Genomic DNA, 72,089 nt, shown 5'->3' with positions numbered 1-72,089 from the left:
GAGTCGCTATAGGTTCCGAACCAAGTAAAACTCTTAGTGTTCGTGTATTATTTTATTTTTCCGCTGCGTGTTTTACTCTAAATGAACAAATTAGCCACGAGCACTATTCACCCCCCCCCTCTAGCGCTTTTTCAATCCTGCACTCCATGCTCACACTTTTGTAAGGATTCTAACTAAAGTCAAGCACAACCCCTCGAAGGTCATACCAGAGAATTAACACCAAGTTTCAACATCACTAATTAAAGAGGCAACTCTAGAAAGTTCAGTCAAAGGGATATCCTCTATCATAGAGCCCCTGGTCATACAATTGCTAAAGTTATCTGATTTACTTTCTAACGATAGATTAATATCATTAAGTAGAAAAGATAACATAGATAGTCTAGTTAAAGGGATATCCTCTATCACTAAACCCTTCAGTTATATAATCGCTAGATTATGCAAGTCACTTCCTAACATTAATTTAGAAAAAACTCCTCAAACTCTAATTAGCTTTCCTTGTAGAAAATTGATTTTCATTTTGAGAAAATATCGTAAAAAGTAAGGATATTCTCTGTCACAAGGCTCTTGGTCATACAATCCAAAGCACCTCTTCTATACGACGAACAAATCTCTACATCTAAATATATTGACCTCACACATATTTTATCAATTACATACAAGGCACAACACATAAAAACAAGGTATAAAACATATCATTGAATAAAGAAATAATCAAATATATAGTTTATACACTAACACCACATCATAACTACTCCCTACTCCAAGAATTAACAGAATATATTCCACTGCATAGGAAATATAACTAGGAGACAAGAAATAAAGTATTCTACAATCAAAATACAAGATAAAGAAGGGAGGAATACTTATCAATGTGTTATCAGTCTCCTCGGATGAAGTCTTAGCTCCGGAGGTGGATGGATCATGCAGATCAACAAAAATGGAAGGCCTAGGGTTCCCCTGGAGAACCCTTCCCCAAGGAGAGAGGTGAAACCCAAAACCAAAGATGAGTGAAAAGGGGAGAAAATCCTCTTTTATAGTAAGAGCATGACCCCTCATTTTCTCCCCCACATGGTCATGCCTTAAGGCATGGTCGTAGCGTGTGTGTTGCAACCCAGGGCAGCATGGCTATGGTGTGCGTGTTGTGGCCCAGGGCCAGCATGGTTGTGGTGTGTGTGCTACGACCCAAGGCAACCACAGTTGTGCCTCAAGGCACGGACTGCCCGTGGGTATTTCTGAAAAAATGGGGCACAACAGTGTCTTGTTCTAAGTTGAAAAGACACAATCATTCCTCCGGGCATGACAAGACTGTGTGTTCTGCATGGAGACTAGCACGACTGTGCCTTTAGGTACGACTAAGCCATGTGTAGTTTCGAGGAATGAGGCATGACTGTGCCTTGAGGCACGTCCAACCCATGTGGACTTCTGAGGGTGTGCTCTGGGGAGACAAAGGCCATGTCTCCAAGAGACACAGTCGTGTCAGCTAGTCCACAGCTTGCACAACCCTGTTTTATTGTCCTTTCTCCTTCGAAGTTGCTCCAACATGCGTTCTTCATATGTTCTCTTTCAATCGTATTCTATCAATAAAAACATGCAAAGAGCATATCTTCGAATAAAATGAGTAGAAATATGTCACAATAATGAAATAGAGTGCAATAAACATATATTATACTCATAAAATATAAGTAGATGTACGTCATATAATGCCTAGAAGTATATATAACCTACACACATCAATATCAACTTCCTCTATGCGATAAACATATATTATATCATTCGTGTCCTTTTTATGACCCAAAATTTCCAACTCGAATATAGTCTGGTTGAGATCCGTGTGGTTGCGATATCAGCTTCCTTTGCATGAGGAATGTATATTGTATCATTCATGTCCTTTTTAGAGTCCAAACTCCCTAACTCAAACATAGTCGAGTCGAGATTTGTGTGGTTGCGTTTCAACTTCCTTTGCATGATGATCATATATTTTATCATCCGTATCCTTTTCAAGGCACAAACTCTCCAACTAGGACATAGTTGGGTCGAGATCTATGTGGCTATGATATCAACCTTGTATGCGGAACATATGTGATATTGCCTTTATCCCAAATTCCCTCGACCAAGGTGTAGTCGAAGTCCAGGTCACAACACAACCAATAATTAAAATTTTATCAAAATGCAAGTCAAGAAAGCATATCTAGCATGGGAATCAGGAAATCAAAAGGATTCATTAAAAGAGGTTGGTTACAATTAAGTCAATCATGAAGAAGAGGGAGATTTTGGTGAAATTGGCTACATCTTCTTTGGGGATGTTATCAAAATCTTAGATAGCTTAATAGATTATAGAGCTTGTTGGCAGGCAAGTGGTTGGACTGTTGCAGTTGCTATAAGGTGTCATCCACACTATATCGCACTATTCGAGCAAAACACATGCCCACCATGCTATAAAATTCCTTAAAGTGAGAGAATTCTTTCTTCTCAGTGACCCAACAGGTGTCTTCCCCTGTGTGATATTTAAAAAGCTCGGCCATCATGCCTGCCAATTGTCTTGTTTGGGCTTCGAGAACTGTTTGCAGTTCGACCTTAGAGACCTTCAATATTGTGGCCTTTGAAAATGTAGTCTCGAGCTCACAGAGTCAGGACGCAACCAAGGCTTAGCCAGATTCTATTTCCTGATGGGCAATCTCTAATGTTGCTCGAAGCTCACTCTTGACTCCTGCAAGAGTGGTCTTTACCTGGCTATGAGAAGTTGATTCCAACTCACACAACCAATCCTCTGTCAAGGGTCTAATCGATTCAGCCTCTCCCTAAGTGGCTCTCAGTTCCACCTCTAAAAGATTAAGTTTTTTTTGGTAGACGTCCAACTTGCCTCTAGTGGTGTTCATCCCTGTTTCAAGTACCTCGAACTCCACCTCTTGTGTCATTGCCGCAGTTTTTAACTTCTTAATCTCCTTACGCCACTTCTTCTTCCCCGATTCTTGCTTTTTATTTAGGGCTTCCAGGGAATCAATCTCCCTTTTCAGACAATCCTCCTCATACTTTGCCTAAAGACTATTTGATTGCCTCTTAGCTATGATCTTTCTCGGGCAAAGGATTTTAGACTGCTCTACAATTGGGTTATCCCCCGAATTCTTCAAGCACGCCAACTCCATTTGCACTAGGGAAGCCTTGGTCTTCAAGGTGGCCAATTGAGCTTCTAGTTCAGCTATACGGGTATGCATTTCTCGATGAACCTAACACACTTCCAAGAATCGTTGGCCAAAGACCATCAACTTTAACATATGATCGACCCCAAATTTAATCAGTTTCTCCACTAAATGTATGAGAGAAAGACTTTCTATGGCTTCCTCACCTTCCTTCCACCTCGCCGCCACTGGGCCAAGGAGAGTGAGGTCAAAGTGGAACTCTTCTGGGGCTACTTGTTCTTGGGGGCATGGTAATCCTCCCGTTTGAAGGGCCAATAGGTTGAGATCCAATGAAGGGTGCAAGGAGCTGGCCCCTAGGTCTCTTGGCAGGAGGGAAGTCGAGGTTATGGCCTCGGGTGGAGTTAGATCAAGTGGATGCAAAAAATTGACATATGTGGGATCCTCAACCGTCTCTATGGGTGGAGTTGGAAGCTAAACAGGCAAGGGAAAAGGACCACTAGAGGGTGGAACCCCAGCCCAATAATTCTATGAGCCGGGAGGAAAAATCGAGTTCCAAGCCCAAGGTGGAGAGGGGTTGCACTCAAACAATTGGCGCCTCTTGTGAGTTATTCATAGGGGGTTCCCGAGTCCTCCAAGTTTGCGGGATTTGTGCCTGATGATACAGGAGGTGTGGCTTCTATCAAAACTAGTGCTAGGTCTGTTGGAGTCTCTTTATTAATTGTTGCCTCCTTAGTCGAGTCAGTGATCTTCTATCTATAGGCCTCTAGCTCAATGTCTGACAACCACATTGCTTGTCCTGAAAAGGCTTTCAACATGGTGGTGACTATAGGAATAATGATAGGCCTTTAGTTAGAAATCAAAGTTCAAAGTGAGGGAAAAAAGATTACCGAAAGAGAGTTGAAAGGTGGCTGGAATGGGGCTCAACCCAAACAGGTGAAGCAACCCTTCCTCCAGTAATAAAGTGCTATCAAACTTCAAATCTCATAGTTATTTTGAGGCATGGAAATACCCTCTCTCCATGTGATAATTTTTTAGGATGGGAAGGAGAGATAATTTGTGTTGCCAGTGAACCGACCAAGACACGGCATTGGGGGGACGAACAAAAAAGAGTTGTGGTTTCTATTCTTTATGGGATGACTAAAGACTCTTGAGTAGGCCATGACCAACTAGAGAGGAAAAGAAAAATATTTCATTCTCCATTTTCTTTGGATAATAGAAGCAGTAGATGAGTTGAGCCTATATGTGGATTCGATACTGACAAAACAAGATAACTATTTTGGTTAAGCTATGAAATAAATTGGACCCCAACTAGATAAAGGAATGTGAAAATATTAAGACACATCGGTGAAGAAAGAAAGAATTGGAAAGTGTAGCCCACTTATCAGATGATTTTGGAAGAAGGTTACACATCTCAGAGGAAGATAATCGGGACGGTCATTACCATTGGGAAGTATTAGGACATAGTCGACTAAAATCCTATAGGTGGCCCTTATTCTAACTAACGAAACATTACTAAAACTAGATTCTACCAAGGAGTAGACGAAAACCTTGTAGCCATCACAAGATCAATACTAGGATTTAGGCGCGGGCAAGGAAAGGGAAGGCTAAAGATAGGCTAGTGAACATTCAACAGTAGGGAGACAAGGGACTTACTCAAAGGACAGAAACACGGAGATCTTGAAGTGAAGACGAAGAAGATCGGCATACACACAAACAAGGGTTGTACAAAGTGACCACAACCCTCACAATCTTATTTATATAGTTGGGTGTCTAATCATGACCCTTGGATCGGTATCATCTTGAAAGAAAGAGAGATCACTGACCGCTCGATCAAATACAAATTACGACAATTCCTAATAATCATTACACTGAGATATGTGGTTAGTATTCCCTGCTAAGGGTTACCTCATATTAATGTGATATAATTTTGGAGACAATGGTACCTTTAGGGCTCAAAAGTCGAGGCTATAAGACATGCCCTGCATTTAAAAGGCATCGATGCAATTAAGGCGAAGATCTTGTTAGAGGTTTTGCCCAAGATTTTCTTTTTTCCATGTGTCCAAATAATTAAGGTAAAGAAAGATGTTATGCTACGTCATACCAATCCAGTTAGTCGGACTTTCACCTCCTTTGGCTAAATTTGAAGGGGAGATTAGTGATACAAGAGCAATCGTGGATAGCCACGTGGCTAAAAAGGTCAATAATCTGACCAAGATGGTAGTCAATAGTCAAAAAAGTTATACTCAGGTATTCCTAATTCTTGACTCTCGACGACCGACTCTTGGCGACCGACTCCCGAAACTGACTCCTAGTGATTGACTCTCGACTCTCGACGATTAATTCTTGACTCCTGATCCCCAACTAGAATGTTTAACACCCCCTGGCTAAACTGAAATAGTTCTTGCTATCAAGAATTAAAGTGATGAGCCATTATTCATGGGTGATGTGGATAACGCAACCATTATAGCGAGAACAACAAAAAAAATATAACTATTTACTCTGAAATAATGGATTGTAATGACCATTTATTTCTGAGAATATGGTAACGGTCATGAGAAATGAGGAGAATTTAGTGGATAGTCCTGTGGTCCTTATAAGAAGTATGCGCACATCATTCACATAAACCCTAATATTGTTCATCTTCTTCTTCACTCTACCGAAACCCTAACTTGAGCGTCAGAGTGAAATTGCTAGGGAACTCCATGGCAATCCCTCTAATCTTGCATCCTTCATCTTCTCTCCTACACAGGCCTCAGCGGATCTCCTTACATCGTCTTGTAGCCTGGTGATTGATAGTCAAGTCTGTTGGGACCATTGGGTCGACTAGAAGGGAGGTTGAATAGTCCTGCACAAAATAAAACATAAAATACCCTTCTTGGACTTAAATGAACACTTGCATAAATAAAATTTGAATAAACAAAAAATAGAGGCTCAAGGGATTTACTTGGCTATAATCATGTAGGTTGTTAATCCAAAGAAGTGAAGCACACTAAATACTCCTTCAGGCGGAGAAGCCTCTTACAGCAGTGAAAGCACGGAAAGATGAAGCTAAACTAACAAAGGGAAGCGCACAAGTGTTGTAAATTAAATTGCTTGTTGTTCTTATCTTCTTGGACCAAGGCTATATTTATAGCCTTAGTCGGGGCGCCTAGAGGGGGATAAAACTTTATCCCCTCCGCAATGGATCGTGGTCAAACGCGATCTAGATAGAATCGGGTTCCGAGCACCCGTATTGGGTTCGGGCGACCAGAGCCTTAAAGTCAACACGATTGACTTTTTTTGGTCCGGGCCCTCTACTCCGATTTTGCTCGCCTTGGTCCAAATCTTCCATTCCGGCTCTACTAGCTTGGGTAATCTCGGCCATCCGGAATAGGGATCACCCGAACCCAATTTCTGACATTCTCGAACAAGCTTCTGCTCTAGCATCTTGTCCCTCGGAAACACCGCGCACCTTTTTCTCGTCCGCCCACATACTCTTCCGCAGCACCTCATCCCTCAGATGCACCGAGCCCACCGGCTCTCTCCAGTGTCATCCTTCTTGTTAGCTGCGTCTTTTGCTCAACTTCTTGTGCTCCTAAGCTCCTGCACATTTAGACACAAGGTTAAAACACTACAGGACCTAACTTAACTTGTTTGATCACATCAAAACAACTTTGGGGGTTCCAACAATCTCCTCCTTTTTGATATCAGCAACCCAAGTTAAGGTAGGGTAAACAGACATAAAGTTAAAACAATAAAGTACAAAAATTAAAAAAATATATATTTAATTTGAAATCTACCTCCCCCTAGACTTAATCTTTTCCTTCTCCCCCTTTAATCACATAAAAATGGGATACAAAGAAAAATCTAAGGGTAATAATTTTGAAGAACTTTAGAAAATTTTTTGAAAATTATTTTGATATATATAAAAAGTTTTGGCACTAATTTTTGGACTTTTTAAAGTGTTGCAGAAAAAATTTCTAAGTAAGAAAATTTCAAGCAGAAAGAATTTTAAAAAAAATGTGTACCGTAAAAATAAAGTTTGGTAAAGCAAAGTTTATAGAATAAAAAAAAAATCCTAAGTTTTACCAGTTAAAAAAAAATCTAAGTTAAACAAATTTGCAAAAGAATTTTTTTTTAAGTTAAACAAATTTGTAAAAAAAAAATTGAGGATTTTCCAAGAAGGAAAATTTTTGAGTAACTATTTTTTTTAATAAATTTCCAAGAAAAAATATTTGAAAATCTTTTTAAATCATTATCTAATTTTAATTTAACGCTTTATCAATTAGTCAATTAAACATTTTATTTCAATATTTGGCTTCCAGACTATGGCGAGGTACTTGGCCTTCTTGGTTATTGGATCATCAACTATTTCTAGACAAAGCCTCATAAGAAAATTAAACATTTAATGTACTCTCTGAAAGTCCTAACTTTAATTTAGAGAAGACTTTGGAACCCAATATAGGTTCCATCCAACTGGATTAATTTGGAATTTCTTAAAGATATATTTCTTTGAAATATTTCTAATTTTCCTTTGTGATATCTAAAATACTAATTTAGGTTATTGAATTTTCTAAAACTTGTGTTATATGAGCATACATTATTTTTCAAGTTACTTATTTCTTTTTGTAAAATATCATTTTCCAATTTAATCTTGTCAAATTCTTTTAATGGGAAAGATTTTGCTAGAATTAATTTTAAAATTTTAATTTCTTTTTCAAGTTTGCAATAATTTTTTGTTAATAATTGCACAAACTTGAATAACCTGTCAGGTGGGAGAGATCATACCTGACTTACCTTGTCGACATCGTTATCCGTAGCTCCCCCTGAACTGCTGCTTTCATTCGATGTAGCTTCTCCTTCATCGATGCTCTCGATGCTCATTTCGGATGAGCTTGCTTCGTGTTCATCTTCTTGATGGCTTGCCATTAATGCAAGTCCGGAGAAAGCCTCGACTTCCGATTCGAACGACATATCGTACCACATCGCCTTTAGTGTCTTGTACTTGTTCGTTTGAACAGGCTTCTTTCCTTTGTTCTTGTCCTTGTTCCTTAGCTTGGGGCAGTTGTCTTTGATGTTCCCTTTTTCGTTGCAGTGGTAGCATCTAATCATCCTTTTCTTTCTACCCTGCGGATGGTTAGTTTTTCTTGATTTACATAACTTTTAAAAACATCTTACCATCATTACCATTTCCTTGTCGTCGAGAGAAGATTCTGACTTCAGTTCATCTCTTGTTATCTTGAGGGCGATGTTGTGCTTCGGCTCCTTCATACCTGCACATCTCGATTCATGACTTCAAAAGTTGAAAAGAATTCTTCTAAGGTAATAGATTCTAAGTCCTTAGAGATATAGAATGCATCTACTAATGATGCCCATTTGGTATTCCTAGGGAATGCATTAAGAGCGTACCTCAGCGAATCTCGGTACTTACCTTTTCTCCGAGATTCGAAAGTCTGGTGATGAGCTCCTTAGTCCTCGAGTGAAGATGTGCAATCGTTTCGTCTTCTTCAAGTCGTAGGTTCGTCAGCTGGTTGCGGAGTAAGTCTCATCTCGCGAGCTTGGCCTCGGACGTCCCTTCATGTAGCTCAAGGAACTTCTCTCAAAGCTCCTTTGCTGAGTTGTAGGTGCCGATCCGGTTGACTTCTTGTGGCAGAAGGACGCTCAGTAGATGGAATTCTGCTTTGCCATTTTCCACGTAGTCGGCCTACTCTTTCTTCGTCCACTAGTATTCTTCCTTACCTTCGGGTGCTACAAAACCGAACTTCATTATTAAAAGTAATTCAAAGTCGGTTTTAAAGAATACATGCATTTGCTTTTTCAAGCTAGTGAACTCTCCCTTGAACTTCAGTGGGTATATGGTCGGTCCGACCATCGTCTTTGCTTCGATCGACGGTTAGTCCTCCTGAGCGTCTTGGCTCTGATACCACTTGTTGGGACCGTTAGGTTGGCTAGAAGGAGCGTTGAATAGCCCTGCACAAAATAAAATAGAAAATACCCTTCTTAGACTTAAATGAACACTTGCATAAATAAAATTAGAATAAACAAAAAAAAAGAGGCTCAAGGGATTTACTTAGTTACAACTGGGGAGGTTGTTAATCCAAGGAAGTGAAGCGCACTAAATACTCCTTCAGGCAGAGAAGCCTCTTACAATAGTGAAAGCACAAAAAGATAAAGCTAAACTAACAAAGGGAAGAGCACAAGTATTGTAAATTAAATTGCTTGTTGTTCTTAGCTTTTTGGACCAAGGCTATATTTATAGTCTTGGTCGGGGCGCCTGGAAGGGTTCCTGGCGCCTAGAGGGGATAAAACTTTATCCCCTATGCAACGGATCATGATCAAATGCGATCTTGATAGAATCAGGTTCCGGGAGCTCGAAATCGCTCCGGGCGCCCGGATTAGGTTGGGCCCCCGGAGCCTTCAACATGGTTGACTTTTTCGGTCCGGAACCTCTGCTCCGGTTTTGTTGCCTCGGTCCAGATCTTCTGCTCCGGCTCTTTCATCCTCAAAATCTCAAAAATACCTCCTAGGTATACCTTACCTCAATATGTATCTTCAATACTTAGTTTATATGCATTTTTTTATCTATTTATGCCTATATGTGTGTATAAAATTAGGAAAAGACGACATGTTACCCCTAGGCTTAGCAATACTCCATCTACTGATATTAGATTCCCTACTGAGCAGCTTAGGTTGTCCTTCTTACAGCATACATATGTTGCCCTAAAATCTAGGTACTTAAGTAGAACCTTTTTTACTCAATACTGTGCCCCTATCACATAGATTATTGAGTACTACTAGTTAGATAAACTAATTTACTGCAGTCATGCAGTAAATCTCGATTTGTGTGCTCAGTTCTATAATAACTTAGAAAAGATAGATAATCTGACCTACTCCACCAGCGTTGGTAGAAAGGATTTTCACTTTTTTCCCACCTTATTATATAATAGTTTAGGACTTAGGAGATCTGCATGCACATGTTTGTGTTACCTTGGTAGGGATCTACCATTTGGCAAGCCCTACTCCTATATTATATTAGATACTATCTATATGTATTTTTTTTGGGGGGGAGAGACTACCTACAGTGACTAACTTTAGGTCACTCTCGCTTAGGGTCCAGGACTATATCATATATCGAGTCCTGGCCATATGAATTCTGTCGATCACATCTCGCGACGTTGCGATGATGCAACCCTCCCACTCTTTCTTTTTGTATGCTCTTTGTCAGCGACTAGACATTGACACTGCACTACATGTGTTTCATAATGTCATACATGCATCCAGTCTCATCACTAGGCGTCAGGTTCATATGCTCTATTGTCACATCTTGACATACATATTTTCAACCATAGGAGTAAATATGACCCAGGGTACGTCTAGCTCCCTTAGTGCATTTGACAAGTTTGGTCAGCATCAGCTAGCCCTAGTGCATATAGACATCACTGCTCAAGGGGTTCTAGTCTGGAGAGGTGGGTTGCAGCCAGCCATACTAGTCGAGGTCGAGGATGACTTTTCACCTATTCCAACCGAGGGAGAGGAGTGGCCAGAGTTTATGGTTGAGGAGATATTTCAGTATCCTCCTACTTCGGTGTAACGCCCGAAAATTCTCAAAACTATTTCTAGAAATATTCTATGATTTTTCTGGAATTTTAGAATATTTTTATGGAATTTTTATAGTAACGAAAGTAGCAAAAATAAATAGAAAACGAAAACAGCCTAAGCGGGAATTGAACCCGAGACCTATGGTTTACGGATATTTCTAGTAACCAATTGAACCTAGCAGGGCCGTGCTGAAAGGAAAGGGAGGCAATTAAATTTATATTAGAGTTGGGCCGAATTACCACTTAATATAAATAGGAAATTGTTAAGTGGGGTTTTATTTTGATCGGGATTCCTTCTCCTCAAACCCTCACCGACGCCAACTCTCCCTCTCCTCCCTCTCTCGGCGCCAACCACAAGCAAGGCTAGGGTTCCAACCCAAGGGTTCCAAGGGCACCTTCCAGCGACGACTTCGACTCAAGGACGCTCCCCTCCGCGAGAGGAACGTGTAGACGTGAGAAGATCGTCGAAAGGATCTTCTCCACCGGAAACCTAGCGTTTAGAATTGTAAGGAACTTCACGTAAGAGGTAAGAAACCCCTCACCTGCAGTATAAGTAGCTTTTCGTACGATTCTATGTTTTTAAATTAGTTATATGCAGACTTTTCGACGCATAGGGTGTATTTAACCCTTCTCGCAGGTTTAGGGATTTAGTTGAGCACCTCTAGATGGGCCAGACACGTTTCCTCCTTTCAGTTGGAGATTCTAGACGTTGTCGGGTGCCTAGAGGTGGTCTCCCTAATAGAGAGGAGAGTTGGAGCACGCTAAGTGTTCGATAAAATGCTTAGCTCAGTAAAATGCTACAGTAGATAATTTTTAATAGCTCAGTAAATGCAATAGAAGCATTTAAATAGTTTAGTTAGTCTTGCTACAGCTTATATGGGACTACGGTCCAATGGGTGGGCACCCACAGTCGCCTCTAGGTTCAGATAACCTAGTAAAAGCAAGATAAATTAGTTAGCTATGATTCAGTATTTTATTTTCAGTAGGGGCACTGTACAGGATTAGATATCCATTGGGCTGGGCTCCCATAGTCGGTCCCTAGGTTTAGATAACCTAGTAAACCTTACTAAATTCGGGATTTGCAACCCCGGGTCAAGCTAAGGATGCGCGCATAGCACGTACAGTTGCCGAGCCCATTATCAGCATGATTATGTATTTTAATCTATTATGATATTAGTTTTCCAAACTCACAATCAGTCATGTGATTATATGTCAAATCAGCTCTAGTTCAGCTTTAGTTTAACTCAGCTATGTTTCAGTTAGTCCTTTCTTATTGATACACATGCTAGCTTATGATTCGCTTTGTATGCCATGCTCTAGTGTTCATGTTCAGTGATTTCAGTAGGCCATGCTTCAACAAGTTTAACATATGTTTAATAGCATGTTTTTAAAATCATAGATGCATCGTATGCATGTTTTAGTGAGGTAGATGGTTTCTTACTAAGCGAAAGCTTATAGATACTTTCTTTTCCTTATACTGCAGATAAAGGTAAAGGAAAGATGGACTAGCAGAGGCTGGAGGGCAATGATACGAAGATGTGTGTGGGCAGGAACTTGGAGTAGAGATCCTAGGGAATTACAGCAAGTTTGTTTTTAAGCATTAGAACTAAAGCATTTTGTTATTTTGCACCTTTATATGTTAAGTGTTATGAATTAGTTAATCATGCATCCTATCATGCTCAGAACACTATTTTTGTGATGTTAGAATGTTTGGCAATTAGTTTAGAAATGTTATAAGTAGTCTTGGCACGAGCAAGTGCTGAAATTAGACCTTTGGCACGAAATCAGAAACTCGAATCGATCAGCTGATCGATTCGAGAGTTTCCAATCGATCAAAGGATCGACTGGGCATCTGGTTTCATGAACAGTAGGCCTCTGGATCGATCGGTCGATCGATCCAGCCAATTCCGTCGCGAACAGAAGGCTCTGGGATCGATCACTGGATCGATTGACCAGTCTGGATCGATCAGCCGATCGATCCAGAATATTGCCTGAGCACAGTAGCGTGCTGGGTCGATCACTGGATCGATCCAACCTATGTTCCGCATACAGTAGCCGGTTGGATCGATCACTGGATCGATCCGACCATTCCAATCGATCCGTGGATCGATTGGGAGGCCTGATATTAGCTAGAAACCCTTAGTTAGGTTCTTTGACCATTGGAGAATGTAATATATGTCATGAATAGCTTAGATTACACCCCTTAGCACATGTAGAATAAAGAAGTGACAATAGTTTAGCAAAAATTTGATTAGTACAGCTTCCGCACTTAGTATTTGATGATGGTCATGGATTAGTTAGCACAGATTAATGTAACGATCGACCTCACAGCCTAGTTAGTAGAAGGTGGGTCGTTACATTCGGCCCAGCCCTCAACTTCTTTATCTGTCGAGGATCGACTCGCTAGACTTGAGGAGTCCTTCGCACAACTTCGGCAGTCAGTCTTGGATGGATTTAGCACACTCCGAGGGGAGATGACCATTGGATTTACTTCTCTCTAAGATGACATGATCACCATATTTGAGCAGATTCTTTAGGCTTTGTGCGCTCCATGAGCAACCCCCACCACCACCTGCTGACGATGATTAGACCTAATCATGTTACTTATATTATCATGCATTGTATATGACTTGACTTATTATTTTTAGTTAGTTATTTTTCAATCAGTTTTTTTCAATCTAATTGTTAAAATTAGGAATTTATTTCATAGAGTAGGACCAATATTCAAATAATTTACAAATTCTAGGGAATTTTTTCCCATTTTTTAAATAATTCCTTTATTTTTATAATTTTCAATATCAATTTTAGCCTTAGTCTAAATCAAATCCATAGAAAGCATATTCCTATAGATCTAGAACTTGAGCATCTCACCAACACATTAGGGATACTTTGTTTGTAATTGTCAAACTTAGAAAAGGGGTGAGATACATAGGTAGATTATCTGGACTTAAGATGCTTATATTAGTGCATCAACATAAGTCTGAGCGTTAAATACCAAACTTAGAGTCATTGGGTTAAGTAATCCAGTTTAGTCAAATACTAATTGGACAAAGGACTTAACCTGACTAACCAAGTAAACATTGCTATCTTCTGATAGTGAATTAGTAACTAACGATTAGATAGTTAAGGACAATTTATAGTTGACTATATTATTTTGAAATAATCTCAAATTTAGGGGGAGGATTAATAAGTCAATAAATTTTGAAAACATTCTTTTTTTTCAAAAATCCATTTTTTAAAAAATATCATCACATGTTTTTGAAAAAATTATTTTGAAAACTTTTTCAATTTTTCCAAACTACTTTAAAATAATTTTAAATGTCGCAACACTTAGTATTTTAACTTTTATTTTGGAGAACTTTAACTTTAAATCTTTTAAAAAAATTTGGAGAACGTAACATTTTCAAATTTTTAAGAAAACTTTAAAGTTTCTAAAGTTAGTAAATTTTAAAGTATTTTCAACTTTATTAGCCTTGTGAAAATGCTAATATACGGTGTTTTAAAATTTATATTGAAAGATGTCTTTAAAAAAAATTAATTTTTGAAATCTGCTTTACAAGATGTCTTGAAAATACTTTGAAAAAGTTTTTGAAAAGGTTCTTTTCAAAACTAAATTTTTACCTTTGAGATTTTTAATAAGTTGTTTTCTTTATCATTTTGAAATGCTAAGTGGTTTCAAAATTATCTTTGAACCTATTTTAACATATGTTGTAAAATATTTTTTTACATTTTGAAAAGCTTTTATGGTTAAACATTTTATGGTTGGCATTCATGTTTTTGATGAATACCAAAGGGGAGAGTGAAGGGGTTAAGCTGATTAAGTTAACAAACTATGAAACAAATCGAAATCCGAACAACTTAAACCATATTATTTGTCCATTTTTTCTAATTTTTCCCTAACTTAACCCAGGTTGTCATTGTATTAAAGAGGGAGAGATTGTTGGTGCAGTTTTGCACTAATGGTCTAACTCAGGTTTTGATGAATGATAAGTAAGTTAAGTTAGGTTCTGTTGTGATCTAACTACATGATCAAGTGCGTAGTACGAAGTCTAGATAGGTCGACGGACCGACTGGATATCTGGCAAGAACTCCAGCTAGGTCAATAGGTCGATGGGTTGATCGAATATCTGGCAAAAAGTCCAGCTAGGTCAACGGGTCGACCGGATAATTGGCATGAAGTCCAAATAGGTCGACGGACTAACTGGATGTTTGGAAAACTACTAAATTAAGGTAAGTCACTGGAGAAGAGTGACCAAGTGAGGACGTATCCTAATTGAAGGGACAGTAGGTGTTGGTCCAGTTTAGGTCCATTTGGGATCTCTAAGCTGAGACCTTGACTAGTTCCTGGTACTAGGAGGGCAAAAACTAATTACTACACTTTTTATTCATTATTATTGTCCTAATACTTATTTTACATGGTATATTAGACTAACATTGTTTTGCAAGGCAAAATTACTTTCGGATTAACAATGTCCGAAGGAGCCTTCAAGGAGATGGAAGGTGTCTTCGTACTGTTCATAGAAGACACCTTCCACAGGATAAATTTTTGACGTCCCCGCGGATAAGTGTCGGGATGTTCAGGATCAAATATGCCTCAGTGGAGGCACCTTCCATGGCTATGGAAGGCGTCTTCCATGTTTTTTATAAGGCTGTCTCGAGAACGCATTGGGACACAATTGATATACAAGTTACTGCGCGTTCATTTAAGCTTCTGACTGCTCTAGGCTTCTGCTACAACTCTACTGCAAAGCTACTGCATCCAACGACTGTTCCAAGGACTTTCGATCATGACCGGTAGACTGACATTGACATACAAACGCTTCCACATTCAAACTCTAAGTGCCGGTAACAAACTTTACTGTTGTACTTACATTCTGCAAACGGAAAGTGTAGCCTGTTACACTTATCTGAATTATTCTCTGTATTCGATTCCCTCTTTTGGGGGTACCGGAAGAGGTCTTTAGTGAATTTACCCATCGTTAGGTCAACGGGACCTGAGTCTTAGAGTAGGAGTCGCTGAAGACTCCGAACCAAGTAAACCGCTTATGTTTTTTGGTGTTGGCTTTTCATTTTAATTTTTCGCTGCATACTCTACTCTGTTTTTAAAACCAAAAAGAAAAGTTTTGAAAACCACGTGATTCACCTCCCCCCTCTCACGTGCAATCGATCTAACACCTAGTCGTTTGAAAATTTCATCCCTTAAAAGTATTCCTTGAAAATTTTTGAAAAAGTTTCATTTTTGCAAACTCTAGTCTTTGAAAATTTCATTCTTTAACAGTATTCCTTGAAAATTTTTGAAAAAGTTTCATTCTTATAAAACTTATTTTTAAATTTCCTTAAAACTTTTCATGATTAAAGCATTTTCAAAATATTTTCTAAAACTATCTTGTCCAAAGTATTTTGAAAAGCTAGTACACGTTGAAAATTATTTTAAAAGTTTCCTAACAGCTATTTGTGTAAAAGTTTAAAATTCTTTAAACTCCCCTGATAACTCTGAAATTTTTATTATTGCTAAAATGTCATTATTTTTTCAATCAGGTTGAACAAGTTTTAACAAAAAAATTTTGCATTGTCTTATTTATTCTTGTTTTTTTTTTATGAATGTCAAAGGGAGAGAGAGGGCTAGCAATTAAGTTAGCAAACAAATGACATTAAGTGAGCAAACAAGAGAAATTAAGTGAAATTAAGTTAGCAAATAAAAGAAAAATCAGAATAACTTAAACCCTACAAATGATCAAGATAATAAAACTAATTTACACATATTTTATTTTATGCTTATTTTGCATATTTTTTCCTAACTTAACACAGGTTGTCATTATATCAAAAAGGGAAAGATTGTTGATGTAGTTTACACTAATGTCTAACTTAGATTTTGATGAATGACAAGTAAATTAAATTAGGTATTGTTGTGATCTAACTATCTTACCAAGTGTGTAGGAGATTAACTAGATAGGTCAAGGTGCCGATCGGATATCTGGTACGAAGTCCAGATAGGTCAATGACCCGACTGGATATCTGGCAAGAAGTTTAGTTAGGTCAATGGGATGACCGGATAGCTGGTGCAAAGTTCAGCTAGGTCGACGAGTCAACTGGATAGCTGGTGCAAAGTTCAGCTAGGTCAACGAGCCGACCGGATAGCTAGTGTGAATCCAGATAGGTCGATGAGCTGACCAGATATCTGGCAAGGAAGTCTAGTTGGGTCTGCAGACCGGACAACTAGCAAGTGTAAGTTAAGATAAGACACTGGAGGAGAGTGAACTTGTGAGGACGCATCCCGGTTGAGGGACAGTAGGCATCGATCCAGGTTAAGTCCATTTCAGATCCCTAATCTGAGACCTTGACTAGTTCCTGGTCCTGGGAGGACAGAAACTAATTCACACTGCTCATTATTATTGTGTTAACATTTATCTTACAGATTATTATTTTGTTTATTGGACTACCTTGACTAGTTCCTGGTCCTTGACTAGTTCCTAGTTTTGCAGGACAAAGAAGCAAAATTACCTTTGGATGAACAGTATCCGAAGGCGCCTTCAAGCTTGATGGGCACCTTCGTACTATTTATAGAAGGCGCCTTCCATAGCTATGGAAGGCGCCTTCCGCAAGATAAAAATTGACCTCTTCGGCAATAAGCTCCAGAAAAACTCGAGATCAAATTTGACCCATTGGAGGCGCCTTCAATAGCTATGGAAGGTGCCTTCCATGCTCTATTTAAGGCTGCTCGCCCAAAGCTTCTTCAAGAACTCACATACCAGCTTCTACGCATCCGATTGAGGTTCTGACTGCTCCGGTCTACTGCTGTGACTTTGCTACGACGCTATTGCGCCCGACTACTACCGAGGAACTGACCGACACTGAGCCTAAGCTGACAATCTTCAAAAGTGTTGGGTAACGAGCTGTAATTTGTGTATTTAAGTATTTACAATAGGACAAGTGCAGGGTGTTGCACTTATTTCATCTTTTTGTACTCGATTTCCTTTTCTGAAGGTACTAGAAAAGGTATTTTAGTGGATTACCCATCGATAAATCTATGGGACTTGGGTCTTGGAGTATGAGTCACCAAAGTCTCCGAACCAAGTAAAACCGAACGTGTGTTATTTTACTTGCTTTTCTATTTCCGTCTATTTTCCTTTTCCGCTACGCGTACTCGTGTTTTTTTTAAAACAATAAAACAAGTTTTTAAAGACACGTGATTCGCCCCCCCTCTCACTTGTGTCTCGATCCAATAGCTTGCTCGAGGAGAAGGCTGAAAAATGGGTTCGGGTGAGCTCTATTCCCGAGGGCTAAAATCACCCAAGCGAGCGGAGCCGGAACGGAGGACAAACTGGACAGTCAACAAGGTGTTGATTGTTCGGGTGCCTGGACCCCCAAAGCACCCCCAGGGGTGCCTCCTCGACGCAGTGCTAAGCAAGGGCATTCGAGCACCTGGACTAGGATAATTCTATCCATTGCGAACCGTTGCAATGTGGATAAAGTTTTATCCACGCCTAGGCTCCCGGAGCTACCATGTCAGCAAACAATCAGATTCGACCAGTAAACTATAAGTAGAGCCCTAGTCTTAGCAGTTCAGAACAATACTTGTACTCAAATTTCTTTTTTTTTCTACTACTTTAATTGCAAGCTATCAATATTGTAAAGAGGTCACTTCGCCCAAAGAAGAATTCTAGTGCGCTTTTCATAGTCTTGGATTAGCAATTTTTTATTACAAATAAAGTAAATGTTGTGTCTCTTTCTTTCATTAATTAGTTTGCTCTATTTAATTCTTTTACAAGCAAATGCTTTTCTACTTTAGTTTTAAAAGGGCAAGAAAGCTTTGATTTTATTTTCAAGGTAATTCATCCCTTTTTGTCGACCACATCAAAAGGGACCAACAATATGAGCCAAGTCAGGAATTAAACTTCTAGGATATGTCCAGATTCCAACAACTTGTTGACTTCTACTTGGATCATTTGATTTTGTTCGAGTGAAAATTTTTACTTCTGCTAGACCGACTGAACATCTAGAAGCATTTTCAATCGTGGGGCATCACAGTTGGAGTGACGCCTATGACTTCTACAGTCAACCAAGCAAAGATGTCATTGATGCATGAGCAACACATAATCAAATCTTGTTTAAGCTCCAAGTGAAGGTCGATAGCTACTCGAGTGGTCCCTTCTGGTTGATCAAGGTGGATATGTATGTCTTCGTAGCTGACCTCTATTGACCGGAACACCAACACCTCTTGGACGGCTTACACTAGGGCCTCTTGAGTTCAGTGGATCTTACATTAATCGGTCTTGATTATATAAACATAACACTTTTTGGCCACCTATTGACTTCCTTTCACCTCTACTACTTGATCTTCCACAGGGAACTTGATCTTTTAGTGGAAGATGGAGACTGCTGCTTCGAAAATACTTAGAGTCGGTCTTCCCAATATGACATTGTATACAAAGGCTGTGTTTATGATAATGAAGGGTGCACGCCAAGTTCTCATTAGTGGTTCTTCTCCCAAGGAAAGCGAGAGATCAATTTAATTGAGTGGCTACACTTCATGCCCTATAAACTCGTACAATGAGATATGTATAGGATGAAACTCCTCCCCATCAAGCTACATTTGGTCAAAGATTTTCTTGAAAATGATGCTGACTTAGCTACCCGTATCTATAAACACATGTTTCACCCTATAGTTGGTGATGAAAGCTTCAATCACTAGGGTGTTTTCATGAGAAATCTCTACCTCTTCCAAATTATTGAGTTTGAAACTGATTGAAGGACATCGCTCTTTCCCTGACTAGTGCCAACTTCATAAATTTCTAATCTACTGCCATGAGATTTTCTAGCCCGAGTGGAATCTCTACCTGTCAAACCCCCTGAGACCATGTCTACAATAGCTTGGGGATCAATCTTGTTTTTACCTTTTTTTATCTTTATCTCCCTTGGGCTCCTTAGATGGCGAGTGAGAACGCCGACCCAAATCATGATCTGTAGCAGCACCGAGTGCAGGATGGCGGGGGTGACGGTAAGGCTCGAGAGATCATATTCTGCTAAGCCAACTTCAATTGGCTTTTCACTAGTAGGACAATTATCATAACTCCCTTACATACTGTTAACAATCTCTAGTAGAGTGTGTGTTTGATTAATGGTAGACACAATAATGATTCCCCACGGAGAAGCCCTAACTGGACTCAGGAGTAAGAATCTATTTCCACCATTTGCTCCACTTTTTCCCTTTTCCAATTCATGAATTCCTAATACCATAAAGGAAGAAGGGGAGCTTTATGATCTAGCTGAGTAGAAGAAGAGATCGAAGTCAGCACTTCCTTTCTTTTTGCAGACAGCTTCCTCCACTTGAACATACTTAAGTATTCGGGCCTACATACCGTCGAAATCGACTAGAGGCTTCTTTATAGAGATCTAAAGAAGTCTCTATCTATCAGGTCTTGTGAGAAGACACTGACTTGTACCTCCGAGGTAACTATAGGAGCATTCATGGCCACATGATTTAACTATTGTAAGTACTTCTTCAAAGGCTCCTTGAGCTTTTGCTTAAGAGAAAATAGGTCATGTATAATTTTTTGATACCTTCGGCTAGTGGAAAAGTGTTGCATGAACACGACCTTAAATTTCCCGAAGGTCCGAATAGATGAAGCGGGAAGAAGATTGATCTACCTTTGCGCTGAGTCCGAGAGGGTCGTCAAAAAGACTCGACATTTGATGTCATCTATGTACTGATATAGCAGGGAGACATTCTCAAATTTACATATATGGTCTTCAAGATTGCTCCATTGTATTCCTTGATTTACAATGCTCAAAAATGATGTAATTCATCTTGGAGGATATTTCTCGAGAACGGAGGGCCTCAAGGGACCTTTGCTCCATTGGATGCAGAAGTTTTTCCCTTCAAGGGGCCAATATGGCTGTTTCTCCCAGAAATTCCAAGGATGAATCTCATATAGCCGATGTACCGATTAGAGTAGGGATCACCCCTTGTGGCGTCCCGGTCAGTCAAGTCAACCTTTTGTGAGGTGTTTGAGACGCTTCAACTCATTTGGGCGGCATCTCCATAGGAGGGTTGGGTATGAGCGTTGTTGATTGTTGGGGTTGTTGCCATGATGATGATGTTAAGTCTTTCAGCATCATCTATCTTAATGTCTTAGTTAAAGTCTTAACTCAATTTTTTCCACAGATGGCACCAATTTGATCTTGCCTAAGATTGCCAGCAAACAAGCCATCGGTGAGTTGGCATTGATGTTGATTTTGTTTTCAATTAGCTTGTCACAGTAAGGACAAGTAGAGAGATCCGCCAAAGCCTGGAGGGAAGTAAACAGAAAGGAGAGGGTTAGAATGACGGCCAAGGGTTCCCTAATGCAATCACTTCGATGCTCAAGTAAGACTCCGATATGGGGAGAATGAAAAAGGAGTTAATTTGTCAATAGTTTCTAGAAGTTTAGGTATGTGTGGCGTACCTACGCTCGTGGGAGCGGGTGACCTTTTATAGAGTTGCGGCTATGCCCTCAAGTTCTCCACATATTCTGAGATTCATGTTTACATACCTACGTTACTGTTGGTTGGTCCTAGGAAAATTGTATCGGCTCCACTGTACAAAAATTTTGTACAAGTGTCGAACCTTTCCTAACAACCTATTGTGTTCTTTAGAAATTAAATTCGGAATCGCAAACGGAACTTAACATTATTGATTCCAAATTTAACTTATCTGTTCTTAATGGTTTAGACTTGGATCGCAAACGATGTTTAACATTATTGATCCAAATCCACCTATGTTATAAATTCAATTAAATATTAATTTCTAAAATTGGCTTCCAGGATTGCATGATGAGGCAGTAGTCCTTCTTGGGTATGGGATCATCCACCACTGCCTAGACAAAACCTTTTAAAGAAATCTAATATTTAATTTCCTTATATAACTCTAGGCTTAACCAAAAGGAACAATCGAATCACAAATTCGAAAAACAAAACAAAAGAAACACAACTTCGAATATCTAATCCGAAAATCTAGAATCTCTAGCCTCTTGTGTTTGGAATTTATACAAACAAAAAATAGTATGATGCGGAAAAGAATTACTAGTTATATCTTTCTTTGTATGCAACGACCTCTTGGTCTTCTACCGTATTTCTCTTCTTATCTCGAAGGTTGTGTGGGCAACGATCTACCGAGCTGAGAACCACCCAAGCCCTTCTTCTTCCTTTTTACAAGTTTCGGCCAAGCACTTCTTCTTTAGGATAAAGAGTTTCGGCCACCACCACCAAGCTCCAAGGGATGCTAGAAACAAAACCTCCTTTCTCTCCTTCTTCTCCTAGCTAGAACCAGCCACCAACAAAAGCTCCAAGAGAGGGATGAAAACTGGCCACTAAAGAAGAAGAGAAGAGGAGAAGGGCTAAGTCTAGGGCCAGCCACCACCAAGGAAGAGAGGGAGGAAAATAGAATAGAGTTCTTACCCATAAAGGCACCCCTACCCACTCTTTTATAATCCTTGGTCTTGGCAAATAAGGAAAATTTAAATAAAAACTTCCTTATTTTCTTTGCCATGAAAAGGAAAATTTTAATTGATTAAAACTAATTTCCTTTTCCTAAATATCATGGTCAGCCACCTCATTGCTCCAAGCAAGGAAAGTTTTAACACAAAATTAAAACTTCCTAATTTATTTCTGGAAATTTTAAAATAAAAATTTCTCTAATAATTGTTCCCTTCATGGTTGGCTATAAAAGGAATTTTATAAATTAAAATCTCTCTATTAAAACATGTGGATGATTTCCAAAAAGGAAAGTTATCTTTTAAAATTAAAATCTTCATCTCAATCTACAAATAAGGAAAGATATCTAATCTTTTCTTAATGTTTTGTAGAAACTTATAAAAGGAAAAATTTATAATTTTAAAACTTTCTTTTAAATCATGAACATGGTTACAAAAAAGGAAAGTTTTCTCAAAATTAAAATCTTTCTTTCAATTTACAAATAAGGAAAGATATCAAATCTTTTCTTAATCTTTTGTAGAAAGATATAAAAGGAAAAAAATTTATAATTTTAAACTCTTTTAAAACCATGGAATCCACATAAGAAAAATTTCAAAAAATTAAAATTCTTTTAATTTGATGTGGCCGGCCACACTAAGCTTGGGTTCAAGGTAGGGTCGGCCACACAACTTGGTTCATCCTATTTGCTTGGCCGACCCAAGCTTGGGTTCCAAGCTTGCTTGGCCGGCCACCTTGGGATAGGTATAGAGGTGGGTATAGGTGGGGATAATACTTTATAAATAAGAGCTACGATAGGGACCGAGAGGAGGAATTGGTTTTGGTCTCCCGATGAAATTAAGCTTCTCATGTTCGCCCCGAACACTCAACTTAATTTCATCAACAATAATTCATATCACTAAAAAATTATTATTGAACTACCGCATCAATCCCAAATTACATTTTGAGCTCCTTATTATGAGTGTGTTAATCTCCCTGTGTTTAAGATGTCGAATGTCCACTAATTAAATGAGTTACTGACAACTCACTTCAATTAATATCTTAGTCCAAGAGTAATATCACTCAACGTTATCGTCATGTTGGACTAAATCCACCTGCAGGGTTTAACATGACAATCCTTATGAGCTCCTCTTGGGGGCATTATCAACCTAGATTACTAAGACACAGTATCCTTCTATAATCAACAACACACACTATAAGTAATATCATTTCCCAACTTATGGGGCTTTTTGATTTATCGAGCTAAATCTTACCCTATGATAAGTTAAAGAAATAAATACTAAATATATGTACTTGTTATTATATTAGGATTAAGAGCACATACTTCCATAATAACTAAGGTCTTGTTCTTTTATTAAGTCAATATAAAAAAAACTTACCTTAAATGGTCCTACTCAATACACTTAGAGTGTACTAGTGTAATTTATTAGTCAAGATAAATTAATACATAATTACACTATGACTATTTCAATGGTTTGTTCCTTTTCATCTTAGTTGCGAGCTCCTATTTATAATTTATAAAGAACCGATAACCTGATCTTCTGTGTGTGACGTCACACACCATGTTATCTACAATATAAATTAATTGAACAACTATACTTAGCATAAATGTAGATATTTTTTATCAATGTGACTCTTTATTTCAAAACAAATGTTTACAAAAGTTAGGCTTTTAGTATATACTCTAACAGTTACCTAGCATAAACGGATGTGATTTCCCACATTCTCCAAAGACAACAACTACGTTATCTGTATCTTCCATGAGCTAGATACGGAGCCTACTTAAAGCCAAGAACAACGCGGAGTTGGGGCCAACACGGAGTTGGGAATAACATGGTGTCGTAGATGGTCATGGAGCCAAGAATGGCAGAGTCAGAGCCAACGAGGAGTCAGGGCTAACCCGGGGTCAGGAACAACATGGAGTCTGGAACGGTTATGGAGTCATGGAGCTAGGAGTGGCGTGGAGTCGGGGTTGAAGTAGAGTTAGGGCTGACGCGGAGTCAAAAACAACAAAGAGTTGGGGAGAGTCATGGACGGTCATGGAGTCAAACGTGACGTGGAGTCGAGGCCGACACAGAGTCGAGAATAGCATGGAGTTGTAGAGGGTCATGAAGCTAGGAGTGGCGTGAAGTTAGGGCCGACGCAGTCAGAAATAGCAAGAAGCTAGAGATGATAATAGAGTCGGGAGTAATGCGGAGCGAGCGGAGGCAGCCTAGACCTTCTGCTGAGTTTAAACACAATCTCAATCAAACTATTGACTTTTTCTTAAACGCATAGCATTCTTTGATTACCTGTCATATCGCTCATCATTAATTTTTTTAAAGACAATAAAACCTTAAATGATAGAGCAGAAATCACAAAACATGATCTCTAAGCCATGATGAGTACCTCTCCCTTCTTCTCGCGTTCAGTCTTCAAGGGCTCTTGAATTTATGCAACAGACCATCAATGAATGACCAGCAGAGGGAAGAGCAAACAGAATAAGGAAAATTATAGTTGCTGATAGCTCTCCATTGTAAATGTTTTTGACATTTCACACAGCACCATATCATTTTAGAAGGAAAGTCTAATTAGCTTCAACAAGACACCATGATGCACATGCTTCACTCAAATTGCAACTATAATCTTCCTTGGCGGCTTGGCCTCATCAAACTAGTGGTGACAAGTGACTACTTTTTTCAAACTTCAGACGTCTTGCCAGTGCGTCTCATGTTCCCATACTTTCAAATAAGTAATTTCACAATAAATGGTAATCTTCGCACATTTGATGATGGCTTCAGATAACAACCAAAAGTAACCCAACACACAATCATTCATAAAATATCAGCTCCACCACAAAGAAAGGTTCAACTAACAGCAGCCTAAGGACATTGTAAACTTAAATCTACAAAAAAATTTAGACCTTTGACTGATTGATATACATCTTCAAATGTACCATGATGTTGGATTTAGTTCAAGGAGAGGAAATAGAAAGGTGAATTGTTAGGTGAAAAGAAAGGAAGTAATGAATTATGTAAATTTCATTGCCGTCCAAAATTGTCCATTTCCAGCTGATTTGGATAAATATAAAACAGAGAAACTTGATGGAATTGAATAGCCGATTTGGATAAATATAAACTGGATGGAATTGAATTCCTTCCTCCCTTTCCATGTTAATAATAGAAATCAATCATTTTAGTTCATTTATTTTCTGTTTCTTGTTTCACTCTATGTAAACACAGGATGATAGTGAATCTAGATGTAGTAATAAATTATGCAACTAGTAGAAGTTTTAAATGAATAGACAATGTTTTGAAAATTTAAGGTCTTGGTATCTTTTTATCATTCCTTCATATTTTAAGCAACAACTGCTGTTCTTGAACAATCGAATACATAAAACACTACTGCTTCAGGCAGCAACACTACATTTTCTGCTTCAGGCAACATGCATTGAGTAAGCCGTCAATGATGCAGCACTGCATTCAATCTTCCGATAGGTATTGCGTGTGCATTGGGTTTATTTTATATATATATATATATATTCTGATTTTTATAAACCTTTTTTTAGAAAGAAATCTATAGAACATGTATCTCTAAAAGGCTCCTTTTAGTTGGTAATTCCGAAAAAGGGTTTCTAGGTTGTCACTTTTTCTATTGTTTACAGGAGGTGGTTCCTTAAACTAAATTCAATATTGAATAAATAGATCAATGCTGTTAATACAGAAGAGAAAGGGCAAATTACTTACTAGAATGTATCAGACTAACATTTCCAGAATAACAAATCTAATGGCATACTTCGGTATAACAAGATGAACAAAAATATGGATCTCGATCACACTGGAACTCCAGTATGAATAACAAAATCTGGCAAAGCTTAAGAATCACAATATTGATATCTAAGTTAAGATGGCATACTTCCTCAGGGGGAAGTACTTCTCCTTTTTCTTCTCACGTTCTGTCTTCAAAGACTCCTGCATTTGTTGGGTGAAGAATGAGCACAATGAGACAAAAAAATGCAGATAATTTCTCAATTTCCACACTAGAAATTTTTTGATCACGACATAAAATTGGTGTAGATTACAGCCAGTCCACCTAGTTTTTGTAGTTCTTGCTGAGAAAACACAGGATAGTTCTTGCAGAAAAAAACCACTTAATCCTTAATGGTTGACAATTAAGTGCTGAGTAGCAGACACAGGTTTTTTTGATGACTTGTTTTTGTAGGCAGAAAAAGAACGGCAATAAGAAGAAATGTCTAAGGCTGCCTGCAGGGTATCACCACAAGGAGATACACGGAGTCCCCTCAAAAAAGACCTTAGGGAGAAACCTTCACTTTTCTGTAAGCCTCATAACTAAATCAGATGGCACAAGAGCTTTCGCAATCACAAGGCTACTCAAAAAGGCAATGTAAACACAGGATTAGATCTTTCCAAGGAAACACACTCTGGTCCTTAACAAATGATGTGCTGAGAAACTAAATATATGGGCAGTTATTTTTAAAATAAATAAATAAATGATGTTCGAGACTGCTTGGGGGATACCACATGGAGATGAGTGATGGAATCCCCTCAAAAGGTCTCGCAGGGAGAAAACTTCCCTTTTCTGTTCGCCCCCTAACTAAGCCAGATGGCTCTAGAGCTTTCGCCACCACATGGCTACTCAAAGAGGCAACAAAAGTACAGGATAAACATTGGAGGGCACCTACATGTGAAGATATGTGATTTCCAATGATAGATGACAATGATAAGAATGGAATGGAGCATCAAGAATTTAGTGTAATAGAACACATGGCAAGGGATCAAAGAACAAAAATGTGACTATCCTTTTCAAATGCAACCAACAAAAAGCCCAAGACTAACAATAACAAATCATTTTCTAATTGTCTCTTCTTTAAAGGGTGCTGAGAATGATTTGAGGAACTGAAAAAATGAATTTGTTCCACAAGAATGAATTGTCACTCACTGACATGGTGAGGAAAGATGTCGAGGGACTGGATAAAAGGTGACAGTGGCAACACAGTAACTACGATGGAACGCCTTTGGTGGCTCATGTGCAAACAAGTATGATTAATGAAGGGGACAACATGGAGTAGGATTTCCACTCAAGACTACTGAATCATCATATCTTCTATAAAAATTCCTGTTCTTGCTCTGGATCCTATACACAAATGATTGTAAAGTTAATAGTTACTGATAAAATCGAGCAAACCTACAAATTCTAGCACAGAGAACTGAGATTTTGCTGATAAAATTAAGAATAACTGTGAAATCTAGCACAAAGTCCTCAGATTTCAAAGCTAGGCTATCTAATAGTATTCTATCTTTAACAAATTCACTTATTTACATAAATTTTGAAAGCAATCTCCTGACAAAAACTTAATGAGAAATTCTCTAAGTATTTCTTTCAATTATTAATTCCACATGGCACAATTTGTCATTTCAACTGCCCATTGTATCTCTAATAATCAAGTAACCCATATATCAATTTTTTTTGGAAATAAAAATTATTCAAATCCTAAAAGTCAAGAATGTGCTGGATATATGACCAAATAATATATATATATATATATATATATATATATATATATATATATAGAGAGAGAGAGAGAGAGATTTGTTAAGAATAAAATATAGTGTCAATTTTATTAAAACCACAAAACCTCATACCAAATTTAGCAATAAACCATTAAAAAAACATAGCTATTTGCTATATGTTCATCGTGCTTAAAAAATAGGTAGAGTCAAGAATGATTCAATTGAAGGGACTTGGTTGATCAATTTAGTTACACAATTTCAAAATGACAGCTGCTGTACTGATTGAGAAGTTGTTCAAAGGCATCGTGCTGGTTCAAAAAAGGAGAAAGAGAAATAGTGCACTTGGGGCTGGGGATAGCATAGGAGAGTTAAAAGAATAATGGCGGGTGCCCTGAGAGCAATAATCAACCAAAAACGAGAAAGGAAATATGAATACGTATATTAAGAAAAAAAGCAGATTAGACTGTGCAGAATACTTAAAATAAACTACATTCTAAACATCAAATGATGCTCGGCATGACCTATTTTGAGGCATGAATGTTTGAACGTGAGCCAAGGCATGCAAAAACACATTGCCTAATCAGAGACCCAAACTCAAATTTGCGGGAGAATACAGAGAGAAGTAACTGAACACAAGACGAAAACAGAATCAACAGCAAACTAACCAGGCACAGGCATGATATAGAAATCCCAGAATTAATCCTTGTCCAATTCACTCTATTCGCGTTTTGTTGAAGAAAAACTCAACGAAAAAGTTACCTGATGCTTGGTAAGCCGGCGGCGGATCGCACGCGTCTTCTTGGGGCGGAGATCCAGCGGTAGGAGCTTCTTCTTCTTGTAAACCTCCCTCAGCGCAGATTTCTGCTTCTGCGAGATCACAGTCAGCACACGCGCGATCGACAATCTCACCACCTTTCTGCCAAACAAACCAAAGGTCCAAACTTTAAGAACTTATAAGCAAAATAAAGTACCTTGTGCACAAATCAAATGGAAAAAAAAAGGAGAGAAATGCTGACATCTTCGAGAGCTTGTTGGGCGCGCCACCGGTCACCTTAGCAACGCGGAGTAGGGAAAGCTCATTCTTCAGCTCCTTCAACTGATTCTGGAGCTCAGTTTTCGTCTTCCCGCGAAGCTCATGGACCTTGATCCTCGCTGCAACCAACGATCGCAAAAGAGATCGAACGAATCCATCTCCAAGTCATCAAAAAAAACCACAGAAAAGCAAGAGTTCGAAAGCTTACCCATCGCTATGAAAAAACAAACAGCCTCCGCCTCTTCGTCCTGCTTCAGACGCAAAGTAACCCTAACAGCACGAGAAGTATATATAGCACGATCTCAGGTCCTTAATTGGGCCTCTACCTATATATTAGGCTCACACAAAAGGCCCAGTAAAATAATTTATTTGGCCCTAATAAACCAAGGACTCAGAAAATTACGTTTTTAGTCATGTAGTTTACATTTTTTTTCAATTTTAGTTTTGTTACGAGTCAATTTATATTTTTAGTCTTGTAACTTATAATATTTTTCAATTTCAGTCTTTTTTTTTAATTGAAATTTTTCAACGGAAAATGATGAGTTGTAAATTGAATTTGGAGATTTTGATTTTTTATGACCCGTGTGCTTTTTATATTCCAACCACAAACTAGACATTTTCCGTTGAAAAATTTCAATTTTGGAAGAAAAATGACTGAAATTGGAAAATATTACAAGTTACAGGACTAAGAACGTAAATTAACTCATAACAGAATTAAAATTGAAAAAAATGTAAATTATAGGACTGAAAATGTAATTTTCTCTTTTAAATTATAAAAAAAATAGAGATGAATTTTTGTAATATTTTAAAAGGAAATTTAAATTCTAAAGCCATTACAATTTGTTTTATAATTTCCATTTCCTGCATTCTAATCAATTTGTTCATGTTTTCTCCGACTAGTCACTAGTGCAAAGTGCTTTTTTAGGAAGATTATTTTTTTTTCCTGTTTAATTTTTTATGTATCCAAATATAGAGGAAGAAGATTACATAATGAGAATCTATAGAGAATAAAAAGTCTACCTTAGAACTATGTATGCCCTATTCTTCCTTCACTTGTTCACAGAAATCGTCAAAATGAAATCTTTAATCGCAATAGATTTGTGTTCGAGAAGCAAATACACATCGCAAAAGGTTGACTTTTTTCCATGAGAAGAACAACAAGACGGTGGCGGTCGAATATGGTGCAGAGGCTCCACCTGCTCACAATCCAGTATAGTTCTGGAAACAGAGAGCAAGCAGAAGCTGACGTTGCTCATGCTCCTCCTGGTCGTGGAGTCAACCGCCCATTGGCTACTCTTCTTGCAATAAGCAATCGCTCATTGGATTGAGCTCTCGACGTTGACTTGCCGTCACTGAACTTGCTCGAGAAGGACGACAATTTTAGGGAAGCAGAGGGCTTGCTCCTGCTCTCGTCTTCTGCCAAGGTTGGATTTTGATGGCGCCTCATGCCTTTGGAGGCTTCCGATTTCTCATTGAAGGGTCGAGATATGTGGAAAGGAGATTTGTAGCAGGAAAAAACAAAAAAAAAATTGAAACCTGCCACCAATGTGGAACAAGAATTTGAAATAAGATGTTGAGACTTTGATTTTGAGACTGAGAGTGACCTCCTTGAGCTTCTTGGTCCCAGATTTCTTGGAGCCACGTCAGGAAGCCTCCATTAGTCGAGCGGGCGATCCGAAGGGGATGAGTCATCTAAAATCATTATTTTGAGTCATTATCGAATTGTCAGCCAAGATCAAATAGATCGGAAAGCTTTTGGGCAACTGAAGATGTCACATCAACAAAATAGTCAGATCGAAATGAAGACTACAAATATAACTGAAGCTCGAAAAACAAAGAATAACATTCATTTGAATACTTATATTTCTATTCTTTACTGTATTTATGATCTATACTTATACTATGTTCAGATTTAAAAATCTTACCACGATGATATAACGACGGAAATTCATCTCAAGCTAAAGAACGAGGATGTCGAGACATTCTCCTAGATTTCTTCTCGTAGCGCTGTGATTTCTTGTAGAGAGTAGGGTTTTGCTTGGAGGAGTCCGACTAAACCACTTTGATGTCTAAGTTAGCATGGAAGTTTTGGTAGTAGCCGACATAAGAAAAATAGAGAAAAACATAATTAAAGAATCCCCTCATGCCTTCTTTTTTCCTTATTTTTATAGAGAGAAAATCCTAGAGTCTCCCCCCCCCCCCCCCCCATTAAGGAGTCATTAATGGGTTGTTAAAGGGTCAAGAGAAGAAAACCCTAGAACGTCTTTCCATTAAAGGGTCATAATCCTTACATTGACCAAGTCCTCCCTGTACAAGCAATCTGGTCTCCTTGTTCACCTAGTCAAGGACCCACTACATGTATCCTAACTTATCATCTACATCACAAGCATCTTTTTCAAGTATAGTCGAAGGAGGATGTAAAATGACTGACTCGACAAGTATTCTATTCAACGATCATCCGGGGTACATGTGGTTGAGTACCTCGAAGTAGAGCTATTGAGCTTAAGAGATGAACCAATCCACAACTAAATTCCAGTTGGGGGGATAAGTGGTAATTCTATACCCAACAGAGGAAATGCTCAATCAACAACTATGTTCGAGTCAGAAAAGAATAATAAGCTCGATCTCACGATTCCCAAATACTACAAAATCAAAGACAAAATAAGAGGCTCAATCTCGGGCCTCCAAAAGTGTCCGTGGAGTAGGGAAGAGAATAAGATGTTCAATCCTGTAACTCCCAAGTGTTTGTGGAGTTAGGGAGACAGTAAGAGACTCAATCACATTACTTTCAAGTGTATGTAGAGTCAGAGAGAGAATAAGAGACTCGATTTTGTAACTCTCAAATGTCTGCAAAGTCAGATAGAAAGGAAGATACTCGATCCCGTGACTCCCAAGTGTTCGCAAAGTCAAGGAAAGAGTAAGAAACTTGATCCTGTGATTTCCAAGTGTTCACGGAGTCATGGAGAGAGTAAGATGTTGGAGCAATCTATGCGACCCTAGATTTTGATGTTTGAGCAAAGATTTAAGTTAGATTTATTGTTGTATTTGATATGTATTATGAGTGTGCAAAATACATGTACAATAAAGAAAAGTCCAAGTGTGAAATTGACAAATGTGAAAGTCCAAGGGTGAATCTTGGCAGTGCAAATCTTAGCAATGTAAGTCCAAGTGTGACTTGGCAATAGATGAAGTCCCGGAGGCACGACCTCTTGGCAAAGGAAGACCCGACAATAAGGACAATGCTGAAGAAAGCTCCAGAAGACAATGCGTGAAGGATGGGGAGGCATCCGAGTGACGCGAAGCTGATGAAGAAGGTTAGAAGGCTAGGTCTAGATTAGTCGTGCGCGAGGATGAGTGTTAAGTGAATATACTCGGGGGGTCAAATCCTGGGGTTAGGATTTGACTAGTTGATTGGGACAGAGTACAGAATGTTTATGTGCCTGACGATTGCGAAAACAATCATTGGGTACTGTAACAGTCAACTATTACTGTAGCAATCGACTATTACTATAACAGTTGACCGGTACATTATAGCAGTCGGCTGATACATTGTAGCAGTCGAGTGGTACACTGTAACTGTCAACTAATACACTATAGCGATCAACTGGTATCGAGCCGTTGACATGTAATAGTTGAATTTCACTTAGGACCAGTCGACTGGTAAAAACACCAGTCGATTCGTGACGGGAAAACAGTTTGGTGTTTTCCTCCCGAGCTCTATTTAATAGAGCTTGAGGTGCTTAGACATTGTTGATGAAATTAGTGGTGGTTAACCCTAATTAAAGTCTCCAAGTGTTCAAGTGATCTAATGTGGTCTTGTGTGAGTTATGGTGAGGTTTTTCCACCCACAAGGAGTGACGCGAGTTAGCCGAAAGTTTTCCGAGGAATCATTCACTGATTGATCGTGATCGTCCACCTTAACAGCTGTAAAATAGGAGCTCTATCTCCGAACCACGTTAAATCAACGTGTTAAGTTTGCTTTCTCTTATTAATATTTGTTTTTATATTCCACTAAGCGTACTAACCATTGTAGGAAGAGACAATCTGGCTGATTGATAATTCACCCCTAGTGGACGTCAAGATCTCAACATAAGAGATTCGATCTCGTCACTCCCAAGTGTCCACAGAGTCGAGGAGAGAGTGTAAGAGACTCGATCTCGTGACTCCCAAGTGTCCACAGAGTCGAGGAGAGAATAAGACACTCTATCCTGCAACTTCCAAGTGTCCTCTGAGTCGGGGAGAGATTAAGAGACTCGATCCTGCAACTCCCAAGTGTCCGCAGAGTCAGGGGATAGAGTGTCTTATTCTCTCTCCAACTCTGCGGACACTTGGGAGTCATGGGATCGAGTCTCTAACTCTCTCCCCGACTCCGTGGACATTTAGAAGTCATGGGATAGAGTCTCTTATTCTCTCTCCGACTCTGTAAACACTTTGAAGTTGTGGGATTGAGTCTTTTACTCTATCCTCAACTCCATGAATACTTGGGAGTCATGAGATCGAGTCTTTTACTCTCTCCTCGACTCTGTGGACACTTGAGAGTCTCTCCGCGAACACTTAGAAGTCATGGGATAGAGTATCTTATTATCTCTCCGACTCCACAAACACTTTGAAGTCATGGGATTAAGTCTCTTACTCTATCCTCAACTCCATGACTACTTGGGAGTCGCAGGATCGAGTCTTTTACTCTCTCCTCGACTCCATGGACACTTGAAAGTCTCTTACTCTCTTTCCGACTCCGCGGACACTTAGAAGTCGTGGGATGGAATCTCTTATTCTCTCTCCGACTCCGCAAACCCTTTGAAGTCGTGGGATTGAGTCTCTTACTCTATCCTCGACTCCATGGATATTTGGGAGTCGCAGGATCGAGTCTTTTACTCTCTCCCCAATTCCATGGACACTAAGAGTCACAGGATAGAGTATCTTATTCTCTCCTCGGCTCTAGAACATTTGGGAGTTGCAGGATCAAGTCTCTTACTCCCTCAACTTCACGAACACTTGGGAGTCGCGAGATTGAGTTTCTTACTCTATCCCCAACTCTGCAGACATTTGGGAGTCACATGATCGAGCCTTTTATTCTCTCCCCGGCTATATTGACACTTGGGAGTCACAAGATTGAGTCTCTTACTCTCTCTCTAACTCTATGGACACTTGGGAGTCGTGGGATCGAGCCTCTTATTCTCTTCTCGATTTCGTGGACACTTGGGAGTCACAGGATTGATCCTCCTATTTTCTCTCTGATTCACCTAGCATCCAATTAGGAATTTATTGTTTGGTCCCAACCAAGACTTAGCTCATGGCTGTTCATAACCAGGACTTAGTCATTGTTTGGTTGACAACTAAGACTTAACTTCTGTCAAGTATCCTGCACCTGTAAACTTGATACAACAGGTTAGATCATAACTAACCTAACTTTTACTTTCATTATATATCAAAATTCTAAATTACATGTTGCACATCCAATACTAACAACAAGATCAACCTAGAAGAATGACAATGTTAGGAAACAATGTTTGAACACTAGGTGGAAAGATATAACCTTGAATAGAGTTTTGAGCAATGTCTAGTTTGATCCTGCACCTAAACATGATCATTTGAGCTCCAGATGGTACCTTTTGGTTCATCTGATAATTTGAATTCTCGTGGAGTAAAAGATTCGATACATTGCGTTGTAAAATTGAACTTCGAATGCACATTGCTATACAATCGTGATTTTACATTGGCGAAGACTAACTATTCACACTTTTGGTAAGTTGAGACATACAATCAAATCAAGTGGGGGCACAAGTCTGTTGGATCTCGTGGTAGTTTTAATATGATCAACCAGGTTAAGTTAAGTCTTGTTGTGTTTGACCCTTGTGTCTAAGTGTGCAGGAGCTTAGGAACACAGAAGTTGAGCGGAAGACACAGCTAGCGAGAAGGATGACATGGGAAGGGAGCCGACGGGCTCGGTGCATCCGAGGTACGAGATGCTACTGAAGAGTACACCGATAGACGAGAAGGACGTGCACGATGTTCCGAGGGACAAGAAGTCGGAGCAGAAACATGTTCGAGGAGAAGGCCGAAAATTGGATCCGGATGAGTCCTATTTCAGGGTGACAATCACCTAGACGATCAGAGTAGCAGAAGAATGAAAGAAGGCTGAAGATGCTACTGGAGGTGCCTTCAAAGGGAATTGAAGGCGCCTTCGAGGCATCTTCGTGGCACCTCTGCGCCTCACTATGGAAGCCGCCTTCTAGCCCTATGGAAGACGCCTTCGACCAGTCTAAATTTATCGTTACCAAGGGATAAAGTTTTATCCTTTGGCACCTCGCTGGAGGCGCCTTCCAACTTGTTGGAGGTGTCTTCCACCCATGGATAGAATTTTCCAAGAGCTATAAAAAGGTCTCTGGAGTTAGGAAAGAGATAACAACTTTAGTAACAACTTCTGTATTTATTTCCTAGATACTTTCTGAGTTGTCAACGAGTGTTAAAAATTTTTCTACCTTCAACGAAGGAGATTTTTAGTGTGTTTATTTGTCTTGGATTAATAACTACCTAAGTTGTAACCAAGTAACTTCTTGGTCTCTTTTATTCTATTTAGTTATTCATTTTTGTTAAATAAAATTGTGATATTGCTACTAATTTGAGTTGGAAATAGAGAAAGATTTTTATTTTTACAAACAATTCACCCCGTCTTGCTGACCCCGCTGCGCCAACAAAGCCATGCCGAAATGATTTAAACCAATGTAGTAGTCGAATTGGCCAATTTGGTTAAGGTGTCAACCAATGAGCAAATTGGTCCAATCAAACCAAGCGATCAAGATTGAGCAATTGTACTACGCTAAACAGATCACGTTAGCTAAACAAATTTGATAAAATTATTTCATGCAAGGATATCTCTTTCCATTGGGAAAATTATTGTTGGCGTTTATCAAAATTCATTCGATTAGATATCGTCCGATCAATGAGCAAGTATAGTCTGCATTTAAATTTATTTACCTAGTTGAGCATCAAAGTTACTCATGAATTTATTTTGTTTTTAGCCAAGGGAGAAATACAATAACTAAATGATACCTGAATACATCTTTAAATAATAATAATAATTTCAGTTAACCTCATTAACTATTTTTAAGATGATCGACTTAATCTCATGAAAATTTTCGATCGATCATCATCACACCATAGTTAGGATTCAAATCACAAGTACCTAAGTACTAATCTAAATATTCCACCATCACACTATAGTCCCGGGAACTACATGAATACAAGCTTCAATTGGTGCTATTTATTTACCTATAAGTACAATAATTAATTGTTTAAAAATATTGAAATGAAGTATTTTATATTTAAATAGTATTAGAAAAATCATACGTAGCGAATCCGTCGCCAACTGAGAAGACCACGGTCGTAGCACGTTACGACACGTCCGCGACATAGCGACGAGTTCGCGACACGTAACACTTGGTGACGCGCGGTACGTACGTTACTGCGGAGCGAAAGAGAGGCTCGGCCTCGAGGCGCTCTAATAACGGCAATGGTTACGCCTCACCGACGCGTGTTCCAGCAAGGCAATAAACAAAACGGCACATGAACCGTTTTAAACGACCCCGCCACGCAGAGATCCATGAACAGGCCGGTGCACCCCATCCTATAAATAGGCATACATTGTAGCCAATTTCTCTTCGCCACGTGGATCTTCAACGTGGAGGTTGTCGGTCTAAATGTCTGTTCCTGCAGAGTAACATGCTTTTCTATCAATATTTAATTAGGCAAAACGATTCGACGGGGGCAAGCTGCTCCCTTTACGCCTTCACCGTCGCTCTGCTTCGGATCCGTTCGTCGCTCTCTCTCGCGCATCGAGGTACCACTCGTTCTTCCTTCTCTCGCTCGACTCGTAGATCTGATCACCTGTTGCCCTGGTTTCGCGTAATATCGATTTCTCATTGCGTTCGGGTGTTGAAGTCCTTGGTTCCTCGCTACCTCTGGTCGTACCAACGTAGATTTGCTGTTGGATTGATGATCGAGACGATCGGAATGACGGAGAGAAAAAGAGTCGGTGAATGCTTTCGCTTCAGGGCTGAAATCGAGGGTCCAGATCTCAGAAGATCGCTGGTTTTTTTTGGATTCGATTAGGTTTTTAGAAGGTCGTGGTTAGGAGATTATCCAGATCACTCTGGAACAGGAGAGTAGGATCTATCACTTCTATCCTTTTCATTTAGTGTGGTGCGTGATTATACCGTTGGGAAGTGTCTCCTTGTGCGTTTGGGTTGTGCTTGGGTGGATTTGTCTCGTATTTGAACGGAACTTTCTCTTTGCTGGTGCTTGCTGTACGTTTTAGTGTCTACTTCGTCCTCTAGCTTTTTTAACACGGGTTTTATTCTTCATATATTAGCCGTCTAGTCGATTTTTCTTGTTTTTCAGTGGCTGAGTGTACACTTCATTGGTAGAAGTCTCTAGATGTGACTTTCTTCTAACATTGAGTGGGGCATAATTATATTGGATGAGTTCGCAAATATTGACGGCTAAAGCTTACGAGCTGATGTCCTTTCCGAATCTTTTATTTCGGATTTGGGTAAGATTCACTTATCTCATTGGCTTATACACGCAGATCATCCAGTTCTCACTCTCCGCGAGTACATTTTTGTAGTGTTTATACGACATAGATCTTATATGTTCATTAAATTTCCTTTAACCTCGCGTTATCCTTACACCATACACCAACCACTCGAATTAATTTTAACTTTTAGTTATAGAATTTATTAGTTATTTTTTAACCTATTAGTGGCATCATAGCCTCATTTTATTATCTCTTGGTGAGACATAACAAATTTTCTAGGTTATATTTCATTTATTTATTTATTTTATCCTTTTTGTTAAGCCCACATATATATATATATACCCTTAAGTTTAATATTGCCTTTGAAGGAATTCATTAAGATGCTGGCTATTATTCTCAATTTTAATTAGACAAAATGCAAGTTTGTTAAGGTTTTAATTTCATGCAATTTATCATGTTAAATCACATACCCAATAATAAGGTGCAACTTTGTTGGGGTCTAAAGCATATATCTCTTAAGATCTAGGAAAAATGCATGCATGGTTAACAAGGATAAACATTCCCTCAATTACTGAATATATTTAACACAACTAGGTGATAATAGAATTCATTATATGATAAAGAAGTGTGGAATTCATTAAATAAAAGTACCAAGTCGTCATAATACACTCATTTTCAATTCACTTGCTCTGGATATCAAATGTGTGAAAACATTTGACCATCACAAGGCCAAGAATCTTCATTGGCTTCAATTTCTTAATCTCACCTTGTACCTTAAACTTCTTGGACACTCAACCATGTCCTAAAAGACCAAACTTCTCAATTCATACAAATGGGATCACATCTAGGGTGTTTTTGCTTGATGAGTAGGATACAGGTCATCACAACTAAGTGACAGATTACAAAATTTGCATGGGGATCAACTGAGTTGTGGATTGGGCTTTATATTGTATATGAATTTTCCCTTAAAATCAAATATTAATTATATATTAATTAGAATCAATAGAAACCAAAATGAAAAGACCCAAAGAGAAATAAAACTATGAACATTCAGTCAAAATGAACAAATTGGTTAAACTAGTCAATTTGATACCTATTCATGACAATATTAAGTAGCTTCTCTTTGATTAAGAAAATAAGATTAAAGTAAATAAGTAGTGAAGGAACATGCTCTCATTAGATGAGGATATTTATGATTATAACCAAGAGAGAGAAAGAGAGATGCCCCATTAAAAGCTTAGCTCTCCACTTGGCATGATCTAGAGGTATCAAATGTGTTGGGTTGCCCATGACTTGTCCCAACATGACATAAACCATGCTCAACATTGCCTTTACCCCCAATGATTAGGGATGTGCGTAGATAGGTAAGAAACATACTTGTAGGTTGAACATAGTGCAACTCTCCTAGCTAGCATGTTGTGCTTAGTGCAACTTTCCTAGTCAACATGGTGTGATCGATCTAGTATAAAATGAGACTGGACAAAGAACGACGTAGGAAAGCTAGCTTAAGGATGGCTTCAAGCCAAACAAGGTCTTTAATTAATTCTTTTATAAAATTTTGTATATTATATTTGTTATATCTAAAATATTTTTTAATTCAAAAATATTATTACATTAGTCTTAATTTTTTTTAAGTAAAGAAATATTATTTTAAATTTCTGTATTTTGTATTTTAAATTTTTATTGATTAATATTTTGTTATTAAACTAATATCTCGTTCCAAGCTCTTCTTAAGTCTCTTGTGCTGAGGCCTATATTTGCTTTATTGCCATTGCCAATTGTTCTAGGTTCAACTTGTGAGTTGCATGCTTTCACTAAATTTATAAGGATTCACCTTTTGGCATGGGCTTTTGCCTATTTCCACCCCTCGTTTGATCTTGGTCTTAATTGAGCTAGGTTAGGATCATTAACACCTTTTAGTTTCAAGTCATAGGATTGTGCTATTGTTCAGAGTGTGTTTCTTGCAATGACCTTTTCTAGATTTATTTATTTTTTTTAAAGTGGAAATTCTTTTTACTTAATGAAATTTTACATTTTCTGTAAGACTCCATTAAGAGTGTTACTATTAAAATACCCTTGCGTTTTAAAATTTTGGGTTGTGCTAGAGTTTTGAACTTTGGAATACGATTTCAATAATGCATTGTATAGTACCAAATATTATTTTAGTGCTTATATTTTAGTTGTGGTCATACTTGAGTAAATCAATAATTAAATAATAATTGATCACGCAATTGATTAGATTGTTTAATTAATTAGACATTTGTAATTCTATCAATACCTAATAAATTTATCAATTATCTACTAAAATATTTATTGTTGGTGCAATTGCACCCGACCAATCTTGAATGGCCAGATGTACAGTACGATTGATGCATTTGACAATGGAGATTATGTGCATCAAATTTAAGTTGCAAATGGAGATTGTGGTTCAACGAGGCTGAGTTGATGGTTGACTGGGCATGACCAAATTTGTTTGGTTTAATTCGATGGCTCGAAGGTTTGATATGAGGTGGACTTGGAGATGATTGGTGGGAGGCTCAAAAAATCTACCGAAGTCTCTAATCTCAATCACCTTTCAAGAAATTTACTTACACCTAATTAATTGTGACCCTATTTCAGAATGAACATGTTTTTTTCATATGAAGCTCAATGGCTGTTGCATCTCTTGATGTCCCACCTAGTATTAGTGATACACATTATTTGGATCCCATGTTGAGAGGTACATGATTGCCATGGTATGGGTATGATCTGATGGGGAATAAGCAAGGTATGCTGGTGCATTCCTGGTGGTTGGGTTGGACAATGCGGTAGGCAAGCAACATCAATAGTGTCCCTTTTATTCTTGTTCTCATCCTCCAGGACTCCCACCGCCACAACCTTCACTGTGTTGGTATGGTTAGTGTATGGGGACCTGTATCAGCCGTCAGCATAAATCTAGGCCTTCTGGAAGTTGAGTTTGGTCCAAACTATTTAATCTATTTGTCTTCTTAAATAGACCCAATATATTGAAAACTTGTATTTGTTATCCATTTTTTTTCATCTTAATTGTTCTTTTATTGAACTTGTTTTTCATTATTTAATTCTATTTAGTTTTAGCTGTCTAGTAATTTTATAGTAAACTACTAAGCCAATAAAAATCATATGCAAATACCCTTTCATTTCTTTATTTTTTTTTTCATTTATTGTATTCTGACATTGAAGGGGAGCCTTGACGCAACGGTAAAGTTGTTGCCATGTGATCAAAAGATCACGGGTTCGAATCTTGGAAACAGTCTCTTGCAAAAAACAGGGTAAGACTGCGTACAATGGATTCTTTCCCGAGACCCCGCATGGCGGGAGTTTCCTGCACCGGGTTATCTTTTTTTTTTTTTGTATTCTGACATTATTTATTAAATAACATCTATAGTTAATTTTCTCATTGTTAAACCATTTAATTCTTAGAAATATTTAACTCATCTTTAATTTTCTCAATAACTATTCTCACTCTTTCATAATTTGATTCATAAGTTGATCCCTCTGTAACTTACAATATTGTACATCATTTTTTTAAAAATGCGTGCAACGGTAAAGTTGTTGCCATGTGACCAAAAGACCACGAGTTCGAATCCTGAAAATAGCCTCTTGCAAAAGGCAGGGTAAGGCTACGTACAATGGATCCTTCCTCGGGACCCCGCATGGCGGGAGCTTCGTGCACCGGGCAACCTTTTTTTTTTTTTTATCTGTTGATTATTTTTTTTTCAAATTCTAAAGATTTTATTGAATAGCCTTGCCAATTAAATTTTATTTTGATTTTCTCAACTGTTTCAGCTTTCAACAGGAACGTCACTTATAACTACTTTTTCTTTATGTATCTCCTGGAAACAACGTCTTACAAAAAAAACAGGGTAAGACTACGTACAATGGATCCTTCCCCGGGATCCCGCATGGCGGGAGCTTCATGCACCGGGTTGTCCTTTTTTTTTTTTTTTTTCACCCGAGATAACTTTTTATTAATTTGATCTAAAATGAAACTCCTATGAGGTGGTTTCTTGATTAAGAGTGTCTCCACATCATGACGGAACATAAGCCATAAAAAACAAGTAAGTGAAGTAGATGTGCTAATATCTTTAACATAAGGATTTGCTTCAAGTAGGTTTTGATAAAGTTTGATAGTGTATTGCATATTCAAGATCTTGGTGAGATTTGTATGGGCCATTGGAGGCTAGTATCTTGGTGAATCTAGGTTTGAGGATGCCTGCCATTGGGTAAATTTCATAAAGTAAGTTGTGCCTTTGGGACTTGAATGTGTGTGCGCGCGCGCCCGCGTGCGCGTGTGCGTGTGTGCATTGATTTATTAACCCAACAATTGGTAGATTGGTTGACCTCTATTGTTGATGATCTATAATTTGAACTCCATGTAGTTTTTGTTCATTTTGAATTTGCTTTATTTAGATATAAACACTATAATCCAAATAGGGCAGTAGATCGTTCTGTGATTCAATTTGTTGTGATTAGATTTGAAGTTGAATGATTTCAAAGATCAATTGAATTTCTCGAGTTGAACTTGAACGGAGACAGATTGAGAAGCATCATTCACGGTGGTGTTGGTAGTCATCTTGGTGTTGTCCGTTGAGTGGATCCATTCAGCATAGTGTTAAAAAAGCCGCTAGGCGATAGGTGGGCGGTTGCCGCCTAGCGCCGGGCGTCTGGCGTCTTAGCGATCGCCTAGGCGGATTTTTTTTTTTTAATGGGAAAACCCTGCCGGATCGATCAACTGATCGATTCAGTAGGGTTTTCTCGACAAATAAAACCATGTTGAATCGATATCGATTCAACACGCTAAATCGATATCGATTCAACACGCTAAATCGATATCGATTCAACACGCTGATCGATTTGGCAGGGTTCTGTTTGTCGCAGAATCCTTCCGAATCGATCAGTTGATCGATTCAATACGCCGAATCGATCAGCTGTGACAAGCAGAATCCTGAAGCTGACAAGGCATAACATACAAAATAGAAATATTGAAATATGAATAATGAAATACATAATTTGATCCCAATAGATAAATTGAAATAAAAATACTGAAATAGCAAAAGTATACAAACTAAAAGACCAAATACAAACTACAAACTGAAAGTCTGAAACTGACAAGACATACAAATAGCAAAAGTTTTCTCACAAGTCACAAAATAACTCATATAATCTTCTTCTAGTTTATCTCCATATTTCTCCAACAGTTCCTCTGTATCAGATTCAAACTCAAAATCCAAGGCATCTTCCTCTTCTTCATTCGATACAAATTCTTTTTCGTCAAGTTTTCTGACATCTTCAACATTTGTCTCAACATCTTCATCTCCACCCTCAACAATCTATTCTTGTGCTATAGTTGCTTCACTAGCAAGTAACACCTTTACTTTTTTCTTTTTGTTTATGATCTTGGTATTGAATTGAACATGGACTAAATTGTTCAACCTTCCGGTATCTAGTTTATTTCTTTTCTTTGTATGATCTACATTAAATAAATATATTAATTATGAAGTCACTAAGCAATAAGTCAATAAGTCAATAAGCTATTACTAATTTAGTACTTATCCCCTCAAAAGTACTTCAATTTCTCTCACAATCGGAAGAACTTGTAGCTAAAGAAAAAGGATTCTTTTAGCCATCTTTTGTAATTTAGGCACACCATGTCCAAAAAGATGCTACCATCCAACTAAATAAAAACAAATCAAACAATAACAATAAGCAAAATCAAGAAACAACAAACAAGCAATAAAAATAACAAAATAAAGTAAGTACTTAGTTCTTACTCTGATCATATTTCTCATCATTTTTTGTGCATCCAATTATAGCTAATGGTCTTCCAAATCTCCTGCTTTGTTGATATATTTCAACAACTCTACATTTACTACCTCACTTTAGCTATCAATATCATTGGGAAAGAATGCTTCAACACAAGTGAATAGACATTCGTGACCACTTTTTCACTTCCTATGTTTAGTCATTGAAGGAGTAATAAGGATTCAAGAAGTAGGCCGCCAAATGTAGTGGACTATCAAGCCGATTATCACTTTTCTCATCAATAATATCAGTAATTGGACGATAGTTAAGCTCTTGAATTTTGAATGCTACTTTAATAATTTCCTCTCTCGCTCTAAGTAATTCTCCATGTACAAAATCCATAGATGGCTTCTTATCCCCATCAACAAGACGAAGCAACTTCACTAATGGGGCAAACACCTTTAAGCAAAAACTTATTCCATTCCAAAAAGACTCGTAGCGGTATTATGTGTCACCTTCTTCTTTACACTTTTTGAATGTTTGCATGCATTCCATTCTTCACTAGCAACCATAGATCTTAGTTCACTTTTCTTTTCCATTAAGCTTTGCAAAGTTAGAAAAGCGGTTGCAAATCATATTACTCTCGACCTCACTATGTTCCTTTTTTGGTAAACTTTCTCATCATTGACAATGTCTTGTGATGTGCATAAATAAAGATTGGCAAGTTCTTTGCCTTCTCAATCACCCCTTTGAATTTTGGTTGCTTCCTAATTCCTTGAAGCATAAGATTTACGATGTGAGTTGCACATGAAGTCCAAAATAGATGTGGCCTCTTCTCCTTCAACAAATCTTTTGCCACCATATTATTCAAAGCATTGTCTGTTACTACTTGAACTACACTTTGAGGCCAACTTCTTCAATGCATTTGTCCACATATTCAAATATATAATTTCCTGTGCTTCATCTAATACTTCCCTAGAAGAAAGGAAAGTTGTGCCTTCTTTAAAATTGACACATAAATTTATGATACTTCTTCTTTTCCGGTGAGTCCAAGCATCGGTCAAAATTGAGTAAACATTCAAAGCTCATTCTTCTTCCTGCTTCTTTAAATGACTTTTGATTTTATCTACCTCTTCCTTCAATAAGGGCTCCCTTAATAAGTATTGAGTTGGAGCACGATAACCTAAGCTAAATTGACCAACCACTTCCAGAAAACTCTTGAAGCTATCATTTTCAATGGTATGAAAAGGAATACCAGACTGGTAGAGTCCCTTTGTTTTCCTCATATTTTTCAAGAATAAATTCTTCTCTTACCTCCATTTCATTGATATTCTTTTGTTTTTTTGTTCTTGATTCTTCAATTGCATTCTTACACTTCAATTTATCCTCATCCGAGGACTTCTTACCAATATTTCCCTTGATATTGGCAATATGCTGTTTGAGTCTATAAATTCCACCACTAGTAATTTTTTTGACACAACTTATATTTCAACTTATCCAAGTTTGTAGGATCCACCATCTCCTCAAATTCCCATCCAACATCATTTGAATTACGCTTCAAAGGGGTAGTAATCGACGACATTGAATTAGATGCCTGAGAAGATATAGTACCCGACGTTTTACTACAAGTCAAGCATTTAGAAAATCATTGTTAAAGAACATACAAGCAATGGTTAATTGGTTATCAAGCATTCAAAAAACCCATAGATGACAATTCTCAATTCAAGGCAAGCAATAACATACAAGATTTAAATAATAGCATACAATTGAATTTTATTAAGTATTAACCAATGGCTGGAAATGAAAAACATACAAGCAATGATTATCATGTATCAAACATACAATTTTACTAACCTGGCAGAAGAAAAAGCTATCTACAGCTGCGACTGAAAATGAAGGAACAAGGGCTGCTTTCCTTTTGTTGTTGACACTTGGCAGCCTCGACGACAGCAAGCTCCTTGATGAAGACTGAAGGAGGAAGAGCTAGGGGCAGCAAACTCCTTGCTGCTCGTTGAGTTTTTTAGAAGGGAAGGGAGAAGAGGCAGCAACTAGGGCAGGTTGGAGAAGAAAATGAGATGAAGAAGAAGGGGAGGGAGAAGACTAGGTTTAGGGTTTAGGGCGGCTGAAAATCCTGATTAAAAGTTAAAACATAATCCTATAATTTATAAATCCGTGTTTTTTGTTTTTTTCTTCCTCAAGGGGAAGAAGTTTGTTGTGAAAAACTGCTGATCGATTCGGTAGGGTTTTCGCGACAAATAGAACCATGTTGAATCAATCATTCAACAGGGTCGAATCGATCAACTGATCGATTCAACACGCCGAATTAATCAGCTAATCGATTCGGCAGGGTTCTGTTTGTCATGAAAACCTTGCCAAATCGATCAACTGATCAATTCGACTAGTTTTTCGTGACAAAAAAAAATCGGGTGCCGCCAAGGAGACGGCTCCCAACGACATCCTAGGCGACACCCAGCCGCCTAGGCGGCCGATTAATGCCTCACCGCCTACCGTCTTCACCTTGGCAAACGGCGGGGCGGTGGGCTGCTGCCGACTGCCTTGGCGGCTCTAGGGTGGGGATTTTTTGAACATTTGATTCAGCATCACTTGCTTTTAGTGATATGGAACGACATTCTAATGCATGCTTGAAATGCTATGATATAAATGTCATTTCTCTGAATATTGTGGTTTTGGAGAATTTAGAAATTTCATATTTTCCTTGCCATCGTTGACATTGCCACCATCATTAGGATCAATAGACTCGAGTACTAATATCTGAGACCTCTGTTGATATTCTACTTCAATAGGTTTAACATCCCTGCTTTGATCATGAAAACCTTTGGGTGGGAGGTCTTAAATGGTACACGAGTATCCCAATGTAACCAAACTGCATAGATACTTCACTGATACACTGCTTTTTGCATGCTATCTTTGGGTAAAATATCCTTTTACTTGGAAGGATAATCCACTTCTATTTCTTCATTATTTTTTGTTGAAATTCATAGACTAATGTGTTAAATATGCTTTTATATGTTACTAGTTACTACCGGTCTAGATGTTTTCTGCATTTGTTTATTGACTTGTATTCTCTCATTAGGTGTTCTAGTATAGAGGATTTAGTTAGAGGCAGCAAATATAAAAGATCCGGGGTAAGTCATTATTGGGTATTCCATTTCACAATTTGCCGCAATAATTTGTTGAACAAATTCTGCACAGTGTGCTGGAATTATTTCTAGAAAATTCTCCTGTCTTCCACCACCTTCGTTTGCAAATGGATTAGTCCATTCAGTATCAGATGTTGAATCTGTATCCCATAATGGTTCAGTATTGGAAAGTAATGTCAAGTATTGAATGTAGTCTAAGTAGGAGTCAGTGTCTTCCTCATAGCTAAGAGTAGTTTCCATGGAATGCGGTATAGAGGCCCCTGGGCTTGTAGTCGCTGCATGGTCTTGCTCAAAACTATTTTGGAAATGGTCTCCTTCTACTAAGACTGCTATCTTTTCTTGGGGTAAAAGGAGAGAAAAGATGTCCTGGGTTGTAAGCTTCTGTGGTTCATGGGAAGATGAGGCTTCATCTACTGGTAGGAAAACATGGTGATCAGTAGATCCGAAACCCTTGTCACCTCGATCCGTATAACTGAGATATGGAACCTCATAAACTTTGGGCATAGCTATCTTTTCTAAGATTAGCTAAGCAATGATTTGCTCAATTCCGCTTTTCCATGCTAATCCGGATCGTGATGTTATTCGGCCATAATATCCGTATGGGATTTCCATCCGGAGTCCTGTATGTATAAGATCCCTGCCTAATAGAGGCATGGCTAGCTGCTATGTCCATTCCAGTAGATCCTTCTGTTTGTCGTTTCGGCAATACTGCCTGCGGGAACATTCGATTAACTAAAATATGAGGTTCAGCTGCGTACCTTTCTTCTTGTTCTGCTACTTGCTTTCCTTTTAACATATATTCATCATAATCCCCATAATTTTCAAAATATTCTTCCTTTGTTCCTTCATAATGAGTAAATACTCCTGGATGAGTTCCAATTAATACTGTTAGAATTTCTTCATCATTATTGTTATATTTTGGCTCTTCTGTTGGTTGAGCTGCTGCATAGTTGCTAAAGCTCAGCGATATCCGCCCATCCATCATGGTTTGGCTGTTTACCTTAGCTGGTTGCATGGGAATTGCTATTTGAGTTGGGTTGATAGTCCAATTTAAACCTTGCAGTCTGCTTGTTGAAAAGCTTCTTCCGGGTAGGGCTTTAACTCCATAAGATGTTAAATAATCTACAACACCTTGAATTTCATAAGCAAAACTAACATTAGGTGTTTGAAAGCCTACCTACCAGTCCTCTGGTGATTAGCAGATTAGCTTCACTATTCTGCCAGGCTTCATATCCTCTTGTAAGAATGGATATTTGGATATTTCGATAGAAATCACCAATTGTCATCATAATTTCTGGAATAACATAAATCATTTGACTTCCATGAGTCAGGTCTACCTCCATTGTTGCTAGAATTGCTTGGTCACCTTGCTATCTATTGTCTCGGAAGACAATAAGCGCTATTGTTTCTTTTCGTTGTCGATGCAATATTTGTACTCGTACCTGAAGAACTCCCAAGTGGATATAGTGCATTCCACTACGCCTTAATTGATGAAAGCTTTCTTTTTGAATAAAGTTTCTGTCTGCTTGGTGGTTATCAGTAACAAGCATAGCTTCTTCTGATCTATGCACATATACCCCGTGATGAGCATCATCTCTTCGTGAGTAGTAAAGTACTTCAGCCGGTACTATAGAGGCTCGTTCTTGCATGGATAACTGTAATTGTGCCTCCGGTTCTATTTGTTGCTCAAGGGTTTGCCTTGTGGAAGTGCCACCAGTAAGTGCTTGTCCAACACGCCTTGCCGCCTGCTGTGCATTATACAGTCTTCGCTGATTTCTTCTGTAACATCTTATTTGATCTTCAAATAAAGGTGTTGTGGTTACTTGCTGTTATTCTGATCTTGCAGTGGCCGTAATCCCTTTAATTTCTCCTGTTCTTCTTTCAAGATCTTATAGGGATCTTTGAAAACACGGAGTTTTCCGGGGTTTTCCTTAGGCTTGGAAGGTGAAAGAGATAGATTTTGGAGTTTGGTGATGAAATCTTGTGGGAAAGGAGTAGGGTTTTGTTGTTGTAAATTGGATTGAATTTCTTTCAGGGTTTCAACTATTTGGATAAGGAGCTGGATTTGAGTGTTATTTTGCTTAATAATTGTTGCAATATTAGGTGTAGTTCCCTGATAATCACTTGGTTTAGCAAAACCAGTAGAAGGTGATTCTATGAGATCAGTTGCAGAAATGGCTTCTCTATAAGATGAAGTGTTTCTTGAAATGATATAATTATTCATAAAAGGGATCAGTACTTACAGGGATTCCTGGAGCTTGGGCGAGGGCAGTTCCTTCCCTGAGAATCTCATATAGATGTGACCTTGGTTATATTTTAGGCCTCCTTGCCTTTCTCTAACCAAGTTAAGATCTATCCTTTTGCTTTTCAAGGTTGCTTAATACCAACAAGCCCAAACAATCAAGAATATGTATAGCTCTCTTAAGTTGAATATTATTTTGATTGCAAAAAAAAAAAAAAAAAAAAAAGAGAAAAAAAATCTGTTGCTCAGCTGTGAATTTTGTGTTACGATAAGAATGTTAATCTCTCAGTTTATTTTAACTGAAGCAATTTAATTAAATTGCAGGATAAGCTTTTAAAGCTTGTAGAAAAGCTTTTACTAATCTAGGTCCTTTAATCAGTTTCCCTTGATTCTTAACTCTAAGCAATTGAATTTGCAGTTTGATGCTAGCTGTTCAACTGTATGAATACTTTCTCAAAATTTTTTTAATTAAAATAATGATAGAACTATCTCTATTACGTCACTGATTCAGTTTCTGCTGTCTCTGCCATCGTGAAAGCATGTCCTATCTACAGTCTAGGTCGGAAGAACACCATTAAATAGAGTGCAATTTTTCATATAGGAAATTATATTTATTTAGTTTTACTAGTTTTTGATTAAATAAATGTTGTTGCAGCAAGTAAAATTCGTGATTTTGTGATACTGAAACCGTTCCTCCTTGTAACATTTAGCATTCTAGCAGACCTCTTAAGATCTATATCAATTGCATTAATTTCATTGCCCTTTTTGGCTTTGGATAGAAACAGTAGCTTCTTGCTGCAACAACTGAGGCTTGGGATCATAGTCCATAAAGGTTTAGTGTAGGACGACCATTGGAGCAATAGTGTAGGATGACCATCCTCTGTTCAAGAAGATTGTCAAGTCTCAGTTTTCCTTATTGCAGATATCTTGTTGCTTGCATCGTACTGTAATTCCATGCCATGACGAGAGGATTTTATAGTAGTAGACAGCTGAGGTTGGGTTGTACAAACTACTTTCAAATATATTGACGCCAAATAGTATGTGATTGCTTCAGACAGATATGTCAAATATAATAGTGGTACTCGTCAAATTGACAGTTTCAGTGCGATAAAGTAACAAATTGTGAAACTTAGGCAGTGTCAGTTTCAATATTTTTTATTCAATCACTTTGATATTCATCAACTCAATTGAAGTGGATGGTTATGCGAGCCCACCAGAAACCATAATCATTTACAAATGCTTGGCACGCAACTCAATCAAATTTTTTTTTTTTGGCCGTTGGATATCTGATTCTTATTCTCTAGATGGGAGTGGTTCTGGTTCCACCTGCCACACCATTTCTTTTGTTCAGCATTCTGCTAGACAAAATAGAGAGGTTAATAGATGAGTTTTGTGAACATTCATTTTATGGCAATATTTCTGATATTATTCCAGCAGCATGTTTTAATTTTTGCTAAGTTGGTGTTTCATAATCTCTCGAATATTCATTTAATTCTTGCATATTTATTCTTGTGTTGACTTGACCCTTATATAATAAATCAGTCCTTTCTGCCATTTTTTGGTACTTCTATGTTGAGAATTCCTCGTGATCGTGCTGCCTTGAGTAATCCACCACATTTCAACTGCTTCTCTTGTGATGTGGGCATTACTAATTGAGTTACAACTTCTAAATTCTCAATTTAGCACAATAATCACTACATTACACAATCAGCATGCTGTTCCAATGGTCTTAGGTTTTAATAACTAGCACAATCATACACCTTATCAAGTGGAAAATACAGATGCTTCTATGCATTGTTGCATTAGAGATGATCCACGTAAAATCTAGCTATGCCTTGTTTGCTCGTTAACCCATCCATTTAGTGCAGTCGAAGTCTGCTGCAAATTGAATACAAAATTGTATCTTTAGACTGCAGACTCGAATACATTGTTTTGTAACTTACAAAATAAAATTACCTTAGATTTGGAGGACCTATACTTTGGTTCTCATCTGCTTCCGGCTGTGGCTGGCATAATTGAAGATGAATGGGCACGTTTGCTTCACCTGTTATGTTGAAATTATATGGAATAGTTGAACTTCTATCAATATCTTTCATTCCCCATGTCGCATTAACCTGATATTGATCATTGAATATTTATGTTAAATACAATTAATAACTTGTAAACTAACAAATTGCAAACGCATATATATTATTTTGATTTACAATGGTGTGAATTTGTATAGTACCTTCTTTTGCAGTTCAATATTTTCTTGGCGATAAAAGTTTACCTTCTTGTATAGTTCCATATTATCCTGCTGAAGAAGCTTTCCCTGCAATAACCAGTATTTTGGTGAATCAGATCTAGATTTGTAAATTTACTGATATGTAGTGAAATATCCTACAACCTTGCGATCCAATTCTTGAATTTCTTCTATCAAAAGGTGTTCCTGCAAATTAGTAGCACATTTAAAATAGTTGATACCGAAAGGGAAGAATATATAACTGAATGAAACCTAGGAAGATAGGACCTTTTTCATTCTGACTCTATGCACGCTTGTTTCTAGTTGGGTCTCCAGATTCTGTAGATCTTTGGCACTTAAGCCAGACAGCTCCTGCCCCATCAGCTGTCTGCAATTGGTAATAGTTTTTAAAAGTAGTATGCTCCAATATATTAATTAAACTCGACCTACAATATGAGCATTTAGTTGGTTGTAGCAGACATACCTATGATTTTCTTGCAAGTTATGCAATTGCTGTCGCAAGCTGGCTGCTTTCTTTTGCCAGACCTGGTGAATTTTACTTTATAAGCCACAACGGTATGAGTTTTCTTAAGAGTAACAAATACATGCTGCAGCCCTAAAAGATCATATATGTGAATATTTGTGAATTCCGAAGTGACTCCTTTATAACTGTTTGGAAATTCGTTAAAGCTGAGTAGTTCCAAAATTGAAACTGAGAAGTTAACTGAATGTATTAGGACTTATACATGCAAACTCTATGAACTTACCCAAACTGAATCTGAGTCTGCCACAGTGGATAGGTAATTTGGGCCAAACATTTTTTTATTGTGAAAATTATTATTTTTGGATTCCTTATAGCATTACTTTTTTATAAAATAGTGGATACATATTTTTATTTATTCCATCCTGTTGGAATAATCGTTATTCTTTTTCTATTTTATTCCGTGAAACAAACACCGTTGTAGTATTTGGTTTAATGGTGTGTTTGCTTCATGGGAATATTTATTCTACTGCAATGGGGAGCTGACTGTTGCAATGTTGCAATGCCACCCAAACTCTATGAACTTACCCAAACTGAATCTGAGTCTGCCACAGTGGATAGGTAATTCGGGCCACACATTTTTTATTGTGAAAATTATTGTTTTTGGATTCCTTATAGCTTTACATTTTTATAAAATAGTTGATACATATTTTTATTTATTCTTATCTATTCCATCCTGTTGGAATAATCGTTATTCTTTTTCTATTATTCCGTGAAACAAACACACCGTTGTAGTTTTGTTTAATGGTGTGTTTGCTTCATGGGAATATTTATTCTAAAAATCAAGTAACTATTCTTTGCTTGTAAAATTGACAAATTCCATGGAATATTTAATCGTCGTTATATTTAAGAAATACTTTGTTTTTTCTATTCCTTCAAATAATACATTGATCCAAATAATAGGTAATCTGGCCCTGCAGTGTGAGCTGATTGAACCAAGATGATTGATTGGGCGAGTCCCAATGAACAAGCCAAGTAGGTTAGGCTAAAAGTCAATCGATCAAGTCAGCTGGCTTAGTCATTTAGGCGGGGGTATGCAAATTAGTTGCACTAGCTGATCATTCTAGTGAAGTAGTCGGAGTTGGGCAGAACCAATTGATTGAGCCGATAAACAGGGCTGGCTAATCAGGCTTATCATACTGGCTGATCTGAGTGAGCCAGTAACGTTGGATGGTTTAGGCGCAAGATAGGCTAGCCGGTCCAAGCTGGTAAGGTACGGAAGTTCAAGTGATCCTGATAGCATGATCAACTTACATACGTGACCAGACATGCTCATTTGGATCAATCGCACCAACCACAGTTGAGCAGATCACGGTAGGATGTCGAGGCTAGTTATCATTTCTGGTCGAAACGGGTTATGCATTTTAGTGTCAGGATCTGGCTCTGCACGGAAGGCTGTGCAGCATACGCGGTCCAATGTCCAACTGTGAGTATATTTTTCTACGTTAATTTTTAATAAAATTAAAATGGATAAAAAATTTAAAAGGGGCCATTATTTTTAAAAAATCAGTTTAATATTTTTTAATTGAATTACTATATATGTAATATCGTTATATTACAATATTTTAGGTAATTTCCTAACGAAGGCATGTCTTTTTTAAAAGTTTTCTTAAAAAATTATGATTTAAAATTGATAAAAAATTTAAAAGGGGCCATTATTTTTAAAAAATCAGTTTAATATTTTTTAATTGAATTACTATATATGTAATATCGTTATATTAAAATATTTTAGGCAATTTCCTAACGAAGGCATGTCTTTTTTAAAATTTTTATTAAAAAATTATGATTTAGATATTTAATATTTTTTTTTAAAATTAATAATAATTTTAAAAAATAGATTTTATAAAATCTAGTAGATGGCATTTGAAGCAGCAGTACTTATATCGATTATTCGTGGGGCCCATAAAACATACGCATGATTACTATGAAAAAACAACTCTATTCTTGGGCAGCATGTGATTTCACATGTAATGAATGACAGATGCAGATGAGCTGTAAGCCTCACAGCACACAGAAAAAAATAAGAGCGCATGATCTTTTCGATTGCAATGGAATAAAAATAATATAAATAAAAATCAAGGATTGGGATGCAATTGCTGTCATTTCAAATGACTGCCTAAATATACCGCCATATGTGCAACTAATCTATTTAATACTTGCACTACTTGCCTACTTCATACAAGCATATTAATGTATAGATAGCCATTATTCCTAACTCAAATTTTTAAAACAATAGATAAGCTGCACAACTTAAATAAAAGGTCTTAGCTTTTGAGGACAAGTGATTAACTTATTAGTTGATCAAAGGATGGCAGGAAAGTGAGGCATTTGATCAAATCACATTCCTAAATTAGTCAATGAGAGTTCTCTGAGACTTTATTTTTTATATAAATTTAAAAATTGACTTCGTTAGCTAATTTGTAATCTTGTACTTTATATTTGCATGAACTTGAAAAATACTTCACAAATATTCCCACAATCTAGGTTTGCAACCCTGCATTTGGAATTCAAATTAAGGTTGGGGCATGGTTTCGTAAATATTAGGACTAGTTTAATAAATTCTAAATTAAAAAAGATGCCCAATTTTCTTTTCCTCGCCTTTCTCGATTTTGAGGAAAATTATTCGGGATAAAAAAAGGTTAACTTGTTTTTACTCTATTATCTCCCGTTCCTCGCGTGAAAAATTAAAAGAAAACATTTGCGCTTTCCTTTGCCCTGATATTTCATCCAATTAAATACACTCATTGGGTTCATTCATTGCCTGACAACAATTTTATAATATTTTCCATTATAAATTGATATAAGGGGATTAATTAACTCTCTACGTCAAATATTCCAATCCTTAATACAAGGTCATAAGAAATTAGTATTGGTATAAAAAAAAGAATAACCAACATTTTTTGGATAGATGATTTTAATGTTATTACGATATGTCAACATATGACCAAAAAAAAAAAAAATTAGCATCCTCCTAGAAGGTCTCCGATTTTTAAAGCTACGGATTGCATGAGCAGTTTTCTAAAACCACCAATAACTGACTGAATTGGTACTTTGCCAAAAACTTAAAACTTCTATTTCATCAAGTTCTATATAAACTTAGAAGGATGATACCATGCACATCCATCGGTGAATATTCAGTGTTTTTTAAAAAAAAAAAATTTCCTTTAGTTTAAATACTGTAATTTAGATCCTAAACTTTAGGTCCTAAAAACAACTTAGATTAGATGCTCACAGGTACTCATGAATAGGTGTGCAGTATAACATTTCCCTATAAACTTAACACCGATTCCTAGAGAAGTAGCCTTATCAAATAATCGGTTTCATAATAGTTAACTAGTAAACTCTAGGATATAAATATTTAATCAAGCAAAATAAATCAAGACAAATTGCAATGACGCTCAATATGCAACTAGACAGCTCAAATTGTAAAGTAAAAAACAAAAATACCTTCATTTCTGAAGCTGGAGACGTAATTAGCTGCTGTTCCTCCTTTGATTTAGTGTATCGCTCGATGACAGACTTCATGCTGATATATTCACATGCAAAAACAAAAGAAAAAAAAATAGAATTAACATCAAAATTATACTGTGTAAAAAAAAACGCTGAAAATAAATTATAATGAAAAATGAATATTTTTCTTTAGTTTAACCAGATGCAAAATGAAAAATTGCACCCAGTCTCAATTACAATCTCTCCCTCCTTGGCCAGATTGATCCCATCTCAACCCATCTCTTCCGCCTGATTGAGCTCAGCTTGCTAGAGCACCCGCTGCTCTGCCTCAACTCATTTCCTTTGCAAAGGATCAAGTTCGGTCACAATCTCAGGTGATCCTCTCACATTAGGTGTTTTATCTTTCCCATACAAAATGTCTCTGTGCTAAGATAAAATATTCTTGTGAAAATGTCCTTATAATTTATGAACGATATCATCTTTTGTTTCAAGAGGAACACTTAATGATCACTAAGAGGTCGGGCCAAAGGGCACGGAGGTAGTTAAGGAGGGGTAGCGTAGTTAAAGATAGCTCTGCCCTAGTACGGAGGATCATATGAAAGCTGAGGAGCGTGTGAATAACTAGCATAGGCGATAGTTGTTTTCCACAAAATCCTATGCATTTTTTTTACCAATAAATAATTTTTTATCAGCTATGATTTTTTGTCATGTCAAATCCTAATTTTTTAAATATAACAGCATTAAGCATACAGTTTACAAAATCTATTTTCAAATGCATGGAAATATAAACGCTATATATAAAAAAACTTTGTTGGTGACGAAATGATTAAAATTTACTATTTAAAATTCAAATGTCAGTCAGTCAGACGAGTGTTTGACACAATTATTGGTAGAACCGTTTATTCCAAGTCGGTGATAAGCTCAAGCATCCAAAACGAAAAGGCATTTATCCTTTTGTAATGAAAAAGTAGGGAAACACCTCGCAACTAATGATCATACAGAATCCTAGTAAATTAATCAAAACAATGTGTCCAAATTTTTTATTGTCAATCAAAACAATGATATTCCTTAATTTCTCCTGATTTAAAGCCATAATGCAGTAAAAGAGGCATGTGAGACAATAAAAAAAAAATCATATTAAGTTTGGTGACTGCTAAAAACCTCAAATAAACAAAGAATCGTCAGAGTAAATATAGTCTAACTTCTCAAATTAATATAAATCTCTTAAAAGTATAACATCAATTCTTTTGTATTGAAAACCTAGGGAAGACCTTGCATCCAGTTATGATCGATGAAATAAAACAAATGTATTTTCAAAGTCATGGTTGGCTATGAAAACAAAGAGATCATAATCACTATCTTCTTGATCAGTGATGCGGGAGTTCCTTAATTTTTCCTAATGTGAAAATAATGCAGTAAAGAGTCATGTGAGAGTAAAAAAAATCGTATTAAAAACTAAATGATGATCAAAACTCCTGATCGTGTATCATTCTCTGGATTCATTTGTAGATCGAGCAATTTCGAGACTCATAGATCATGATCCACGTAGTTACTTATATCAAAGAGTTGATCAATAACTGATAAGGAGAGAAAGAGAGATCGAGAGGAAAAGATGTGAACCTGGTGTTGGAGAACTCGTAGAGCCTGCCGGTGCTGGAGAAGACGACGACGCCAACCTCCGCATCGCAGAGGATGGCGAGCTCCTTGGCCTTCTTAAGCAATCCGTTCCTCCTTTTCGAGAACGTCACCTGTCGGCTCGTCGTGTTGTCGATCCTCTGGATCACTATCTTCCCTCTCCCCATGATCTACAACACAACGACTCCAACAATCAAAAAGGGTAAAATCGCAGTACGAGAGAGAACAACGTCCTCAATCGATCAGATCTGGAGAAACTAAGGAAACGGGAGATCGAGGCGATCGAAATCCTAGTTTCAGAAAACAGAAACGACGGCGACTCGATCACGTACCTGATGCTTGTCGAACAATCGGTTAGCACCGGCAGCGGCTGATGAGATCGACGATCCCTAGCTTCGGAATCGATCGGTGAGGGGACGGAAAAGGGGGGCGGGGTTCGGCTCCTCCACCGAGACTAGGGATGTGGGGGATGAATTGATGGATCGATTCATTGGCGGAGCATTTGGAGGAGTCTGAGGGTCGGAGTACGAACTACAAGGGAAGGTGCACCGCCTACCATATCGATCTCCGACGCGTGGTGGGACGGCGCTGTAGATATATATATATAGTCGGGAGTAGGCATCAAGCATCGCACCAACTATTTTTCTTTTAGCCTTTTTGTATTATTTAAAATTAAATGGAAGAGAAAGCATTTTATTTTTATTTATTTTATTTTAATAAAACTAATAGTTTCTAAAGTCTTAAACTGAGGAAATAAAGTGAAAGCCGAATTTAGAATTAATTAATCCAATTGCAAAATGGTTCTTTAAGCCTATTTTTAAAAATAAATTTGGTTTATTTTAAATATGATTAAATTCTTAATTCGAGGTTTTTTTTAATTATTTAAAATTTTTAAATTTGCATAACCAATAATACTAATGTCGGATCATGAGTACAGTTACTTCCCTACTGTGCACTGGTTCAAATGTCGCTGCATCCAAAACATGAAGTTAAACATGTCTGACTCAAGGAATTCAAACATTTTCTTTGAGAAGAACAAATAAAAAAATTATACCTGAATTTTTAGGTATTTCATTAGATTTAGAAGTGAGCCGGTCAAGGTCAAGGTCAAGGTCAAGGTCAAGGTCAGTTAGCGAGTGTGAGATGTTAATCAGGATCAAAGTATAAGTAAATGACTAACTCGTTCTCACCAAGACTTAGCTTCTCACTCCTAAACATTAATGCATTCAGCACGGAGCTGGTCGATTTAGAGCCGGTCGGACTTAAGGACGTTGGCACTCCACACCTCAGTATTAAGATACACAAAATGAACTTAGTTAGCTCCACAACAGTCGGGCATACGGGGCCAACTCTTCGTTTCTACAATACAACTCTCAGTATATGACCGATCGACCCAAGAACTGGTTGGGTTTATAGGACAGTTCCCTCATAGCCGTATGCCAACTCTCCACATATGGCCGATCAACCCAAGGGTCGATCAAGTTTACAAGCCATAGTTCCCTATCTTTTAGCATTAAGGTCATTTTTAGCATACGATCAGTCGATCTATGAGTCGGTCGAACTTAAGGGACTTAGTTCCCCATTTCTATTGGTAGTCTCCTATCATTCAGCCGATCAACTATTAGGTTGATCGGACTACCTCCAGGAGATAACATTATCAGAGAATAACAATTATTTATCAAGGAGTATTCCGCTATACCTACAATAGAACCTTCCTATGAGCATGGTTATACATTTTCCAGTACCCAACAGTAAACATTCTTATCCGTTTCATTTACTATAGAGGTTATAAAAGAATGTTCATATAAATGTAACAGAAGATTTCTCGGAGGATGACTGCACATCCTCTAGACTGTATATCTTCCATTACTCGACATATTCTAACAACAAATATTCCCTATCGCATCATTATTGTGGAGGTCATGAGAGGAAGCATAAAAGGGAGTCTCTCCATTGTCCAGAAATGCAAAAATGTCCTCACGCTTTATAACGTTAGAAAACACACGTATCTACTATTTATCTTCTTCTCTGCTTTTCGCTTGGCCATTGTACTAACTTAGGCATCAAAGTGTCTGTGTCAGGGATCTCTTCCTTGGTTCTCACTCTTAACATTTCTTTTTTCTCTCTTTGTAGTGTGTACAGGAAGGAATGCTCCGGAGGAGTGCTAGGTGTCATTTCTTCTCCATCCTAGAGTCTTCTCCCAGTCGATGACAAAGCCATCTGCCCAACATGCCATCTCCACCATTTTCAGACAGGATCAAATTTGACATTGTCTGTGGGAACTTCGCTTGAATCTGAAACATAGAGATGGATGAGACTGGACGATTTGGAGTTGTTAATAGCAACCTGAGCGCAAAAGTTAGTGCAACAACAGTAACAACAAGAAGCAGTCGACAGTCCTTTGTCGCACGACCCAACTGCATCGATGATGGGCCCTCACACTGAATGAGGGACCTGAGTAGAAGGTCCAACCTGGTGCTAGCAGATCCCACTTCCACCAACGGATGGCTTCATGCAAGCACCTGCAATACTAATCAGTTTGTCGCTTGTGCCACCATCCCTGATTGCATGTCACTGGACATTATTTCATATGCCTTTCAAGGAAATGGGTCGAGTAGAAAGGCCTCAAGCATTATCTTCAGGAGACGCTCCCATTTGAGACCCACGAAAGGGAAAGACTTCGGTCCCTAACGGCTCTCCTGAACGGATTAGTATGCCATTCTCCCAGGAAATACTGGGGGACAAGTTGTCGAGCCACTTTTGACTCTTGACGATAGCGAAATATTGAGGGGAAACAAACTTAGAAGACCACCTCCTTAAGTTTGAAAACTCAACTATCCTGTACTAGTGCACGGATGATGTATAGTACTGAGTGTTTCTTACAACTCTCTCCAGCTTAGCATAGAGATGATTTAACCAGCTCCTAACTAAATCCATTTGTTTCTTCAAGGATTTCTGTAAGGCATTCCTTCACAAGGGCCATGATTAGTTTCGAGCCCAAGGATTTTGAAGGGGTGGAAATACCCCATGATGATGCTTTAATTATTAATGTTGTTTAGCCAATTATAACATACACCGTATCTTTGTTGACACATGCAGCTCGATCAATATTATTTTCAAGAAGGTATTTGAGCAGTTGCAAATAGACAAGAGCAAACTCCAACCCATGATGACATCTTTGTATTGCTGACCATATCCTTAGGGGAGGAGCCACTAATGAAAATGTGTCAATCAACCATCATAGTAGTGGACGCGCCCTCAGTATACAACGTAATTTTAGATCGACCAACCTTAAATGAGTTCTGAGCGGTTGTCTCGACTTTCTGCTAGAAGATCAAATTTCCCATGGATGATCAAGTCGGTGAGGTCAAAGGAAACCAGCTGGTAGCACGTAAGTACTATATTGATATTATCAAGACTAAGGCTAACGCCACTTGGAAGAGCCAACGAATGGAGGTTAGTGTCATTTACGAAGTGCCCCTGACACTAAGGTAATGAAGATGGAAAGAATTTAGAGCGGATGGAAGAATTTGTAGATGCCTTGAGCATAAATCATCTGCAGTCTTATAGGGCTTAAGAATACGCTTGTAATAAACTCATGAATCACGTCAAATATGCATATTTAATGAAAATGTAGGCGGATTTATGTCTAGAGCCTTATATTCTAGACTCACTAGCCATTCAACCAGGTTATAAGCGAACATGCTCTCGCACCAATATTCCAAACTTCCAAGTCATTCTGTCTACTTATAAGCGAGCATTCTCTCGTGTAATGCCCTAGACTCTTGAGCTGTCCGACCGAGTTATAAGAGAGTATGCTCTCATGCCTATGTCCTAAACTCTCAAACCGGCTAACCAAGTTATAATCGAGCATGCTCGTGCGCTTATGTCCTAAACTCTCAAGCCGTTCGGTAGAGTTATAAGCGAGCATGTTCTTGCGCCTATGTCCCAGACTCTCGAGCCGTTCAATAGAGTTATAAACGAGCATATTTTCACACCTATGTCCCAGACTCTCGAGTCATCCGACTGAATTATAAGCGAGCATGCTCTCGTGCCTATGTCCCAGATTCTCAAGTCATTTGACTGAGTTATAAGTGAGTGTGCTCTCGCTCCTATGTCCCAGACTCTCGAGTCTTTTAGTCGAGTTATAAGCGAGCATGCTCTCGCGCCTATGTCCCAAACTCTCAAGCTGTTCAGCCAAGTTATAAGCGAGCGTGCTATTGCACCTATGTCCCAGATTCTTAAGTCGTTCGATCGAGTTATAGTGAGCATGCTCTCGCGCCTATGTCCCAGACTCTCGAGCCATTCGACTGAGTTATAAGAGAACATGCTCTTGCATATATTACTGGTGCGGAAAGTATCAGACGATCGAACCTGAGTTTTGATAATGGTAAAGAGTTCAAAGTTAAGGTTATTTGTGGTCTAATGAGTTTGAATGAGATTGCAGGAAAGTGCTAAGTGTTCTTAAGTGAAAGTCCTATCTGCGGTTAGGCAAATGGAAAACCCTAGGGGGTGGTAACCCTAAGAGGAAAGTCTTGGCGGGTTGAGGGCTTAGAGCAAAATCCTAGAGTCGGGGATTCTACGTTGAAATCCTGATGTCGCGACCGGGTGGAAGTCTGGACGAGTTATGGAGTGGACGTCAACATGAAGACCGGAAGCTTTGGACGTTGAGCAAAAGTCCAGTTGGTCTGGAGGATCAATCTGACAACAGGAAAACTCTCCTAAGAGGAGTAGGTGAGGACGCGTTCCCCAATGAGGGAACAATAGGCGTCGATTCAACCTAGGGTTTTCGAGAAATTCGAAGTCAGAATTGGACAGTTCGGTGACTGTCAAATACTTTTATTTATTGTATTTTATTATGCTAACTTGGTTTTACATGATATACTTTGTTTGTAGACTAATATGCCTTGCAGGAATGAAGTTGCATAAGGACACACTCAGATGAATAGTGTCTGAGGTGCCCCAGGGCTGTTGGAGGTGCCTTGGGCGCCTTGGCTGCAGCGCGCAGGAAGCAGGGCAGAAGGTGCCTTCGAAGGACGCTGAAGGTGCATTTGGGTGGATAATCAGAGATCGCAGCGGAGCTTATCGACGACCAAGATTTGGGGGATAAGAATTCGCTGAAGGTGCCTTCCAAGGAGCTTGAAGGCGCGTTCAACGACCCTATGCAGGTCACGAATTGATGCATAACACACTTCTAATTGTGATCTTTCTGCTATGCACTACTCTATAAAATGAACCTGCTACTTAGTAACGCAACTTCGGTTACCGAGCGATGCGACTTCAACGATCAAAAGCACGACGGTCCAGATCTGAAAAGTCGTCGGTATACTTTCAATTGTTGCATTAATATTGTACTTCAAGTTGTAAAGATTCTCGAGCTTATAGTAATTGCCCACCGAAAGCAAACAATGATCGCAGACCTTGGAGTAAGAGTCGACATAGGCTCCAAACCAAGTAGCCAAAAGTGTTAGCAATTGTTTTTAGTTTACTTTTATATTCCGCTACGTATTTATGAAACAAACAAATTAGCCACGAGCGCTATTCACCCCCCTCTAGTGCTTTTCGATCCTACACATATGTTACAAACTTTCAAGCCATTCAACAGAGTTATAAGTGAGTGTGCTCTCGCGCCTATGTCCTAGATTCTTGAGCCGTCCAACTGAGTTATAAGCGAGCATACTTTCATGCCCATGTCCCAGACTCTCGAGCCTTTCGGCCGAGTTATAAACGAGTGTGCTTTCATACCTATGCCCCAGACTCTCAAGTTGTTCGAACGAGTTATAAACGAGCATACTCTCGCGCTTATGTCCCAGACTCTTGAGCCATTCGGTCGAGTTATAAGCAAGCGTGCTCTTGCGCCTATATCCTAGACTCTAGAGTCATCCGACCTAGTTATAAGTGTGCATGCTCTCGCGCATATGTCCTAAACTCTCTAGCCGCTTTTCCAAGTTATAAGCGAGCGTGCTCTCGCGTATGTCCTAGACTCTCGAGTAATCCGGCTGAGTTATAACCGAGCATTCTCTCGCGTCAGTCCTAGACTCTTGAGTCCTTCGATCGAGTTATAAATGAGCATGCTCTTGCGCCTATGTTCCAGACTCTCGAACTGTTCAGCTAAGTTATAAGTGAGCATGCTCTTGCTCCTCTATCCCAGACCCTCGAGCCGTCCGACCGAGTTATAAGTGAGTATGCTCTCATGCCTATGTCCTAGACTCTCGAGTCATTCAACCAAGTTATAAGTGAATGTGCTCTCGTACTTATTCCAGACTCTCGAACCGTTAGGCCGAGTTATAAGCGAGCATGCTCATATCCCAGACTCTCGAACCGTTAGATCGAGTGATAAGTGAGCATGCTCTCACGCATATATCCCAGACTCTCGAGCCATTCAACCGAGTTATAAGTGAGCATACTCTCGTGCCTATGCCCTAGACTCTTGAGCCATTCGGCTGTGTTATAAGCGAGCATACTCTTGTACCTATGTCCTAGATTCTCGAGCTGTTCGACCGAATTATAAGCTAGCATATTCTCGCGCCTATGTCTCAGACTCTCGAACCGTTCAGCCGAATTATAAGTGAACATGAGGCCTATGTGGTTTGAAAAAAAACTTTTTCTATTGAGTTATTTTTTAATTATCAATCAAAAAGTGGTTTAAAATTTAAAATTATTATGTAGAATTATTTTTGAAAATTTTTACTTTTTTTGAAAGAATATGACATTCGCAATCTTTATAAAAAATTTTAATTTTTTTTTGAATATTATCTGAATTATTACGAATTATTTTGTGAAAAGTAAATTTTTTATATTATAAATTCAAAAAAATAGAAATTTGGAAACTTTTATTTTTTTGCCGTTAAACAAAGTGTTTTACATATCAAAAAAAAAATTAGCAAATTTTTAGAGTTGAATTTAAAAAAAAAGATTTATTTTTAAAAATTAGTTGCTCTACTAAAATAAATTATTTCTGTTAGACTAAATGATATTTTTCTAGAAACTTTTTTCTACTAGTCTAACTTATTATTCTTAAATTCGACAAAACTTTTCAAGATTTTTTGACACCGAAAAGTAATTTTTAAATTAATTTTTGTCAAATAGAAGATTAATTAGTAACGATAGAATATTTTCAAAAAATATTTCTGACAAATATTAGCCTACTAGTAATATTTGTAATATATCCCTAGAAATTTTCTCAAATTTGTTTAACTATTTCTTATATTTTTGATGTGATCAAAGGGGGAGAATTAGGCACAAGTTAAGGTTAGTTAGGATTATTTTTTGCAAACTTGGTTAATTTTTTCAAACTTGGGAAGTTAACCATTTTTCAGATAAATAGTACCGAAGTAACCTTCAAAGGCTTAGAAGGCACCTTTGATGAACAGAATGAACTGTGCGAATGCACCTTCCAGCCCATAGAAAGTGCCTTCTAGTGATCGTTATCCGAGATAAGATTTTATCTTTGACGGATAAGACTTATCTTCTGAAAGGCACCTTGGACCATCCTAGAGGCGCCTTCTAGCCTCGGAAAGAATTTTTCAAGGGCTATAAAAAGACCTCTGGAACTAGGAAATAAAACACAACTTAAACTATAACTCTTGTAACACTTTCCTAGCATTTCTTTGAGCTTTTCAATGATTATAAGAGAGTTCTCCGCCTGCAACGAAGGAGATCTTTTAGTGTCTTTCACTACCTTATATTAATAATCACCTAGGTTGTAACCAAGTAAAACTCTGGCCTCTTAATTTCTTTTAAGTTGTTTAGTTCAGTTTTATTATTGTTATTTTAATTACGCTACCAATCGAGTCCAAAGTAGGAGAAGGGGTTAATTTTATTTTACAGACAATTTACCCCCCCTTGTCAACCTACACTGTTCCAACACATATGTTCTAGACTCTCGGGTTGTTCGGTAGAGTTATAAGCGAGAATGCTCTCATGCCTATCTCAGGCTTCTGAGCTGTTCGACCAACTTATAAGTGAGTGCACTTTCGTGCATATGTCCCAGACTCTTAAGCTGTCCGACTGAGTTATAAGCGAGAATACTCTCACGCCTATCCCAAGCTCTCGAGTCATTCATCCGAGTTATAAGCGAGAGTGTTCTCGCATTTATGTCTCAGACTATCGAATCATTCGGTCGAGTTGTAAGTGCATGCTCACATGCCTAATGATCATATTCTCATGCCACACATCCTAATTATTCCATTCAGCTTAGTTATATGTATGATCATTTATGCATCTAAATTCCTGACTTTTGAGTCACTGGACATTTCTTATAAAGTGGTATTCACTTGGAGCTCATTTACGAGACCACTTGCTCAATTGACAATACAAAGCGTGAGAATATGCAATAACCAGGTATGACCTAATAATTATCAATACATATTTACAATTCAATTTCCTTCTCTCCCTAGAGGATCTAGGACATAAGGACAACTACATTACGAAATCAATCAAGTTTACTGAAGAGGTCTTTCGGAAGACGATCCAAAATTCCCCAGTGGTTTACGAATTGTCTAGGCAGCTCAAATGAAAAGTATCCTGCTTTGCGTAGATGCATGATAGCCCCTTTGGCTCTATGGGAGAGCATTCGTATGATGCATTGACCAAATTTCAAGCCAAACTTGCAAGATTGAAAATAGGCTTGTTGTTTGGCTTCAAAATAGTCATCCTCTCCTGCTTTATAGGTGGCCAACTCAGACCGGGTAGACTCTATTCTCGCTTGTAGAAAATCCAATTTATTCTCCTGGGTATTGATTAACCCAATTTTTATCATGAAATGAGTATCAAATAATCGTTGAACCCCTCTAAGCAAATGAAGCATAGGAAATGGCTCGGATTGTCTCTCTCAAGGAATGTAAACGATGTTTAATGGATCTAGGAACAATTTATTAGAATTGGGGTTTTGAATTTTCAATTATAAATCTAACAAATGAAATAGTAAACAAGTATGAAATTTAATCTAATGAAATGAACAACTTCTTATCTACCCATTAATAATGACCTCATAGCGCATTGTCACTCTATGCTATGATTTCACCATAAACGGAGCTAAACTAAGGAATGAAGTAGGAAAGCATTTAATGAAACTAAATCTAATGCAATAAAAGAAATCTTATCTATCTATTAATCATGAATCCACAACATATTGTCACTCTATGCAATGGATTACACCATTAACAGATCCAAACAAATTGGAACTAAACAAGAGCAAAATAAGAACAAGACAAGATCAAAGCAAACAATTTAGATTCTTGCAACCGGATAACATCAAAACAGATTCAGTTTCGGATCTCCATCAGTGGAGCTAACAAGCATTTAGATGAACATACAGAAATAAATCAAAGCTTCATCCAATCTCTGCTAACTTAGATCTACAGAATTAAGTAGCAAAATGAACTAAATTAAACTGGAAATTACAATAACAGAAATGAAGATAGAAATTCAGACGATCGATTCTTATCTAGTGACAGCATTAGTGCCAAACTTAGAAATACCGGAACCAGTAGCAACAACCAAGAACCAATGGAGATAGAAGCAAACACTCTTATTCAATTGGTTGTAGTCAGAGCTTCGATGGAAAAAGATCACCGACTGAAAGATGAAGGAACTAGGTCAAATCCGCTAGCTTCTCCTCTTCTCCGCTTCTTCTTCTTCGCACAAAGTCACGGTAGAATTGGCATTCAAATGGTTGAGGTGACATCATCGGCTGGTGGTAGGTGGATGATGACCGGAGGAAGGCACACCCTTGACCTCTCTTGACCGCTGGCGATGGATCGGAAGGAAGAGAATCACACCCCTGTTTCTTGACGCAAGAACTGTAGTAATTGATGATCGAAGAGGAACACTGTAGCTTCTCATTTAAATCAAATTTGAGATCTAAATCAACGATCGAGATTTCTTTGGATTGATTCAACAGTGAAAGTTGCTCCAAATGTGATCTAAAGGTGTTGATCTTTATCAAGGGTCCTAATCTACTTCTCCATTATATTGGATGAGCCAGATCTTTAACGGATGGCTTAGATTTGCTTTGATCTTGGATTGATGATCTAGATTACTTCAGAGCTTGATCTCTTCAATCAGCCCTAGATTTGAACCCAAATTTGATCTAATTTGATCAAGTCCTTGGCCCCTTTAATCACCTACAAAGACCACATTCAAATGTTGTTATAATTCCACAAATAAGAGATAATTTGCATTAAAATCTAAAATGTATTCAAACTCTTAATATGTGATATAAATGTGGATGTAAGCACACAATCAACTCAAAAATATGGGAATACGATCCTAAATAATACAATAAAATGATAATTATCAAATCCCCATACTTATTCTTGCACGTCCCGGGAAAGCAAATAAAACAAAGAAATAACTAAAAACCATCTCCACAATACTTCCCTAGAAATACCTAGAAGATAATAAAAGAAATTTAACTAAGACCCTCTAAAGATCACAAACAATCATGAATTCAATTCTTACAATAATCAATAAACATGGTAATTTCAATCCAATTGAAGAATTAAGCAAGATGCAATCTCACAAGGTATTCACCTATTCTAACCTTCACACTCAAACATGGATAGAAGTGAAGCTCAACTCAATGCAACTCACAACATTTCATTACTATATGCTTGCTTATTTTATAATTCTCCATCACTATAAAACATAGCATGCATGAATCAAAAGGATTTATTCAAGAATGAAATAGAGTCAAAAAGAACTAAAGAAATAAACAAAATGATGGAAAGGAAAGAAATCAATCAGCAAATGAGTCTTGGATAAGTAACCTAATGAATTAACCAATCAATGTGCAGAAAAGAACACCTCTTTATTGATGAAGTAAACAAATGAATGTGGGAAATTTTTGTCAGATTTTTTTTACCATTCATGGGAATCTCAACTTCATTTCCTTTGCCAAATGTACTTCACAATGAAGCAATGAGAGAATTGATATTTTCTAACATGTCTTCATTCAACATCTCAAAAATTCTAATTTCTTGTTAAAGGCTGAAAATTAAAGCCTCCAACTAAAATTGTAGTGTAGTGTGCCAATTTCCTTCTCCAATTTCTACATTGTATCAACTCCACTCCTTGCCTAACAATTTATGGCTTTTGCTTCTCCAAAAATCTGAAGAGAGGTTTCCAATTTAGCACTGAACAAATTTTATCTTTCTCTATTTTCTATAGTGCAGTTTCCTACATTTCCCTTTGCAACATCAGATGGTTCCAGTGTTTCTCCAGTAAGTCTTCATTGAGTGATATCATCACATATACTAGGCACTCAACTAACATTCCAAGGCTTAATCAGTAATAACATTTCAAGTTCAATAACTCAGCTTTAGAAGTTCAGAATAATAGCCTTATTCAATTGTCTTCAGCAGTGGAGTTGATAGATCAAAGCTAATGGAGTTATGCAATCTGATACTTTATATTCAGCTACAAATTTCCATGTAATCCAATACTTCATATGATATTGTAGCTCCAAATAGAAAATCATCAACTGATCATTAGGATTTAGCCGTCTTTGGCAAATGTTTGTGGCTTGTTCAAGTCTAGTATTCCTTGTGACTAATTTTTCATCTGAAACCAATAGTTGTACCATAACTTTTATGTTTTGACTTGTTGGTACAGTTGGAAGGATGGATAGAGCTTACTCACGAAATCTGTAAAATTCTCCTATGCCGTGACTAAATGATCATGAAACTCAGAAATTCCTGTCAATTTGTTTTGAACACTACTAGAAATTTTTGTTGGCCTTGCAACTGTAACATCAAATTCAATCCAAGAAAGTGGACCTCAGGTGAATCCATAGGTCATTGAGTCATGAAAGGGTGAACTTCATGGAACCACATGATATTGTTTCCATCAACCCTTGTAATAATAATTTTTGGAACTCCTTCCAGTAGCAAAGTTGCAACAGGAATCCAACACATTTTGACAGAATTCTCTAGTAGCTGTCTCTGAAAATTCTCTACAATTTATAAATCAATTCATTGAAGTTGCATGCCTTAAACCATGATAGGCTTGAAGAGGATATGGAATTATTTAGCCAAAAAACAATTCAACTTATTCTCACAGTTCACATTTCTCAGCAGAACAACTATAACTCCCTGGATTAAGTTTCAAAGTCTGAGAATTGAGGTAATTCCAAGTTATGTTATGAAGATCTCAACTCAACAAGGACTCCCATTTATCATTGAAATAATATAAGATTAAATTCTAATTGCTTCTGTTCAAAATCATCACATAAATTTGGCACATAGAAATCAGAATATTCCTCTTCTTCCTTTCCTAAACTCATGAAATCAAAGGATCCTATTCAACCATCTAGATTCAACAAGAGCTCATAGAATTTAAGATGCTAAAGAACTCCTAGGATTCAACAGTCAATTCTTGTAGCCATATTTTTATGGATGTTATGTAATCCCTTGATACTTTAGTAGATTTATTTTTGCTAAGAAAACATATTCATAAACCATACCAAAAAGATTTAGGTTTAGAAATTGACATTCCAACAAGTCAAAGTTTCATAAATGAGGTTTCAATATAACTTCAACTCAGTCCATTAAAAATTTAACTTGGATGAAGATATTAATTTGCATTAAAATGATAGAAGAGTGAGTTCAGATTGGTTGTTGGTCAAAGACAACCAAGCTCTAAACAAAGGTTAGCTGCTAAATTGCAGAGCTACTGAATTTATGCTCTTACTCCTTAGTTTCAGAAATTAGAATCCTAGAACCTTTTGGCTTAAGTCATGTAGAACTAGGCTTACCAAAAGGTATCATTTAGCACTAAATTGATAGGAGCTTGAATTCTAAATGTTGCTGTCCAGAAACAACATCAAGTTCAGTAACTAAACCTGAACAAACATCACATCAAATTCTCAATTCCCTCTCAGCAATATCATATGTCAGCCCACTGGATTTTTTTTCAGTAGCACAAACAATTGAGACCAAAACTTTCCACCTTCAAATTACTCCCCTAAATCGAGCCAAAAGTAGAAACTTAAAACAGAACTTCAAATTTCAGCTCCAATTACTGCACATTATATCAAGTGACAATAATCAAAATCCATGTTTGAGATTCCCACATCTCCCTCAAAAATCACAATTCAATACTTATGAAACCATCCCTCATCTTCAAAATCTCTGAGCATAGGTTAATTCTCCCCCACACTTAGACTTTTGCCCGTCTAAACTCATCAAGTCATCCATCCAAAACTCTTAATGAAAGAATGACAAGCAAAGATGATCAAAAGTTAAAATGCTAGGTGAAAATGTTTTAAGAAAATTATGGGGAAAGAAATTGGAATTTATGAGGGAACAAGAATGAAAAATATCCTTCATTTCCATACATACATATGCTATTGTGATTTTGAAAAGAAGCAAAATAAGTTCTAAAATTTCAATTGCTATGAGTGCATATCACACAAAAAGATAATAGAATATAGGCTTTAGGTAGTCCTCTCTAGGTAATATTGGCAATCAAACTCAATTAATCAAAATGGTATCCAACACTATACTAACTAATAGCATGCAAGTAAAGCATTCAATCATGTAAAATGACCTAGAACTTGATGGTCAAACTTAAAGAACTTTTACCATTTTAAAAGTATTACTGGAACAATTTCATGGAGAATTTTATTCAAAATGAAATGCTATATAGACTAGACAAAATGTAAAGTATTGAAGCAAAATGCAATTGTCAATTATGAAACTAAGGAAAAGTATAAAGCAAAAAGAAAAGCAAAGAATGAACTCCCCTTTATTCCTGGTGGTTGAAGGAGATTTAGAAGTAAGATCCATGTCAGTAGTGGAATGATCATTCTCGGTGGTTGGAGTAGGTTAAAAAGAAAAATCTAAGTTGGAAGTGGAACGATTGTAGTTGAAGTCAAATCGCTCCATCCAACACTTTTCCTTTAAAAATTCTTCCCGGAGGTTGAAGACAGTTCAACTTAAGCATCCACTCCGAAAATCTATAAAGATGGAAGGTAGACATCCCTCTCACACATATAAGGTAAGAAAAAGATATAACAATATTAGTCTCTATAAAGCATGTGTCAAGAAATGCATCACACCCACTAAAGTCAATTATTGGTACATCTATAAAATTTTCTAATGAATCATAAGAAATACTAACCTTTTCATGTTAAAAGGTACCTGAAGGTTCTAGAATGGTGACTGTGACCTCCTCATCATTAAGTAATGGTTCAGGCTATGCTTTAGGTGATTCTTGGGGCATTGCTTACATCATCAACATCTAGCTCAGGTGTATCTAGCTCTGGTGATTGTGTAACTGGAAGAGATGATTCTTAGGGTATTATTTCCACCATACAACCTCCTACACTCTCCTCATCATCAACATCAGTACCTGCATCATTAACAACATCTCCAACAACAATATCAATAAAGTCAGAAATCCTTACAACTACAGCATCACAACAAGAAATAGTAGAGGAGTCCTGAGGAGTAATGAAAATGAGATCAGGTCTGTCAAAAATACTACAATCCCTCTTCTCACTGAAACATGGTGGTTGTTGCTAGCTGATAGATGATGCAAATTGGTCTACTTGTATCTGTAAATTTTGTATCTCTTCAAATTGTTGATTTTTATGCTCTATCATTAGTTGGATAATCTCCTGAACATCTTGTGTTGAACTAGGGGCAGGAACTTCATCTTGAAATGCTCCCCAGGGAGTTGAATCACTCTAGTAGGCTAGGTATGACTCAGTAATTGACCTTGTGTGTCCTCATACCTAAAATGTGATTGATCCACCAAATTAGAATTATAGAAATTTGGAAATGACCCATACCTATTTGACTACTCATGGGTGGTTAGTATTGAGGTTCAGGTTGATAATACTGAGTCTGAGGATGATAATGTAGGTCCCTTAGCGGCCGGCTAGAGGGGGTGAATAGCCCTACAAAGAAAAATGAACCTTCCTCGAACTTTATAGCTTTATTAAACTAACACTTACGTAAAATAAGTTTAAGAAGTAAACTAAGAGTAGAGGCACAAAAGGGTTATTTGGTTACAACTGGGGAGATTGTTAATCAAAGAAAGTTGAAAGCTTAGTAAACAACCTCATTCAGGCAGAGAAGTCTCTTACAGCGTTGATGGCTCACAAACAAGTAGTAGAACAAACTAGAAGTATTTACAAGTGCTGTTTTGAACCATTGGGACCAGGGTTGTATTTATAGCCCTGATCAAGGTGCCTGGAAGGGTTCCAGGCACCTCTAAGGGGATAAAACTTTATCCCTGTCGCAACGCAATGTGCCATGTCGTGTTTCAGATAAAATTCAGTTCTTGACGCTCGATAAATGAACCAAGACGCTCATGAGCTATTCAAATCTCGATTCGATAAAGTTCATTTGAGATCATTTAATGAGGCTTGTTAAGATAAACAAACCAAGCTCAAGTTTCACAATATTCGGCTCGTTAGCTCGTGAATATGTTTGTTAAGCTCATAAATCAAATTTTAATAAAAAAATAATAGTTTTGATATTAAATTTATAGATTTTACACTCTACTTATGAAACATATAGATAAATATATTAAATTTATTTATTAGAATAAAATTATAAATTTTAATAAGAATATTATAATTTTCTCTAAATATATAATTTAGTTTTTCATAAATATTTAAATTTATAATTTATATTTATTAAACTTGTTTAGGCTTGATAAAAGCTCGAATAAGCTCGTAAGACATGAATATATTCGTTAAATAAAGCTCAAGCTCGGCTCGATTATAAACGAGCTAAATTCAAACATTCAAGAGTTCGGCTCAACTCGGCTCGATTACACCCCTAGATCCACTAGGAACCAT

The 72,089-nt window shown here is 37.6% G+C and overlaps 2 protein-coding genes, 1 long non-coding RNA gene and 1 other non-coding gene across 5 annotated transcripts; 1 reads left to right on the top strand and 3 right to left on the bottom strand.

Annotated features, from left to right (window-relative positions):
• Nucleotides 1-25,876: 25,876 nt before the first annotated feature.
• LOC122041542 (60S ribosomal protein L35-4) lies at nt 25,877-29,024 on the bottom strand. The gene is made up of 4 exons (XM_042601258.1): nt 28,935-29,024; nt 28,710-28,845; nt 28,453-28,609; nt 25,877-26,133 (listed from the first exon to the last, which is right to left on the bottom strand). Exons 1-4 carry the CDS (start codon nt 28,936-28,938, stop codon nt 26,059-26,061), a joined length of 372 nt encoding a protein of 123 aa, XP_042457192.1. The 5' UTR covers nt 28,939-29,024; the 3' UTR covers nt 25,877-26,058.
• Nucleotides 26,674-26,787, bottom strand: LOC122044797. Its single transcript, XR_006129799.1, has one exon. It is a non-coding gene; the product is annotated as a small nucleolar RNA U19 (small nucleolar RNA).
• Nucleotides 29,025-36,488: 7,464 nt separating the features above from the next.
• LOC122041541 lies at nt 36,489-37,091 on the top strand. Its single transcript, XR_006129004.1, has 2 exons — nt 36,489-36,566; nt 36,668-37,091. It is a non-coding gene; the product is annotated as an uncharacterized LOC122041541 (long non-coding RNA).
• A 12,989-nt stretch (nt 37,092-50,080) lies between these two features.
• On the bottom strand, nt 50,081-56,845 carry LOC122041540 (MADS-box transcription factor 23-like). Of its 2 annotated transcripts, none has more exons than XM_042601256.1 (9): nt 56,608-56,845; nt 56,261-56,445; nt 54,638-54,716; nt 51,134-51,195; nt 50,938-51,037; nt 50,815-50,856; nt 50,656-50,739; nt 50,385-50,542; nt 50,081-50,306 (listed from the first exon to the last, which is right to left on the bottom strand). In XM_042601256.1, the coding sequence occupies exons 2-9, from the start codon at nt 56,440-56,442 to the stop codon at nt 50,288-50,290; spliced, it is 726 nt and encodes a 241-aa protein (XP_042457190.1). In that variant the 5' UTR covers nt 56,443-56,445; nt 56,608-56,845; the 3' UTR covers nt 50,081-50,287. The 2 variants fall into 2 exon arrangements, with proteins under 2 accessions (XP_042457190.1, XP_042457191.1); XM_042601257.1 differs by having other exon boundaries at nt 50,081-50,303.
• Nucleotides 56,846-72,089: the final 15,244 nt, after the last annotated feature.

This window comes from Zingiber officinale, chromosome 2A, assembly GCF_018446385.1.
Source record: "Zingiber officinale cultivar Zhangliang chromosome 2A, Zo_v1.1, whole genome shotgun sequence".
Lineage (NCBI taxonomy): Eukaryota > Viridiplantae > Streptophyta > Magnoliopsida > Zingiberales > Zingiberaceae > Zingiber > Zingiber officinale.
Note: the sequence above shows the minus strand (reverse complement) of the source record. Positions and strands in the feature narration are given on the sequence as shown.

Coding starts and splice junctions, on each gene's coding strand:
- LOC122041542 (XM_042601258.1), bottom strand. Junction 28,610..28,709: donor CCCAACAAGCTCTCGAAGAT/GTCAGCATTTCT, acceptor TTTGTTTGGCAG/AAAGGTGGTGAGATTGTCGA. Junction 26,134..28,452: donor GCCGGCTTACCAAGCATCAG/GTAACTTTTTCG, acceptor CAACAAATGCAG/GAGTCTTTGAAGACAGAACG.
- LOC122041540 (XM_042601256.1), bottom strand. CDS start 56,442: ATGGGGAGAGGGAAGATAGTGATCCAGAGGATCGACAACACGACGAGC. Junction 54,717..56,260: donor TACGAGTTCTCCAACACCAG/GTTCACATCTTT, acceptor TGAATATATCAG/CATGAAGTCTGTCATCGAGC. Junction 50,740..50,814: donor TTCAAGAATTGGATCGCAAG/GTTGTAGGATAT, acceptor TGGTTATTGCAG/GGAAAGCTTCTTCAGCAGGA.